The sequence below is a fragment of the Oncorhynchus mykiss genome, chromosome 32, assembly GCF_013265735.2.
Source record: "Oncorhynchus mykiss isolate Arlee chromosome 32, USDA_OmykA_1.1, whole genome shotgun sequence".
Classification (NCBI taxonomy): Eukaryota; Metazoa; Chordata; class Actinopteri; order Salmoniformes; family Salmonidae; genus Oncorhynchus; species Oncorhynchus mykiss.
This window is the reverse complement of record NC_050572.1, coordinates 31213720-31274667: the sequence shown is the minus strand read 5'-3', so window position 1 is coordinate 31274667 and position 60948 is coordinate 31213720. Positions and strand designations below refer to the sequence as shown.

Genomic DNA, 60948 nt, shown 5'->3' with positions numbered 1-60948 from the left:
CACTTGTATGTCGTAGCCTAGGGGAGACCAATATCTATCTTGCGTTATTAAACTATATAAAACAAGGTTGTTTATGTGTATGCCATTTCAGATCCATTTTTGTACATTTGAATGTTGCAGGAATAGGACCTAGGCCTAGCGTTTTGAGCGAGTGAGAGAATATTATTTTGATAGCAGGCCTGATCCCAATGACTCGACTGCCTCCGCATGGAGAAAGAGAACTGCTCATTGTCAGGAAATCAAATCAAATCTAACTTTATTTGTAACATGTGCCGAATACAACAAGTTCAGACCTTACCGTGAAATGCTTACTTACAAGCCCTTAACCAACAGTGCAGTTCAAGAAGAGTTAAGAAAATATTTACCAGATAAACTAAAGTAAAAAATAATAAAAAAGTAACACAATAACATGACAATAATGAGGCTATATACAGGGAGTACCGGTACCGAGTCAGTGTGCGGGGGCACCGGTTAGAGGTCATTTGTACATGTAGGTAGGGGTGAAGTGACTATGCATAGATAATAAACAGCGAGTAGCAGCAGTGTACAAAACAAATGGAGGGGGGGTCAATGTAATAGTCCGGTGGCCATTTGATTAGTTGTTCAGCACTCTTATGGCTTGTGGGTAGAAGCTGTTAAGGAGCCTTTGGTCCTAGACCTGGCGCTCTGGTACCGCTTACCGTGCAGTAGCAGAGAAAAGTCTATGACAATTTTATGGGCTTTCCTCTGACACCGCCTATTTTATAGGTCCTGGATTGCAGGAAGCTTGGCCACAGTGATGTACTGGGCCGTACGCACTACCCTCCGTAGCGCCTTATTGTACGGTCAGATGCCGAGCAGTTGCCATACCAGGCAGCAACCGGTCAGGATGCTCTCGATGGTGTAGCTGTTTAACTTTTTGAGGATCTGGGGACATATGCCAAATCTTTTCAGTCTCCTGGGGGGGAAAGGTTTTGTCGTGCCCTCTTCACAACTGTCTTGGTGTGTTTGGACCATGATAGATTGTTGGTGATGTGGACACCAAGGAACTTGAAACTCTCGACCCGCTCCACTACAGCCCCGTTGATGTTCATGGGGGCCTGTTCGACCTGCCTTTTTCTGTAGTCCATGATCAGCTCCTTTGTCTTGCTCACATTGAGGGAGAGGTTGTTGTCCTGGCACCACACTGCCAGTTCTCTGACCTCCTTCCTATAGGCTGTCTCATCATTGTCGGTGATCAGGCCTACCACTGTTGTGTCATCAGCAAACTTAATGATGGTGTTGGAGTCGTGTTTGGCCACGTAGTCGTGGGTGAACAGGGAGTACAGGAGGGGACTAAGTACACACCCCTGAAGGGCCCCAGTGTTGAGGATCAGCATGGCAGATGTGTTGTTGCCAACCCTTACCACCTGGGGGTGGCCTGTTAGGAAGTCCAGGATCCAGTTGCAGAGGGAGTTGTTTTGTCCCAGGATCCTTAGCTTAGTGATGAGCTTCGTGGGCATTATGGTGTTGAACGCTGAGCTGTAGTCAACTAATCATGAGGCTCATTTGAATTTCCTGACGCAACAGGAAAATTCTCAGTGGCAAAAGACTAATCAAGTTAAGATCCGACATCTGTAGGGGTTAAAAATAAAAGTATGTCAACTTATCAATTAATTTTTTCCAAGTTGGTTACTATGCTGTGAAAAAGTTGTATTTCACTAGTCCAAAAAAAAGTTATAGGACAGATGCTCCTTTTCTGTGTCCTGCCTTAGCCCTATCCCCATTGGCCAATGCCACTGCTTTGTTCTCATTCGCCAATTCTTGGTAGCGTTGCTGTCTCTGGTTGGTTGGTGAGGGCAATTCTCGGTAACTTCGTGGTAGCAAAGGGTGATATGATTGGATCTCGCAACCAGACATTTCCAAGGGAGAATCTCATTTGAGTTTCCTTGATTCCTTAAATCCTATCGTTTTGCCTCTTTAACAAAACCCATTGGATGAGAAGGTCAGAGGTCCCGCCCCTCTGACCTTGTCATCCAATGGGTTTTGTTAAAGAGGCGAGAAGAGAGCATGCGAGGAATCAAGAACATTCTCCCTTAAACTCACGGTTGTCAGGGGGGTCCTCAAGGCTGGTTGTTGCCGTCTTGCTCAGCAACCGCACCCGATTTGAGCTCGAGACAGGAGTGTGCTGAAGCAACCGCAATTGCGAGAGCATCCTTGAGAAGCCACTGAATCACAACAATAATTTCGGACTGAGGAAAATACGACCGTCAAACATCGTCGCCTCATCGCCCGGCTGATATAGCCTACTGACCTAAAGAAAAAGCGTAGGGACAATATCATTAATGGAAATAAATTAGAAGCCTGCGAGTTTAATTTGTTGTTATTTTAATTTTGGGGGGGACAACAGCCTTTTGAACCCCAAAATGGCTGAGATAACCAATTTAAGACCAACATATGGTAAGACATATTATTAAATGTTTTTCCTCATGATAAATAACATGCCAGACAACTGTTTTAGGCTAACCGAAAAAAATGAGTGTTTCTCAGGTTCTCAGATTCTAAATGGTGTCTTGTTGGCCTAACAAGGCTGAAAGACTCAAGGGGCTACATTCGTTGTTTAGTCTCGTTTTTTGTACTATATTCAATTCATTTAATGTTTGAAATTAAATGGCACACGTCGATTTAACATTTAAAACGACACGAGTGACGTGTAGCCTACATTGTTGATTCCTTCTTGTGAGTCTTATCTCCTACAGTGATGTTATTCTGGTAATACAGTCGCTTTGAACCAATAGCAGGAAGACATAAAAAAGACCCCTAGAATATGGGAAGCCTCTTTAAACTATGTGTATTTAGGGAGTATGTATTTTTTTTAATCAACAATGTTCAGAGGGGAGAACACAGACCTATCAAGGCCTCGACAGTGTCAACGATTCTAATAATTTAAAAACTGAGCATAGGCCTGTTGTCTATGTTTTAATTTGTTGGGATTACAAATAGGCCTATACATGAAAATGTATGGTCATGCGTGCGTTAGTTTCCGGCGGTAGCCACTATTGCTTCGTCATATTTTGTCTTGTAGGAGGAATGTTGGCAGGGGATATGGACTGAATGAAAATGTGCCTTTTGACATTTATATATAAACCAATATATATTGACTTCTGGTTAATCTCGTGCGCGGCACAGGTTTATTGTTAAAGGTGAGACCCGTTTGGAAGGCACTTCTCCATCCTTCTCGAATGGCTTTTGACTGCGTGTGGGTTAGAGAGGATGATGACGTTCAATCTATTCTTGAGGCTTGGCATCAACTGTGCACGACTGCCCGGTCTTCTCTTATTTGAAAGAATATCTATCCGAATTGCTGAACTGGACCCTTTGTCCATAGCGTAACAGAACATTTGGGCAAGGTGGATGGTGGTCTCTCACGTCTGCCCAAAAACCTCACTCGCTGAGCAATCAATTTGCGTGGTCATTGTAATCTAGTAAAGTCACGGTGGGATGGTGGGAAGCATTGATGGATGTTTTACCAATAGCCTAGTGCACCATGCTCCCATGTCAGAGTTAAAGCATTAAACTATGGTGCTTAACTCTGGGCAGAATATGTTATTATTAAGAGAATGAGTGGACAAAGATTTCAAAAACGAACTACACCCAGTCACATGCATATATTTAGCCTACTGTATAAATATATGGTTTACACCTACAATTACTCAACAATCGATTACACAACAACCAGTGCAGACAACTAACAGGACAGGATGAGACACATCACATTGACAAAATCAGTAAGACACATTCAAACTCTCCTCCTCTTTGCCAAACCGAATTGTCTATGAAAATAAATGACCTCCTGTAGAGATTGTTTTGTGTGTGCAGTGAAGGGTAGAGGCGCTAATGTTGTTTGTTTGTGTCTGGAGTGTTGGAGCAGCTCCTCAGTGAGGGCGTGGGGTCTAATTACACCAACAAAAGGACTCTGTTATTTCTTCCCTTGATTATCAATTTATCTGCATTGTTAAATTCATATTAGCATAATTCCTCTCCTTAACAGATAGCTATCTCCCAGAGCAACTTTTATTGCTTTTGTTTTGATTCATGGATGGATTTTCCCTCCGAGTTGAGCCCAGTGCCAAAGCTGGAGGGAACAGCTGCAGTTTACCCCACCTTAAGGATTTTCACACTACTGAGCTGAGCCAAAACAAGTGGTACTGAGCTGGCCTGGTTATGCATCCCTTATACTTGCAGTAACTGTTCTGGAAAAGATCATATGAAAGTGATGACCCCTTCCGCTTTACTTCCGTATCCAGTCCCATACCGTTTTGAATGGGTTTCAAGATTATATAATCAAATTCATGAGAAAAATAAAATTATATATATATATATATATATATATATATATATATATATATATATATAAATACACACCCACACACAGTACCAGTCAAAAGTTTGGACGCACCTACTCATTCAAGGTTATTTTTTAAATTTGTTTAACTACTTTCTACATTGTAGAATAATAGTGAAGAAATAAAAACTATGAAATAACACATGGAATCATGTAGTAACCAAAAAAGTGTTAAAAAAAATCTAAATATATTTTATATTTGAGATTCTTCAAAGGAGCCAGCCTTTGTGTGGATGACAGCTTTGTACACTCTTGGTACTCTCTCAACCAGCTTCACCTGGAATGCTTTCCCAACAGCAGCCTTGAAGGAGTTCCCACATATGCTGAGCACTTGTTGGCTGCTTTTCCTTCACTCTGCGGGCCAACTCATTCCAAACCATATCAATTGGGTTAAGGTCGGGTAATTGTGGAGGCCAGGTCATCTGATGTAGCACTCCATCACTCTCCTTCTTGGTCAAATAGCCCTTACACAGCCTGGAGGTGTGTTGGGTCATTGCCGTGTGGAAAAACAAATGATAGTCCTACTAAGCGAAAACCAGATGGGATGGCGTATCGCTGCAGAATGCTGTGGTAGCCATGCTGGTTAAGTGTGCCTTGAATTCTAAGTAAATCACTGGCAGTGTTACCAGCAAAGCACCCACACACCATCCCACCATCTCCTCCATGCTTCACGTTGGAACCCACACATGCGGAAATAATCCGTTCACCTACTCTGCGTCTCACAAAGACACAGCGGTTGGAACCAAAAATCTCAATTTGGACTCATCAGACCAAAGGATAGATTTCCACCTGGATAATGTCCATTGCTTGTATTTATTAGCCCAAGCAAGTCTCTTCTTCTTATTGGTGTCCTTTAGTAGTGGTTTCTTTGACCATGAAGTCCTGATTCACGCGGTCTCCTCTGAACATTTGATGTTGAGATGTGTCTGTTACTTGAACTCTTTGAAGTCAATCTGAGGTGCAGTTAATTTCCGATTTCTGAGGCTGGTAACACTAATTAACTTATCTTCTGCAGCAGAGGTAACTCTGGGTCTTCCTTTCCTGTGGCGTTCCTCGTGTGAGCCAGTTTCATCATAGCGCTTGATGATTTTTGCAACTGCACTTTTCCGGATTGACTGACCTTCATGTCTTAAAGCAATGATGGACTGTCATTTCTCTTTGCTTATTTGAGCTGTTCTTGCCATAATATGGACTTGGTATTTTACCAAATAGGTCTATCTTCTGTGTACCTTGTCACAACACAACCGATTGGCCCAAATGCATTAAGAAGGAAAGGAATTCCACAACTGATCTTTTAATAAGGCACACATGCTAATTAAAATGCATTCCAGGTGACTACCTCATGAAGCTGGTTGAGAGAATGCCGAGAGTGTGCAAAGCTGTTATCAAAGCAAAGGGTGGCTACTTTGAAGAATCTCATTCTTATTGGTGTACTTATTTGGCATTTTAATTGTTTTATTTAACCTTCATTTAACTAGGCAAGTCAGTTAAGAACAAATTCTTATTTACAATGATGGCCTACCCCGGCCAAACCCTCCCCTATCCCGGACGATGCAGGGCCAATTGTGCCCTATAGGACTCCCGATCACGGCCGGTTGTGATACAGCCCGGGATCGAACCAGGGTCTCTAGTGACGCCTCTGGCACTGAGATGCATTGCCTTACATGCTGACCAAACTGGATGCGTGCATGCGCGATCGTGCGCATGTTGATTTTGTACCCCCACACCAAACACGATCATGACATGCAGGTTGAAATATCAAAACAAACTCTGAACCAATTCTATTAATTTGGGGACTGGTCGAAAAGCATTAAACATTTATGGCAATTTAGCTAGCTAGCTTGCTGTTGTCCTGGGATATAAACATTTGGTTGTTATTTTACCTGAAATGCACAAGGTCTTCTACTCCGACAATTAATCCACAGATAAAACGGTAAACCAAATTCCTTTCTCGACATCTCTCCTCCTTCCTCAGGCTTCTTTTTTACTTCTTTGGACTTTATATGGCGGTTGGCAACCAACTTTATGATGCATTACAACATCCGACTGGCGTGTAGACGTCAGTTCATCTTTCAATCACCCACGTGGGTATATGCTCCTAAACACTAATGAGGAGATGGGAGAGGGCAGACTTGCAGCGCATTGAGCCTCACAAATAGAACCTATTTCTATTTTGGCACCTGGCCACGCTGACGCTCACTGAGGCGAGCGAGCAGTGTGGGTGCAATGATTGACTAGCACATATGTGTAAAGTTGCGAGAGGTGTGGTCAGCATGTTAGACTGCTGCGCCACTCGGGTGCACAGTACCCTTATGTTATTGCCTTTGTCTCTTTGGGGGTACATGTCTCACTGAGGCAGACTAGCCTGGATGAAGGAGTGAGCTGACAGTGACACACAGTCCTACCCTCCTCACCTCTCTTCCCCTCCCTCCCTCCCTCCCTCCATCTCTCTCTGTACCTTCGCTCTGCAGTGTGTCCGGCGTAGCCGGAACAGCGCTTGTGATTTAATGCCATAGTGACTGGTGTCAGAGTGACAAGCCCCTTTCTCACCCAGTGGTGAAATACAGCACAATCCACCTCGGGACAAGATGTCTGTCTGTATTACTCATGTTCACCGAGATTTCAGGATGAAGAAACACACACCGAGGAAGCTAACGTTGTGTGAAAGGTGGTTTAGATAGTCTTTTAGCTTAGTCCTGTGAAGCTGAGCAGCAGTGATTTACCTCGGCGTGTTGATGGCAGTAGGGGAGATGGACGTTTACAGATGTTTCGTCTTTGTTAATGTCTTACTGTGTGACATATGTTGTACGTGTATGAGGGAAAAGAGATTGCTTACAAGAACGTTTATATGAGTGTTTGGGTTATTTGAAAAATTCTTGAGACACATGACTCTGTGTAGTGGAGGTACTTCAGAATGTAATGTTTCCATGCACCTTGACGTCACCTTTCAGGAAGTTAGCGGTCACTCCTGAGCGGGACGGTTTGCCACTTAAAGGGTAGGAAACATGAGTTTTTACTCAACAATGTAACAACACAGTGTGGTCAAAGACTTAGTAACTTAGTTTTAGTCACTACCTGGTTACCTATAAGTACAAACATAGTAAAAAAAATAAATGTTATTACTAGGGTTGCAAAATTCGGGGAACTTTCAATAAATTCCCTGGTTTTCCCGAAATCCCGGTTGGAGATTTCTGGAATCTTGAGAGAATAAGCAGAAAATCCTGGAATCCTCCAACCACAATTTCTGGAAAACAAGGGAATTTGTTGAAAGTTCCAGGAATTTAGCAACCCTAGTTGTTACATATTTATTGACGTATTTCCGGATAACTTCTAAAGTACCCTCAACGTCATATGGAGGATCTACTTTGTGCTACAGAGTTTAAGCTAGCTAGCTCAAGCTGGCTAACGTTAGCCACATCTCATGCTAGTCACAGTCTTTGTGGCTGTGTTATCTAGTGGAAACACTTTAGCACGGCAGGCTCTGGTGCTTTATTGCTGTGGGCTCAATGAAAGCGAAAATCATACCTGCTTGCACTAATGGTGTAGTACCTCGCCTGTTCTCCTTTTTGTTTTGTCAACTTTTGGCATGTTCTCTGTTAAGCAGGCTACGGGAGTTTTCTAACTTTTCCCACCTCAGAATCTAGATAGCACTCAAGCACTAAGCTATCTATTTTGCAGGTAGCCTAGCGGTTAAGAGCGTTGGTTCAAATCACTGAGCCAACTAGGTGAAAAATTGGACCATCTGCCCTTGAGCAAAGCACTTAACCCTAATTGCTTCTGTAAGTCGCTCTGGATAAGAGCGTCTGCTAAATGACTAACATTTTTAAATGGCTGACTGATTCAGTGCTAAGGTAATGTTAGCAGGCTGGTAAAGCTAATATTAGCAGGCTAGTTGGCTAGAAACTGCACATTGATTTGTGACAATGCATTTATAAAGTAAACTCAGCAAAAAAATAAACGTCCTCTCACTTTCAACTGCGTTTATTTTCAGCTAACTAAACATGTGTAAATATTTGTATGAACATAACAAGATTCAACAACTGAGACATGAACTGAATAAATTCCACAGACATGTGACTAACAGAAATTGAATAATGTGTCCCTGAACAAAGGGGGGGGGGGTCAAAATCAAAAGTAACAGTCAGTATCTGGTGTGGCCACCAGCTGCATTAAGTACTGCAGTGCATCTCCTCCTCATGGACTGCACCAGATGTGCAGTTCTTGCTGTGAGATGTTATCCCACTCTTCCACCAAGGCACCTGCAAGTTCCCAGACATTTCTGGGGGGAATGGCCCTTGCCCTCACCCTCCGATCCAACAGGTCCCTGACGGGCTCTTCGCTGGCCATGGCAGAACACGGACATTCCTGTCTTACAGGAAATCACACACAGAACAAGCAGTATAGCTGGTGGCATTGTCATGCTGGAGGGTCATGTCAGGATGAGCCTGCAGGAAGGATACCACATGAGGGAGGAGGATGTCTTCCCTGTAATGCACAGTGTTGAGATTGCCTGCAATGACAACAAGCTCAGTCCGATGATGCTGTGACACACCGCCTCAGACCATGACGGACCCTCCACCTCCAAATCAATCCCGCTCCAGAGTACAGGCCTCGATGTAACGCTCATTCCTTCGACGGTAAACGCAAATCCGAGCATCACCCTTGGTGAGACAAAACTGTGACTCGTCAGTGAAGAGCACTTTTTGCCTGTCCTGTCTGGTCCAGCGACGGTGGGTTTGTGCCCAAAGGCGTCGTTGTTGCCGGTGATGTCTGGTGAGGACCTGCCTTACAACAGACCTACAAGCCCTCAGTCCAGCCTCTCTCAGCCTCTTGCGGACAGTCTGAATACAGATGGAGGGATTTGGCATTCCTGGTGTAACTCGGGCAGTTGTTGTTTCCATCCTGTACCTGTCCCGTAGGTGTGATGTTTGAATGTACCGATCTTGTGCAGGTGTTGTTACACGTGGTCTGCCATTGCGAGGACAATCAACTGTCCATCCTGTCTCCTTGTAGCGCTGTCTTAGGCGTCTCACAGTACGGACATTGCAATTTATTACCCTGGCCACATCTGCAGTCCTTATGACTCTTTGCAGCATGCCTAAGGCACGTTCACACAGATGAGCAGGGACCCTGGGCATCTATCCTTTGGTGTTTTTCAGAGTCAGTAGAAAGGCCTCTTTAGTGTCCTAAGTTTTCATAACTGGGACCTTAATTGCCTACTGTCTGTAAGCTGTTAGTGTCTTAATGACCGTTCCACAGGTGCATGTTCAATAATTGTTTATGGTTCATTGAACAAGCATGGGAAACAGTGTTTACACCCTTTGCTATCAATATATGTGTATCTGTGACACACCGCCCCAGACTCTGGAAGCGCTGGACAGGAGGGAGCACCTGGAGGGAGGAGACGGAGAGACAGTTACCGGATGGACCGGACCGTGGAGGCACACTGGAGGTCTCGAGCACCGAGCCTGCACAACCTGTCCTGGCTGGATACTCCCCGAAGCCCGGCAAGTGCGGTGGGGTGGAACAGACCGCACTGGGCTGTGCTGGTGCACCGGGGACACCGTGCGTAGGGCTGGTGCCATATACCTCGGGCCGAGGAGACGCACTGGAGACCAGATGCAAAGCGCTGGCTCCCTTTACCTGCTACCTCCGCTCTCCTGGCTGCCTCCACCTGTTCCCATTGGAGGCGATCCCTTCCAGCCAGGATCTCCTCCCATGAGTAGGACCCCTTCCCGTCCAGAATGCCTTCCCATGTCCTGGTGACCACGCTGCTTGGTCCTTTTTTGGTGGGTAGTTCTGTAACGGCTGTTGGAAGGAGAGGACCAAGATGCAGCATGGTAAGTGTCCATGTTAGATTTATTCGATAACTGAACACTGAAACACAAAGTAAACAAAAGCACAACTGAAACAGTCTTGTCTGGTAGAGACACAGAGACAGATAACAACTACCCACAACTCAAGTGGGAAAAACAGGCTGCCTAAGTATGGTTCTCAATCAGAGACAACGATTGCCAGCTGCCTCCGATTGGTAACCATACCAGGCCAAACACATAGAAATGGAAAACATAGAACACAAAACATAGAATGCCCACCCCAACTAATGCCCTGACCAAACTAAAATAGAGACATAAAAAAGGAACTAAGGTCAGGACGTGACACTTACCGTATTCCTCCACAGTCCCACACTTACCCGCTCGCCTCCTCGCGTATGAATCAGACAATAGAATCATTGCTCGTGATTAACAATTTACTGCAGTCTATTAATAATGGACGCCTCCTGCGTATGCACAGACACGTGTACACACACTTGTTCTTTCACGCATTTTGTTCCTTTTGAAATCCTGGATTTCGCCTTCAGTATTGCTATCGAGATGTGAACTCACTCAAGGTTTTATTTCATTTAGACCGTGACCATTTTGGTCTGTGTCTCTCTCTGTGTCTGTCTCTCAGGGGATGTGTCTAGGCAACGAGAGCTTCACAGCTGTGCTTTAAAGACTCTCCAAAAAATGCCCCACTGGGGTCACAATGATCAATGGTGTAGGGGGGGGTGGTCGAGTCTTTGTCTAGAGGGGGAGTGAGTGGGTGTGGGCAGCCACTGTAGACACTATGGAGATACAGTGAGTGGATGAGAGGAAGAGAGAGATTAAGAAATAGAGGGTGGGAAAAGGTAAAACATTGCCTCTGGGAGGAAAAGGAGAAAGAGAAAAGGGAAAGCAGGACAAGATGCCAGTAACTGATTTTATTGACGATAAAATGACTAAATGGTTTAGCCGTGAGGTATGCCCTGCGGTACGCAGACAAGTGTCTGCTGTTCTGAATTCCCAAGGCCCGCATGGAAGTGACTGTCACTCTTCAGAAATGTCCCAAAAGTCTGTTTGTCTGGCACGCTTGCTCTCGACTCTCCGTCTGCGCCCTAGCTATGGATCCTTTGTCTCACTGGTTGTCTCTCCGTTAGCAGCCAAAGTCACCACTCATTCATACCGCATTTCCTGACTCTCTCTTTCATTCACCATTTCTTCTCCCCTTTCTCCTGCCCATTTCCCTCTCTCTTCCTGTTACCTTTGAATTCTACCCCGATTCTTATCCTCAAGTAACCGTGTTTGCCACCTTCATTTCATGGCCATTTTAGTTTTTCTGTCTGGCTTGTCAAGCTGTTAAAATCCGCCTGTCTGTCACACAACTGGACAAGTGCCTGCTAACCCTGACCCAATTTTTGCCTCCAGCACTGTTGCTAAGCCCCTCCAGCTGACTTCACTGCTGGATATGAATATTGGCCACTAAAACGAAAGCTAAATCCCTGCACATGCAGCTTACTGGTGGCCCGGGGTGTGGCTGCCTGCAGCTTCAAGCATCTGGGGTCATCCAGTCCAGTTCTAGCCTGGTCAAACCAGACTGAATGCTGCACTCAAGAGAGCTGTAAGAGCTGTGTTCAGTCTGGTTTTACCAGGCTACTAATTTGACGGTTAATGAAGGCTATGCTGAAACTTGTTGGTTTTTGATAGTACAATTTTAAGTTCTCTTCCTTTACTATCATTTTCTTCCAAGAGAAAATCTCTCGCAGAATTATTGTAGTTGATAGCTGGGGCCTCTGTCATCTTTGCTTTATAACAGAGTTGGGTAACCTTAAGCAAATGTGACTATGCGTAGTTGTTCCTTTTTTTAATATGTTTTTACATTTTTTAAATATTTTTAAAATTTTACCCCTTTTTCTCCCCAATTTCGTGGTATGCAATTGTTGTAGTAGCTACTATCTTGTCTCGTCGCTACAACTCCCGTACGGGCTCGGGAGAGACGAAGGTTGAAAGTTGTGCGTCCTCCGATACACAACCCAACCAAGCCGCACTGCTTCTTAACACAGCGCACATCCAACCCGGAAGCCAGCCGCACCAATGCGCCGGAGGAAACACCGTGCACCTGGCCACCTTGGTGGCGCCCATCCCGCCACAGGAGTCGCTGGTGCGCGATGAGACAAGGACACCCCTACCGACCAAGCCCTCCCTAACCCGGGCGACGCTAGGCCAATTGTGCGTCGCCTCACGGACCTCCCGGTCACGGCCGGTTACGACAGAGCCTGGGCGCGAACCCAGGGACTCTGATGGCCCTTAACCACTGCGCCACCCGGGAGGCCCCTCAGTCACAGATTTTAACCAAAGAAGGTGGCTTTGCAGACTGCAGTTGTGAATCTGAATCAAATCAAATGAAATTTTATTTGTCACATACACACATGGTTAGCAGATGTTAATGCGAGTGTAGCGAAATGATTGTTTTTCTACTTCCGACAATGCAGTAATAACCAACGAGTAATCTAACCTAACAATTCCACAACTACTACCTTATACACACAAGTGTAAAGGGATAAGAATATGTACATAAAGATATATGAATGAGTGATGGTACGGAACGGCATAGGCAAGATGCAGTAGATGGTATCGAGTACAGTATATACATATGGGATGAGTAATGTAGGGTATGTAAACATAAAAGTGGCATAGTTTAAAGTGGCTAGTGATACATGTATTACATAAAGATGGCAAGATGCAGTAGATAGAGAGTACAGTATATACATATACATATGAGATGAGTAATGTAGGGTATGTAAACATTATATTAAGTGGCATTGTTTAAAGTGGCTAGTGATACAATCAATTCCCATTATTAAAGTGGCTGGAGTTGAGTCAGTATGTTGGCAGCAGCCACTCAATGTTAGTGGTGGCTGTTTAACAGTCTGCTGGCCTTGAGATAGAAACTGTTTTTCAGTCTCTCGGTCCCTGCTTTGATGCACCTGTACTGACCTCGCCTTCTGGATGATAGCGGGGTGAACAGGCAGTGGCTCGGGTGGTTGATGTCCTTGATGATCTTTATGGCCTTCCTGTGACATCGGGTGGTGTAGGTGTCCTGGAGGGCAGGTAATTTGCCCCCGGTGATGCGTTGTGCAGACCTCACTACCCTCTGGAGAGCCTTACGGTTGTGGGCGGAGCAGTTGCCGTACCAGGCGGTGCTACAGCCCGACAGGATGCTCTCGATTGTGCATCTGTAGAAGTTTGTGAGTGCTTTTGGTGACAAGCCGAAATGTTCAGCCTCCTGAGGTTGAAGAGGCGCTGCTGCGCCTTCTTCACAACGCTGTCTGTGTGGGTGGACCAATTCAGTTTGTCTGTGATGTGTACGCCGGGGACCTTAACTTTCTACCCTCTCCACTACTGTCCCATCGATGTGGATAGGGGGGTGCTCCCTCTGCTGTTTCCTGAAGTCCACAATCATCTCCTTTGTTTTGTTGACGTTGAGTGTGAGGTTATTTTCCTGACACCACACTCCGAGGGCCCTCACCTCCTCCCTGTAGGCCGTCTCGTCGTTGTTGGTAATCAAGCCTACCACTGTAGTGTTGTCCGCAAACTTGATGATTGAGTTGGAGGCGTGCATGGCCATCCAGTCGTGGGTGAACAGGGAGTACAGGAGAGGGCTCAGAACGCACCCTTGTGGGGCCCCAGTGTTGAGGATCAGCGGGGTGGAGATGTTGTTACCTACCCTCACCACCTGGGGGCGGACCGTCAGGAAGTCCAGTACCCAGTTGCACAGGGCGGGGTCGAGACCCAGGGTCTCGAGCTTGATGACGAGTTTGGAGGGTACTATGTTAAGTCCTGAGCTGTAGTCGATGAACAGCATTCTCACATAGGTATTCCTCTTGTCCAGATGGGTTAGGGCAGTGTGGTTGCGATTGTGTCGTCTGTGGACCTATTGGGGCGGTAAGCAAATTGGAGTGGGTCTAGGGTGTCAGGTAGGGTGGAGGTGACATGGTCCTTGACTAGTCTCTCAAAGCACTTCATGATGACGGAAGTGAGTGCTACGGGGTGGTAGTCGTTTAGCTCGGTTACCTTAGCTTTCTTTGGAACAGGAACAATGGTGGCCCTCTTGAAGCATGTGGGAACAGCAGACTGGGATAAGGATTGATTGAATATGTCCGTAAACACACCAGCAAGCTGGTCTGCGCATGCTCTGAGGACGCGGCTGGGGATGCCGTCTGGGCCTGCAGCCTTGCGAGGGTTAACACGTTTAAATGTTTTACTCACGTCGGTTGCAGTGAAGGAGAGACCTCAGGTTTTGGTAGCACGCCGTGTCAGTGGCACTGTATTGTCCTCAAAGCGGGCGAAGAAGTTATTTAGTCTGCCTGGGAGCAAGACATCCTGGTCTGCAACGGGGCTGGTTTTCTTTTTGTAATCCGTGATTGACTGTAGACCATGCCACATACCTCTTGTGTCTGAGCCATTGAATTGCGACTCTACTTTGTCTCTATACTGATGCTTAGCTTGTTTGATTGCCTTGCGGAGGGAATAGCTACACTGTTTGTATTCGGTCATGTTTCCGGTCACCTTGCCCTGGTTAAAAGAAGTGGTTCGCGCTTTCAGTTTTGCGCGAATGCTGCCATCAATCCACGGTTTCTGGTTTGGGAATGTTTTAATAGTTGCTATGGGTACGACATCGCCAATGCACTTTCTAATGAACTCGCTCACCGAATCAGCGTATTTGTCAATGTTGTTGTTGGACACAATGCGGAACATATCCCAATCCACGTGATCGAAGCAGTCTTGAAGAGTGGAATCAGATTGGTCGGACCAGCGTTGAACAGACCTGAGCGCGGGAGCTTCTTGTTTTAGATTCAGTCTATAGGCTGGAAGCAACAAAATGGAGTCGTCGTCAGCTTTTCTGAAAGGAGGATGGGGGAGGGCCTTATATGCGTCGCGGAAGTTAGAATAACAATGATCCAGGGTTTTACCAGCCCTGGTTGCCCAATCGATATGCTGATAGAATTTAGGGAGTCTTGTTTTCAGATTAGCCTTGTTAAAATCTCCAGCTACAATGAATGCAGCCTCAGGATATGTGGTTTCCAGTTTACATAGAGTCAAATAAAGTTTGTTCAGGGCCATCGATGTGTCTGCTTAGGGGGGAATATATACGGCTGTGATTATAATCGAAGAGAATTCCTTTGGTAGATAATGCGGTCGATATTTGATTGTGAGGTGTTCTAAGTCAGGTGAACAGAAGGACTTGAGTTCCTGTATGTTGTTATGATCAGTTTCCTAGGAACGTGAAGCGAGGCGGCCATCTCTGTCGGTGCCGGGAAGTGAAATCATTAGGGTGTCCATTGGTGGGTGTGGCTTCTTGTTTCAGTTTCAGGCCTATCCCGCCGCCTTTTACATGACACATGGGTCCTGTTCAGTAGGGAGAAAACTTCCTGAAACATTTTGAAACTGAGAGATGCTGCCAGAACTTGCCCAACATGAACACAGACTTTTGTTTTCCGTGTGTCCTATTGAACACAACTCTAGTGGGAGGAATCTCTTCAGTTGGCAGACATCCCCATGTGACACGCATGAATATGAGCTGCACTTCACTTGAATTTCCAAGTGTGTTGATACCATTGTTAGGAAGACACATCATGTTGAATGAGACATTGACATTCATCTGTATTCATCAGTATCTGTATTCATTCATAGACCCAAGGAGAGGTCAGTGAGATATAGAGAATGACTCATTCTAGAGGCTGATTTGACTCCATACAGAAGTCAGAATGGCTCTTACCATATAACATGATTGCCTTTACAGTAAACAAGTGAACAGTCACAAACAACTATGTATTCCGTAGCCTACACTGTAATATAGTCCCTTTAAACCTATTAGTGAGCAAATTGGTCTGTTTACACAAAAAAACAAATTGAACTTCCATGACAATTCCCATGACAACGGCATGCATAATTCAGGGCTTTTATTTATTTAGTTGTTTATGCATTTGCATCGGTGGCTTTTTGTGAATGCAGTATGTGAGTGTTTTTACTGTAAGTACATGAACATTCTTTACGCTAAGTGTGTATAGTGTAGTTCACCTCCCAGTTTTCCTTGCTGCTGAGTTGTTTTACATAGAACTCGCAGGAGAAAAGGAGAAATAATGAGGCTCTTGAGGCCTCATTATAGCTGTGATCAGTGCCGCCGTACAGCAGTGTCTGTCAACCGCACACAAGCACGCAACGCACACGCAATCCACACATTTATGATCTCTACAGTCTGGACAATGATTGGCTAAATCAGGTGTGTTATTGCAGGACTGGAGTGATAGCCTGCAGACTCAGTAGTGCTGGAGATCCCTGCTCTATAGTGTGCACTGATGATTTGTATGCAGAACCTTACATACGCCCGGGTCCCTGTCCCGCCCCCTATGGAGCAAGACCGCATGACGCGTGCTGAATACTACACTCTTCACACCCCTGACCACACACACACACACACAGACACGCTTTTTCAGAGGCTTCCATCCCTCACCACATTACCGTACATGACAATAACGGGTGTCCATTAACTGGAAAACACTCTCACACTGTATACCAGGCGCTGTGTTTCTTAGTGTGTGTGTGCCAGTGTGTGAGTAAACCCCCCCCAACTCTCTCGATGGCTTCTGGAGTCTGATTATGTGTGGAGACGGTGGGAACGCACATCCTCTTCTCATCCGCTCCGGGGTGAACTCGGAATTCCAAACAGCTCCGACCGACCAGCTCGACGGGAGAGTGGCCCCCGCTGTTGCCAGGGCCACCCAAATGAGAGAGGGAGAGGACAGTGAAGGAAAGACAGAATATTATTGGGGAAAATGGCTTAATCTGAATAAAATGGTTTAAATTGAAGGAGAGGGCGAAGGAAACCATGTTTTCATGGTAGTCAACATGCATAGTAATGTAGTAAACAAAAGTAACATTACAGACAAAGTTTAAATATTAGCAACAAGACAGAGAACCCACTGCTTTACTCAAAGATAGACATTGTGCCTCTGTCAATCAGTTCCTGAGAAAATGTGACCAGCATCACCAAACCTTAATCTACCTACACCATCAGTAGATGACTGATAGCACTTACCTGGGCATAAGGGTACCCATATGTGCAGGATAAATTGCTGTTAAAAGTTTAGGCCAATGATAGTTCTAAGGCAAGCCTGTCAAAAACTATTATAGGCTTGTTTTTAAAAAAACTTTTGACATTGCAGCCTTTACTGAAGTTCAGTTATAACAAGGTAGAGCTGTCACAGGTTAGTATTTGGACTCATTACAACACTAATTACGGTGTGTATGTGTGTGTGTGAGACTACAGGGCTGGTGAAGAGGCCTCAGAGAACGAGCCAGTATTAAAGCGACTATAAGCCTTGTCCAAGCCAGAACGACACAAATTATTGTCGCATTCTAATAGGTAACTTACAAAGTGGGGTTTAGAAAGAAATCAAATCCAATTTTATGAGTCACATGCGCCGATTACAACCGGTGTAGGTAGACCTTACTGTGAAATGCTCACTTACGAGCCCCTAACCAACAATGCAGTTTAAAAAAAAATAATAATAATAATTAAAGAGCAGCAGTAAAATAACAATAGCGAGATTATATACAGGGGTTGAGGACTATATACAGTTAGTTGAGGTAATATGTACATGTAGGTAGAGTTATTAAAGTGACTATTCATAGATACCGGTAATAACAACAGAGAGTAGCAGTGGTTTAATAGGGGGGGGCATTGCAAATAGTCTGGGTGGCAATTTGATTAGATGTTCAGGAGTCTTATGGCTTGGGGGTAGAAACTGTTTTAGAAGCCTCTTGGACCTAGACTTGGCGCTCCGGTACCGCTCGCAGTCCAAATTGAAGTCAGTGGTGTTGTGTGTTTTCCAAAATGCGCCGTGTAAACATGGTGTAAAACATATAAGTTGTTGCAGTAGGATTACAGCAACTTCAACTTCCTCATCTGACAAGGCCCCAAGAAACATGAACAGGGACAAACTGAAATCCTTTGATCCTACCACATTTATCAATTTCATCCATTTAAGGTTTATTTGTGTTTTGAACCTCTTTTTCCTGCTTTTTAGCACATCTTTTTGACAGCCTTTCATGTTCTCACTTTAGGCAGAGAGTGATGCTTTTTGATGGTATCCTACCTTGTGTGTCATATCTCACGTGTTCTTCATTTGTTTGTTTTAGGCAGTTTTTAAAAAGTTCAGATCTTCCTGTTTAATAAGGCTTTCAACCCATCAGTGTTGAAGAAATAGGGTTTATAACGATGGAAGGGAAATGATCAGATCAAATGAATAACCTTTCTCTGTTCTGTCCCTCTTTCTCTTCCGCCATCCTTCTCAGACGTGTCCCCGGTGCTGGCGGGCTTCCTGGGCGCCGGGGTCCTGGTGGTCTCAGTCACGGTGGCCGTCTTCCTCTGGACCTGCTGCCAGCGTCGCTACCGTCAGATGACGGGCAGCTACAAGCTCCAATCAGGACCCTGCGACCAGGCCGTGGATCCGCCCTACAAGTTCATCCACATGCTCAAGGGAATCAGCATCTACCCGGAGACACTTAGTAACAAGAAGATAGTCCGTGTGGGTCGACGCCCGGGCTCCTCGCGAAATGGCAGCGGATCTGGCGTCGAGTGGGGTCGTAATGGTGAGCGAGGAAGAGGGGGAGGAGGAAGGGTGATGCTAGTGGACGTCGACCCAGAAACGGGCCTGCTCAACAGCTCCACCAACCTGCAGATGAGCCACCTACTTCCCCCTGCTGGACAGCCTAGGTTAGAGAAGGCGCTGCCCATCCGCTCCGACTACTGCTGCCTGGAGAGCAGCTCCAGGGTTAACAGCAGCAGCAGTAGCTGTGACGCCAGCAAGACAGCCTCGCCCTTTACCCCGTGTCAGGGGGAGGGCAACACCATGCCGCCCGCTGCCCTAGGTACCCTCAGCCTGGTCGTGGACTACAACTTCCCCAAGAAGGCTCTGGTGGTGACCATTGTTGGCGCCCATGGTCTGCCCGCCGTGGACGAGCAGGCAGGTAGCTCGGACCCCTACGTGAAGATGACCATACTGCCAGAAAAGAAGCACCGGGTCAAGGTGAGTCTGGTTCCTCTTGAGGTTTCTTCCTACCTACAGGGTTGTTCCTTTCCACTGTTTTCTTTGATTTGCTTTGTTGAGGGTTTAGGTGTTTGGGGTTGCAGTCCCAATTAGGCTAATACTGTTATTATTTAATTATTTGAATTATCATTACAGATTTAGATCAAAATAAGATGACGCCATATGTTTTTATTATTGCAAACATGAGGCAAGAAAAGTTTGAAGAGCCCTGCATTATCCCTGTTACAGTGCCTTGCGAAAGTATTCGGCCCCCTTGAACTTTGCGACCTTTTGCCACATTTCAGGCTTCAAACATAAAGATATAAAACTGTATTTTTTTGTGAAGTGGGACACAATCATGAAGTGGAACGACATTTATTGGATATTTCAAACTTTTTTAACAAATCAAAAACTGAAAAATTGGGCGTGCAGAATTATCCAGCCCCTTTACTTTCAGTGCAGCAAACTCTCTCCAGAAGTTCAGTGAGGATCTCTGAATGATCCAATGTTGACCTAAATTACTAATGATGATAAATACAATCCACCTGTGTGTAATCAAGTCTCCGTATAAATGCACCTGCACTGTGATAGTCTCAGAGGTCCGTCAAAAGCGCAGAGAGCATCATGAAGAACAAGGAACACACCAGGCAGGTCCGAGATACTGTTGTGAAGAAGTTTAAAGCCGGATTTGGATACAAAAAGATTTCCCAAGCTTTAAACATCCCAAGGAGCACTGTGTAAGCGATAATATTGAAATGGAAGGAGTATCAGACCACTGCAAATCTACCAAGACCTGGCCGTCCCTCTAAACTTTCAGCTCATACAAGGAGAAGACTGATCAGAGATGCAGCCAAGAGGCCCATGATCACTCTGGATGAACTGCAGAGATCTACAGCTGAGGTGGGAGACTCTGTCCATAGGACAACAATCAGTCGTATATTGCACAAATCTGGCCTTTATGGAAGAGTGGCAAGAAGAAAGCCATTTCTTAAAGATATCCATAAAAAGTGTTGTTTAAAGTTTGCCACAAGCCACCTGGGAGACACACCAAACATGTGGAAGAAGGTGCTCTGGTCAGATGAAACTAAAATTGAACAATGCAAAACGTTATGTTTGGCGTAAAAGCAACACAGCTCATCACACTGAACACACCATCCCCACTGTCAAACATGGTGGTGGCAGCATCATGGTTTGGGCCTGCTTTTCTTCAGCAGGGACAGGGAAGATGGTTAAAATTGATGGGAAGATGGATGGAGCCAAATACAGGACCATTCTGGAAGAAAACCTGATGGAGTCTGCAAAAGACCTGAGACTGGGACAGAGATTTGTCTTCCAACAAGACAATGATCCAAAACATAAAGCAAAATCGACAATGGAATGGTTCAAAAATAAACATATCCAGGTGTTAGAATGGCCAAGTCAAAGTCCAGACCTGAATCCAATCGAGAATCTGTGGAAAGAACTGAAAACTGCTGTTCACAAATGCTCTCCATCCAACCTCACTGAGCTCGAGCTGTTTTGCAAGGAGGAATGGGAAAACATTTCAGTCTCTCGATGTGCAAAACTGATAGACATACCCCAAGCGACTTACAGCAAAAGGTGGCGCTACAAAGTATTAACTTAAGGGGGCTGAATAATTTTGCACGCCCAATTTTTCAGTTTTTGATTTGTTAAAAAAGTTTGAAATATCCAATAAATGTCGTTCCACTTCATGATTGTGTCCCACTTGTTGTTGATTCTTCACAAAAAAATACAGTTTTATATCTTTATGTTTGAAGCCTGAAATGTGGCAAAAGGTCGCAAAGTTCAAGGGGGCTGAATACTTTCGCAAGGCACTGTATTTGTTATTGTAAAAGATAGTGTTAGTGTCACTGTAACTGTTTAAGTGCTACTGTCACAATAGCAACCAGACTGAAATAAAAGCGATTGCTCTGCAGACCCGCGTTCTGAGGAAGACCCTGGAGCCAGTATTTGACGAGACGTTTACGTTCTACGGCGTGGCCTACAGCGCACTGCCTGACCTCACGCTGCACTTCCTGGTGCTTAGCTTTGACCGCTTTGCCCGTGATGATGTCATCGGGGAGGCGGCGGTACCCCTGGCAGGGGTGGACCCCAGCACCGGACGAGTCCACATCACCCAACAGATCAGCAAGAGACACATCCAGGTGAGGGATGGGGAGGAGGGGGTGGATGGAGGGAGGGAAGAGAGAAGACATTACCTTGATTTATTACCTTTATTTAGATAGGTTATTAACAACACATTCCTTCTGTTTTACAGTAATGGCCTGACAATAGACCCATCCTAGTTAGAGAAGGAAAGGAGGGAGAGAGAGAGAGAGAGAGGGGAAACTGGGTGATGGAGGAGGATTTTTATTTTTTATTAAAAATACATTTCAGAGGAATAAAGGTGAGGGATGGAGGATAGATGATGAAATATACTCTAGAATGAAGGACCGATGAAGAGAGGATGAAAGGGAGGGAGGGAAGGGGTGTGGTAAAAGATAGAAATTCATAGAGAGATGAGTAGACAGAATTTGAGGATAGAGGGAGGAGTTGGAAAGGTGAGGATGGAGAAAGGGGGAGTGGGAGGAAGGAGAGAGAGGAGGTTAGGATGGATAGGATGAGCAGTTACTGGGCTTTTATGGCCAGCAACACTAGAGATGAAGGGGGAGGGATAAGGAGAGCGAGTGGAGAGAGAGAAAGAAAGATGGAGAGAGAGAAGAGACTGACTAATCATAGCTGGTTTCTAGCACAGGGTTAGCAGAAGGGTGATACATTTGCTAAATAAATGTCTACAGATTGAAATATGAAATGGTGTAAATAATATAATAACCAATCCTGGCTTGTTGCTTTTTGGCTATTGCATATGTATTATTGCAAACAACCAATCTTTCTCTCATTTAATTATTATCACACACGCATGCACTCCCAAACACTCCACACACACACACGTGCAGCTGAAACATATCTGGGAGGCTGGTCTCTTTGTGTGTGTGTGTATTGATTGGAGGCCCATTAGGCCCATAAAAGTGGAGAGAGACTGGTGTTATTTCTGACTGTAGGAAGACATCCATCATGGTCAGCACCGGAAACAAAAGCCTCTTCCCCACATCATTAAACATGATCCATATAAGGCAGAGGGAGGGAGAGTGGGGTAGAGGGAGAGCAGAAAGACAGAGTAGGGGGGGCGGACAGACAGAGGAAAGGAGGGGTGTGAGAGAGCAGAGGGGTGGTATAGAAAGAGGAGAGAGAGAGAGAGGGTGATGGAAAGAGAAATAGAGGGGGGGGGGGGGGGGCTACTCCGATTGACAAGAAAGGGCCCCATCCATAACACACACGCAGAGAGAAGGAGGGAGGGACAGAGAGAAAGAGGCCTGCACTATATGAGAAAGACCTCCGCCCAACACAATCTGCACTGAAAAAATGATCAATATAAAGAAACCTGCACTGAATGCATACTGCACACAGCCAGACTCACACACAGAGAGAGACCCGGTACAAAGTCTGCACTGATTAGACCATATGGCTGTTAGGACAGACCGTAAATAAGCTACACACCATTACGTTCCCACAGAGACATTAAAACATATTCATATCATCTCTAGAACTCATGCAGTACACACAGCTACTCTTCGAAGACCGCAGACACGCACATGCACTCACACAGTCATGCACACACGCGTGTAAACACATTACAGGCATAAGTATCATTCCCAGTGCCACTGTACGCCTGTCAAGCGAGACAGTGCAGATGTATACACACATGCATAATATCTTCCTCCATTATTTGTGCTATTTTCTACATTGTACAACAATAGTGAAGCAATCAAAACTATGAAATAACACATAAAAAAGCGTTAAACAAAATATGTTTTATATTTGAGATTCTTCAAAGTAGCCACCCTTTGCCTTGATGACAGCTTTACACATCTTGGCATTCTTTCAACCATCAACCAGCTTAATGAGGTTTTCACCTGGAATGCATTTCAATGAACAGGTGTGCCTTGTTAAGAGTTTTTATTTGTGGAATTTCTTTCCTTAATGCGTTTGAGTCAGTTAGATGTGTTGTGACAAGGTTGAGGTGGTATACAGCAGATAGCCCTATTTAGTAAAATACCAAGTCCATATTATGGCAAGAACAGCTCAAATAAGCATTACTTTAAGACATGAAGGTCAGTCAATCCAGAAAATGGCACAAACTTGGAACGTTTCTTCAAGTGCAGCCGCAAAAACCATCAAGCATTATGATGAAACTGGCTCTCATGAGGACCGCCACAGGAGAGGAAGACCCAGAGTTACCTCTGCTGCAGAGGATAAGTTCATTAGAGTTACCAGCCTCAGATATTCGGCCCAAATAAATGGTTCAGAGTTCAAGTAACATACACATCTCAACATCAACTGTTCAGGGGAGACTGCGTGAATCAGGCCTTCCTGGTAGAATTGCTGCAAAGAAACCACTACTAAAGGACACCAATAAGAAGAAGAAACTTGCTTGGGCCAGGAAACATGAGCAATGGACATTAGACTGGTGGAAATCTGTCATTTGGTCTGATGAGTCCAAATTGGATATTTTTGGCTCCAACCGCCGTGTTTTTGTGAGACGCAGAGAATGTGATTTGATTTTATTTTATTAGGATCTCTTTTAGTCCCCATTTGGACTAATCTTCCAAGAGTCCTTAACAGTAAAATACAATTTATAATACAAACACACTTTCACATATAACACACTATTACAAACATACATAATACACTAGCATAATGACCCAATAAATACTCAATCTAAAAAAATATATTGAATCTTCATCTACTATAGTCCCACAACATTTCTATATACTATATTTAAATAGTATCCTAGTATTTAGGGAATGTCTGTCTCTTACCAACTGAATACCATTGTGAATAGAACTTGGCCGTTTTAAAATATGTATATTATAAAATAAAATAAGCATGTTTTTTTTCAATTATCTTTTCGATTGATGACCAACCAAGAACACTGCGCATGACTGCAACAGAAGAACCATATCTCCGCCTTAAAACAATCCTTGCTGCTTTATTCTGTGCATTCTGCAGCCTCCTAACTTCACTAGATGATGCATTTCCCCAGACCACCGAACGGATGATCTTCGCATGTGTGGTTCCAACTGTGAAGCATGGAGGAGGAGCTGTGATGGTGCTTTGCTGGTGACACAATCTGTAATTGATTTAAAATTCAAGGCACACTTAACCAGCATGGCTACCACAGCATTCTGCAGCGATACGCCATCCCATCTGGTTTGCACTTAGTCCCACTATCATTTGTTTTTTAACATGGCAATGACCCAACACACCTCCAGGATGTGTAAGGGCTATTTGACCGAGAAGGAGAGTGATGGAGTGCTGCATCAGGTGACATGGCCTCGACAATCACCCAACCTCAACCCAATTGAGATGGTTTGTGATGAGTTGGACCGCAGAGTGAAGGAAAAGCAGCCAGCTCAGCATATGTGGGAACTCCTTCAAGAAAAGCATTCCAGGTGAAGCTGGTTGAGAGAATGCCAAGAGTGTGCAAAGCTGTCATCAAGGCAAAGGGTGTCTATTTTAAATCATGTCAAATATAAAACACTTTTTTTGGTTAATGCATGATTCCATGTTTTATTTCATAGTTTTGATGTCTTCACTATTATTCTACAATGTAGAAAATAGTAAATAAATAAACCCTTGAATGAGTAGGTGTGTCCAAAATTTGGACTGGTACTGTACACATTTCATCTCCATGCAGTCACACTATTTCACACCCCTCTCCCTCATATGGAGGTTTGTAAGTGCATACTTCCACCATCTCCTCTCCCTTTCTCCCTCTATTTCCATTTTTTCCCCTGTCTCATCTTCCTTTCTCTTCCTCTTTGTTCTCTACCCCCTCATCTCTCGCTCTCCTCCTTATCTCTTATCTAAATTGAATTCCCTCCTATTTTAGTGCAACCTTAAGGGGTTTAGAGACAGGATGGAATCGATCTTCCAGAGAGAGGGAGAGAAGGAACAAGACATAAATAGGAGAGGGAGAGAGATTAGTCTGAGTAAATGAAAAAGAGGAGACATAGGTATCTGCTGATGGAGTGAAAGAGGCGAAAGAGAGCAATAGCACTGACTAGATGAAGAAGACAAAAGTGAGTACAGGAGATTGATGGATGATCCGGCAGTAGGGGATGAATTGGGGGGGGGGGGAGAGAAAGCAAGATGGCACTGTGGGGGGGAAATGGCCAGACCATAAGTCCAGAGGAGACGTCCATTAAACTTTTATCTGCGGGGGAACTTAAGTGGAGGGGGAAAGCTTAAATGGCTGAATTGGGGGGGGGCGTCACACTCATTACGACAGAAGTAGCTCACACACTTAGTGGTGGTTCATAAAAGCTATTATCCGTTTAGAACATAAAATGCATATTTTGAGCATGGCCATTGTGATTCTCCATCATTCTACAGTAGCGCTTAAACGCTTCAAAACTCCCATTCAGCACAAGCCGTCCAAAATGACACTTTGGTTTATATGGCGGCATTAGCTCCTAGCGCTGTTATGACTGTGCTTTGCAGCAAGAACCATCCATGAAAGAAAAAAAAACTGCACCATTTACTTGTACTTTAGATTAAAATGTCAGGGAACTAAGCGACGCCAAACATGATGGGTAATTTCTGCATCTCACACTGCAGTGAATCTTTGGCATGTTAATTTATGTACTCAAAAAGGTAATTTTAAGTATAAAATGCATCATTTACTTTATAAAATAGTCAAAAAGGAAAAAATATAAAAATGTTAGGGAACTGAGCTATTGTACACTACAAATGGTTGTGTACAGACCAGTAGTTTCAGACTATTTTTATGTGTTTTTTTGTAGAGCAGAGCTCCCCTGCCACTAGTGGCGATTCTAAATGAAGTGTGGCATTTAGTCTTGCTCACTAATGAAAAAGCTACCGATACACGGTATTGGAGACAATTAGGAGGCTATCTATTTCCGTCATACTTTGTATGCAGATGGTAGCAAATTTACACGCACACACATTACACACAGACACACGTCTCGGCCTCGGTAATTCTCTATTTCTCCGTTCTAAATTCAAGCTCAGCCTTAGGCTAACCTCCCGCAGCGCGTTGCCATGGTGACACCTAGACGTAGTATAGGAATTGACGCTCCTTGAAAGAGAGCTAGACATATGAAAGCAGTTAAAAAGAGTGGGACGGAGAGAAACTAAGAGATGAACAGAAAGAGGTCTATATACAGTACCAGTCAAAAGTTTGGACACACCTACTCATTCAAGGGTTTTTCTTTATTTCTACTGTTTTCTACATTGTAGAATAATAGTGAGGACATCGAAACTATGAAAGAACACAAATGGAATCATGTAGTAACGAAAAAGTGTCGATTGGGTTGAGGTCGGGTGATTGTGGAGGCCAGGTCATCTGATGCAGCACTCCATCACTCTCCTTCATGGACAAAAAACCCTTACACACCCTGGATGTGTGTTGTGTCATTGTCCTTTTGAAAAACAAATGATTGTCCCACTAAGAGCAAACCAGATGTGGTGTATCGCTGCAGAATGCTGTGGTAGCCATGCTGGTTAAGTGTGCCTTGAATTCTAAATAAATCACGACAGTGTCACCATCAAAGCACCGTCACATCTCCTCCTCCGTGCTTCACGGTGTGAACCACACATGTGGAGATCATCCGTTCAACTACTCTTCGTCTCACAAAGACACGGCGGTTGGAACCATAAATCTCAAATTTTACTCATCAGACCAAAGGACAGATTTCCACTGGTCTACTGTCCATTGCTCGTGTTTCTTGGCCCAAGCATGTCTCTTCTTCTTATTGGTGTCCTTTAGTATAATTTTTTTTTTTCAGCAACTTGGTCTTTTACCAAATAAGGCAATCTTCTGTATACCACCCCTACCTTTTCACAACACAACTGATTGGCTCAAACACACATCAACAACAAACTAGAATGGTCCAAACACACCAAGACAGTCGTGAAAAGGGCACGACAAAGCCTTTTCCCCCTCAGGAAACTAAAAAGATTTGGCATGGGTCCTGAGATCCTCAAAAGCTTCTACAGCTGCAACATCGAGAGCATCCTGATTGGTTGCATCACTGCCTGGTACGGCAATTGCTCGGCCTATGACCGCAAGGCACTACAGGGGGTAGTGCGTACGGGCCAGTACATCACTGGGGCTAAGCTGCCTGCCATCCAGGACCTCTACACCAGACTGTGTCAGAGGAAGGCCCTAAAAATTGTCAAAGACCCCAGCCACCCCAGTCATAGACTGTTCTCTCTACTACCGCATGGCAAGCGGTACCGAAGTGCCAAGTCTAGAACAAAAAGGCTTCTCAACAGTTTTTTCCCCCAAGCCATAACACTCCTGAACAGGTAATCAAATGGCTATCCGGACTATTTGCATTGTGTGCCCCTCTTTTTACGCTGCTGCTACTCTCTGTTTATCATATATGCATAGTCACTTTAACTATACATACTATCTCAATTGGGCCGACCAACCAGTGCTCCCGCACATTGGCTAACCGGGCTATCTGCATTGTGTCCCACCCACCACCCACCAACCCCTCTTTGCTACTCTCTGTTCATCATATAGGCATAGTCACTTTAACCATATCTACATGTACATACTACCTCACTCAGCCTGACTAACCGGTGTCTGTATGTAGCCTCGCTACTTTTATAGCCTCGCTACTGTATATAGCCTCGCTACTGTATATAGCCTGTCTTTTTATTGTTGTTTTATTTCTTTACCTACCTATTGTTCACCGAATACCTTTTTTGCACTATTGGTTAGAGCCTGTAAGTAAGCATTTCACTTCACTGTAAGGTCTACCTACACCTGTTGTATTCGGCGCACGTGACAAATATAAACTTTGATTTGATTTGAAGGAAAGAAATTCCACATATTAACTTGAGGTAAACCTGTTCAATAAAATGCATTCCAGGTGACTACCTCATGAAGCTGGTTGAGAGAATGCCAAGAGTGTGCAGAATCTCAAATATAATATATATTTTGATTTGTTAAACACTTTTTTTTGTTACTACATGATTCCATGTGTTATTTAAAAAATGTATGTCTTCACATTTATGCTAGAATGTAGAAAATATTAAACATAAAGAAAAACCCTTGAATGAGTAGGTGTGTCCAAACTTTTGGCTGGTACTGTATATTAGTTTGACTGTCATTATGTATGAATTGTGTGCATACCGGAAGTGTAGGTGGATGGGTGGGTTATGGAGGTTTGTCTGCCATATTCTTGTGCAAGGCAGGTTTTGTGTGTATGTGTGTACTTTATGGGTACTTTGTGTGTGTATATATGTGTGTAATGTACAGTGCCTTCAGAAAGTATTCACACCCCTTGCCTTTTTCCACATTTTGTGCTCCAGCCTGAATTTAAAATGGTTTAAATTGAGATTTTGTGTCACTGATCTACACACATACCACATCAAAGGGAAGTTGTGTCTATAGAAATGTTTATAAATTAATAAAAAATTAAATGTCCTGATTCAATAAGTATTTAACCCTTTTGTTATGGCAAATCTATATAGGTTCAGGAGTAAAAATGTGCTTAACAAGTCACATAATTAGTTGCATGGACTCATACTCATACTTTTTAAATGACTAACCCATCTCTGTACATACAATTATCTGTAAGGTCAGTTAGAGTTTAATGGCTGTGATAGGAGATAACTGAAGATTGATCAACAACATTGAAGTTACTCCACAATACTAACATACAGTTGAAGTTGGAAGTTTACATACACCTTAGCCAAATACATTTAAACTCAGTTTTTCACAATTCCTGACATTTAATCAGAGTAAAAATTCTTAGGTCAGTTAGGATCACCACTTTATTTTAAGAATGTGAAAAGTTAGAATAATAGTAGAGTGATTTATTTCAGCTTTTATTTATTTCATCACATTCGCAGTGGGTCAGAAGTTTACATACAATCAATTAGTATTTTGTAGCATTGCCTTTAAATTGTTTAACTTGGGTCAAACGTTTTGGGTAGCCTTCCACAAGCTTCCCACAATAAATTGGGTGAATTTTGGCCCATTCCTCCTGACAGAGCTGGTGTAACCGAGTCAGGTTTGTAGGCCTCCTTGTTCGCACACGCCTTTTCAGTTCTGCCCACAAGTTTTCTATGGGATTGAGGTCAGGGCTTTGTGAAGGCCACTCGAATACCTTGACTGTGTTGTCCTTAAGCGATTTTACCACAACTTTGGAAGTATGCTTGGGGTTATTGTCCATTTGGAAGACCCATTTGCGACCAAGCTTTAACTTCCTGACTGTCTTGGGATGTTGCTTCAATGTATCCACATAATTTTCCTACCTCATAATGCCATCTATTTTGTGAAGTGCACTACTCCCTCCTGAAGCAAAGCACCCCCACAACATGATGCTGCCACCTCCGTGCTTCACGGTTGGGATGGTGTTCTTCGGCTTGCAAATCAAATTTATTTATATAGCCCTTCGTACATCAGCTGATATCTCAAAGTGCTGTACAGAAACCCAGCCTAAAACCCCAAACAGCAAGCAATGCAGGTGTAGAAGCACAGTGGCTAGGAAAAACCTAGAAAGGCCAAAACCTAGGAAGAAACCTAGAGAGGAACCAGGCTATGTGGGGTGTCCTCTTCTGGCTGTGCCGGGTGGAGATTATAACAGAACATGGCCAAGATGTTCAAATGTTCATAAATGACCAGCATGGTCGAATAATAATAAGGCAGAACAGTTGAAACGGGCAAGGAGTCATCATGTCAGATAGTCCTGAGGCATGGTCCTAGGGGCTCAGGTCCTCCGCGAGAGAGAAAGAGAGAATTAGAGAGAGCACACTTAAATTCACACAGGACACCGAATAGGACAGGAGAAGTACTCCAGATATAACAAACTGACCCTAGCCCCCCGACACAAACTACTGCAGCATAAATACTGGAGGCTGAGACAGGAGGGGTCAGGAGACACTGCAAGCATCCCCCTTTTTCCTCCAAACATAACTATGGTCATTATGGCCAAACAGTTCTGTTTTTGTTTCATCAGACCAGAGGACATTTCTCCAAAAAGTGTGATCTTTGTCCCCATGTGCAGTTGCAAACTGTAGGCTGGCTTTTTTTAATGGCGGTTTTGGAGCAGTGGCTTCTTCCTGGCTGAGCGGCCTTTCAAATTATGTCGATATAGGACTCATTTTACAGTGGTTGTAGATACTTTTGTACCTGTTTCCTTCAGCATCTTCACAAGGTCCTTTGCTATTGTTCTGGATTGATTGCACTTTTCGCACCAAAGTATGTTCACCTCTAGGAGACAGAACGTGTCTCCTTCCTGAGCAGTATGATGGCTGCGTGGTCCCATGGTGTTTTATACTTGCGTACTATTGTTTGTACAGATGAACGTGGTACCTTCAGGGGTTTGGAAATTGCTCCCAAGGGTGAGCCAGACTTGTGGGTGGAGGTCTCCAATTCTTCCAATTTATCTGAGGTCGGCTGATTTCTTTTGATTTTCCCATGATGTCAAGCAAAGAGGCACTGAGTTTGAAGGTAGGCCTTGAAATGCATCCAGAAGTACACCTCCAATTGACTCAAATGATGTCAATTAGCCTATCAGAAGCTTCTAAATCCATGACATAATTTTCTGGAATTTTCCAAGCTGTTTAAAGACACAGTCAACTTAGTGTATGTAAACTTCTGACCCACTGGAATTGTGATTAAGTGAAATAATCTGTCTGTAAACAATTGTTGGAAAAATGACTTGTGTCATGCACAAAGTAGATGTCCTAACCAACTTGTCAAAACTATAGTTTGTTAACAAGAAATTTGTGGAGTGGTTGAAAAACGAGTTTTAATGACTCCAACCTAAGTGTATGTAAACTTCTGACTTCAACTGTACATGACTGTGAAAAGAAGGAAGCCTCTACAGAATAAAAATATTCCAAAACGTGCATCCTGTTTGCAATAAGGCACTAAAGTAATATTTTCAAGCATTTGGTGGCTGCATCATGTTATGTGTATGCTTGTCATCGGCAAGGACTAGGGAGTTTTTTTATGGTAAAAATAAACAGAGTAGAGCTAAGCACAGGCAAAATCATAGAGGAAAACTTGGTTCAGTCTGCTTTCCAACAGATACTGGGAGACAAAATCACCTTTCAGCAGTACAATTACCTAAAACACAAAGTGGATTTGCTTACCAAGATGTCATTGAATGTTCCTGAGTGTTCTTAAGTTTTGACTTAAATTGGCTTAAATCTATGGCAAGACTTGAAAATGACTGTCTAGCAATAATCAAGAACCAACTTGACAGAGCTTCATGATTTTTGTGTGCAATCCAAATGTGCAAAGCTCTTAGAGATTTACCAAGAAAGACTCACAGCTGATTCAATGGTGATTCTAACATGTATTGACTCAGGGGGTTAAATACTTATCTAATCGATATGTTAGTGTTTTATTTTCCATTATTTGTCCCCCAAAAAATCACATTTTTCTTCCACTTTTACATTAAGAGTATTTTGTGTAAATAGTTCATATGAAAATCCATTCTAATCCCACTTTGTAACACAGCAAAATGTGGAAAAGGTCAAGGGGTGTGAATACTTTCTGATGGCACTGTATGTGTCTAACTGTGTTCTCCCCGCTGTGTGTGTGCATCTACATTCTAACCCTGTGCTCTCTCTGCAGTGTGTGAGCCGTGGGGAGCTACTGGTGTCTCTGTCCTACCAGCCTGTCACTCACAGGCTCAATGTGGTGGTGCTGAAGGCCAAGCACCTGCCCAAGATGGACATCACTGGCCTATCAGGCAGTAAGTACTACGCACACACACACAAACACACAAACAAACACACACACACACATCTCACCCACTTTCCCCTCTATCCATCCCTCACAGACCCCTATGTGAAGGTGAACGTGTTCTACGGCTGCAAGCGCATTGCCAAGAAGAAGACGCACGTGAAGAAGTGCACCCTCAACCCCGTTTTCAACGAGTCATTCATCTACGATGTACCCGCCGAGCTGCTGGCCGACATCTCCGTGGAGTTCCTGGTGGTCGACTTCGACCGTACCACCAAGAATGAAGTGGTGGGCCGCCTGGTGCTAGGCGGCCAGAGCCTCATGCACACTGGGGTCACCCACTGGAGAGAGGTCTGCGACAACCCCCGCCGGCAGATTGCCAAGTGGCACAACCTGGGCGAGTATTAGGACGGCTCAGAAAAATACCTGATGTTCAAAAATCGTGCAATTTCTCGGAGTGGATATTCTGTCGAAAAACCACCACCCCCACTACTATTTCAAACCTATTATCTTAGAAAATGAAAGAATGAAATAAAACCCTTCCTGCCTGAAGTAAAGACACCCAACTAGACCACCGGAACCCCACCCAGCATGGACATGTATGGTTGGACCAGTCACTTCTATGAAAAATTCCTGCAACCATTGAGACAACCACGGGGGCTGAGAGAAATCTGACCAGACTTTCAGGAATCACTGACCACAAAAGACTTGATTGAAGATTTCAAAACCAAAATCTGAATTTTGTATATATATATTATATATACGTATATATATTTGCATATATACGTATATACATTTGTGTATATATATATATATACACACACACATATACATATATATATATATATACGTATATATGCAAATCTATATACGTATATATAATATATATATACGTATATATATATATATATATATGTGTGTATGTATATATGTATGTGTATGTGTATGTATATATATGTATGTATGTGTATGTATATATATATATATATATATCCACACACACATTTGAATGTATACACAAATATATAGCCTTCACATTCAATACTGTTAGCGAGATCCGGTTGGGTGGGTTTGTGAAGGGGCTGTGGTTCCTCCAATCAGAGTTCACAACAGAGAGTGCATCACAACCCTACCCCTGACCCCCCCCTCCTCCAGCCCCCGCCACCCATAGGTATAAACATTCCTTTACTTGCATGCTTGAACAAGTTCAAAATAAAACACACCTGGGAAGGAAGAATACAGTAGGTAATACTCTCTCTTAATCTTAACCAGGGCTGCATTTCAAACTCATAAAAGACACCCTCCTCCACTTACCTTCACCTTTGCCCTTGGGGGAACCCCCGTGGCCATCTTTGTCATTGGTCCAAATGATTAGCCAATGAAGGGAAGTTGGCAACGTAAGCCCCTCAGCCCTCGTTTCTGATTGAGTTTGCGAGTGTACAATTATGTTCACTCTGGGCCTGAAACGCCCCATAATTCAATTCACGACGATTGTACATCCGCTAAGAACAGTCAGACAAAACTTAAAACCAACATTAATATGGAGAAGTCAACATACAAGTGTAAGTAAAAAGAATGTACATAAGTTAGAAATTGTGCTACTAGTGCACATGACGGCTCAAACACGTATCATAAAAGTAATGATGTTTTCGTTTGGTTAGCTTTTTGGATACGGTAACTTGCGCACTTAACGTTCTCTGACTTCACACTTTTACATTGTCATTCTCCATTTACCTGATATAACTTAGTAGAGGATGGCTAACATTCCATGTCTGCGGATGCGTTGTCTTAATTGACTGTAGCGCATATAAGGCACACACAACAGTTCCATGATGACTGAAAACACACAACCGTGGGGTGAACGAGTGACACATTTCCTGGGAAAGAACGTTCCATTTCAAATGAATAACTTCTTCCCTTGTCCTGCAAGTGTCAACTCGTCAAGACGTCATGATACGTCATCGGAAGCGTCCACTTAAATGTGTCTTTTGTGTGTGTTTGAGTGTGTTTGAAGTGTTTGAAATGCAGCCCTGGTGTACCAATTCCCTTTAAATCAGGAAGTATCGCCTGGTACTGCACAGGATTGGGGGGGGTTTATGTTAATTAGAGGGTGTGCTTAATTTATATTGCGATGGGGCAGTTTTTTAAGGTAGGGAAAACATTTTTTTAACAGGAGTGGTAATATTAGAGGCATGGTTAAATTATGGGGCAGTATGGGGTACTATATTTAAGTAATAAGGCACGAGGGGGTGTGGTATATGGCCAATATACCACGGCTAAGGGCTGTGGTATATTGGCCGCGATGCGTAGTGCCTAAGAACAGCCCGTAGCCGTGGTATATTGGCCATATACCACAAACCCCTGAGGTGCCTAATTGCTATTATAAACTGGTTACCAACGTAATTAGAGCAGTAAAAATAAAGGTTTTGCCATACCCGTGCAATACAGTCTGACATACCACGGCTGTCAGCCAATCAGCATTCAGGGCTCGACTCACCCAGTTTATAATACAGTATTTACCGGGGATAATACAGTTGTTGCTAAGTGTTTTAAGTTATATTCAGGTAAGGCTATGGGGCTGTCTTGATGATATTTATCACTACTTATGTTTCTTTTTTTCTATGTGGATCATATGTTTCATCAGTAAGCTCACATGCAGCAACAATATCCATGAAAGTCAATAGTCAAACTGCATGTGTCAGAGCTTTTGCATGCACAGTGTAACATGGGCTTGAGTTCAAGCCAGCTCTCTTAGAGACAGGTACAAAATGGAGACATTCATTTTGTGGGGCAGATTCATACCAACAGTGTCATAACAATCAGACATGATTCACTTTCAGTTCACGTACATGTTGGAAAACCTGTGTTCAGTATATTACAATGTGTCTATGACAAGTGCATTGTGGAGCTAATCAAAACAGTTTCATCTAAATTGAGGGGATGGAATAGAACTCTGCCACGTCTCAGTGATATCCCTTCACTGAACCCTCCCTCAGTAGCAGACAAGGTTAGTGGATTGGGTCTGTCCCATTACAGTAAATGGATGATTTCTGGTTTTACTTTGTGACTCCTGTTGCTCTCACTCTCATTTGATTGGTGCATTTACTTTTTAGACCTGATGCAATTGGTTGAGATAAGGCTGTAGCCATGTAGCATGGGTATCTATAATTCACTGGACCTTAATGTACCGAAAGCCGCTGTTTATAGTACATCTGTTGTCATAGTGACCAAAGGACCATTAGTGTATCTTTAACTTTGTGTCTGTATCACCAATTTTACCAGTATAACCAATTTTTATCAGAGTGAGCTTTGTCGTTTATATGCTGTTCCACAGTGGCCACTTGACCCTGTATACACTTGCCTGGCAGTGCATTACTCCTGTTAATTTATGTGAATAAATCATGAATTCAAATTATTAGAATTTATAGCCATGCTACTGGTAACAGCTCAGTATATCCTCGTTTGAACTCTGCATCTTAAGAATTGTACATTCATTTTTTTCAATATATTTTGTGTGTGGTGAATATGCGTGAGAATTTCAAATGTTAGTCTCCTGCAATGTCACAACCACTGAACTCATCAAAGATGTCTGTGCCGTCAGCTCTCGTTCTGGGTGCCTTTCTTCTCCCCGAGATCTCTCTCTCTGTTTATCACCGCTGTTGCTCCGCGGCACTGCCCCCATTGTCATTATTAATTTATTTATTTTACTCTGATAGTCAATAGCAATCAAAGGAAGTCAAGCTGTCACCGCAAGCTATGTCTCTTTGCTGTGTGTGTACACTGCTAACCTCTTAACTTGAATGCTGCATGTCCCTACACACAGGTAAACATTGTACACAATCCGCTTCACTGGCCACTGAGGTGCTCAAACTGCATCCCTACAAACTGGCTTTAATGCGAGTTTGATCTAACTTGAGCTAGCAAACACAACATTAGTGTTTGTTATAACATTATTTGCGTGGCGTTGTCACTCAGTAAGCTTCTTTTCCTAATGCTTGGCGTATCACAGCAACGGCCATAGCGCTTATGGCGCTGGAAGTGGTTAAGTGGGCAGTTGTGTCCTTTCCTATGAAAGTAATCACATCCCATAAGGAACTGAGTAGGCAGGACTCACATCTAGGCTGCACACTGAACATTTTGGATGTCTGATCACACTTTGAAAAGCCCACAGCAACCTTTGTTTTTATCACTGGTTGAGTTGACCAAACTTTCTTTGCTACGGAACTAGATTTGTTTTTTGCTCTCTTTTGCTACTTTTTGAAGAAAAAAAAATCGATTTGTACATATTGTAACATAGGAGGCTAATATCTTGTTGTTTTTGCTATTGTAACGGCTTTCTTCTGTGGACGAAGGAGAGGACCAAAGCGCAGCGTGGTTAGTGTTCAACATGTTTAATAAAGACGATAAACGTGAACACTACAAAATACAAAAGAACAAATGTGAAAAAAACAAAACAGTTCTGTCTAGTGCAGACACATGAAGACAGAAGACAACCATCCACAAAACCCAACAGAAAACAGGCTACCTAAATATGGTTCCCAATCAGAGACAATGACTAACCCCTGGATCTGATTGAGAACCATATCAGGCCAAACATAGAAACGGGAAAACTAGACACAACATAGAATGTCCACTCAGCTCATGTCCTGACCAACACTAAAACAAAGAAAACACAAAAGAACTATGGTCAGAACGTGACAGCTATCAAATTGCCATATGAATTGGTCTTAGTTAGCCCCCTCACACACATTTATTTTAGTAAAAAGGTACACTTTCCCAGTTCAGTTCTTGACATCCTGCTCATTTCATGTCCTTAGTCCTATAGTTTCCCCTCTCACAGCCGTGAGAAATTCATATACTGAACAAAAATAGAAACGCAGCATGTATCAAAGATTTTACTGAGTTACAGTTCATATGAGGAAATCAGTTAATTGAAATAAATGAATTTAGCCCTAATCTATGGATTTCAAACGACTTGGAATACAGATGCATCTGTTGGTCACAGACACCTTAAAAAATAATAGGCCTCACTTGGGCCTCGGGATCTCATCACTGTGTTTTTGTGGGATTCAAATTGCCATCGATAAAATGCAATCGTGTTCGTTGTCCGTAGTTTATGCCTGCCCATACCATAACCCCACCGCCACCATGGGGCACTCTGTTCACAACATTGACATCAGCAAACTGCTTGCCCACACGCGCCATACATGTGGTCTGGGCTTGTGAGGCCAGTTGGACATACTGCCAAGTTCTCTAAAACGATGCTTATGGTAGAGAAATAAACATTCCATTCTCTGGCAACAGCCCTGGTGGACATTAATGCAGTCAGCATGCCGATTGCACGCTCCCTCTAAACTGTGGCATTGTGTTGTGTGACAGAACTGCACATTTTAGAGTGGCCTTTTATTGTTCCCATCATAAGGTGCACCTGTGTAATGATCAGTCTGTTTAATCAGCTTCTTGATATGCCACACCTGTCAGGTGGATGGATTATCTTGGCAAAGGAGAAATGCTCACTAACAGGGATGTAAACAAATGTGCACAACATTGGAGAAGAATAAGCGTTTTGTGCATTTGGAACATTTCTGTGATCTTTTATTTCAGCACATTAAACATGGGACCAACACTTTACATGTGTTTTTATATTTTTGTTCAGTGTAGATACATGCACAGTATCTTCAGTTTCCATCAAAACTAATATTTCAAGGTAACTTGTTGAAACAAAATGCAATTTTCATTAAGAATTACTGTGTCCCAGGAGCCATTTCAGTCTTTTGGTTTCATAATGTTTGGCTGATAATAATCACAACAGCCGCACAGGTTTTGATGAAGAGAGATTATTTTCCAACTGTAGTTTTTTCCAATTCAGAGTAATGTCCTGTGACTATGATTTTGTATTTGTAGGAGGCTTGCAGTCTGGGGCACAATTTAATAATGTGGATATGAGAGCCGTTGGAGTGAGGCAAAAATTGCATTAGCTCTAACACCGTAACCCCAACCTGGTCTTAGCTTGGGCACAGAGGTGCTGGGCAGTAGCCTGGATGTGTGTGTGTGTGTTTGCATTAACCATATGGACCCCTGAAGACAGGCTTCTATGCCCCCATTTCTAGTGTGAGCACAGACATAAAGCACATCAGTCTCACCACTGAAAGGCCAATGGGTTGTAGTCCACTGTTTGGTCAACTTTGCCCAGGAGGTGCTAACACGGTTGCTGAGGAATGATGTGATGTTATCTTTATTCATTGCTCTGGCAGTGATGGAGAGTTAAACAATGTATCTAGTGTGGAGTGTTCAGGCTCCTAACTATAACTTCACTAATAGGGGTTGCGTTCAATATTCTAAAAGTGTTAAAAAGTGGAGCATATTTGAAAGGCGAAAGGAGAATGACAGTATCTTAGCATTGCGGGCCTAATTCTGTAGAAAAAGATGGCTGTCATATGTCGGTTGGTTGGTTGGTAAGGACACCAGTGTTTTTTTAGCCTCATGTCTGTGCATGACAGTGTGAGAGGTGAGAAGTTTGGCTACAACATTGTGAGTTCTGTTCATGACAGGAAGGTTTAGTCAAGATCAAATCAAGATGTATCATAATTGCAAGTTAACTTATTTTAGAAAACAAATCACGTACGTTCTCCCATTTCTTTATGCTTTGATAGATTTTCCAGTTTCCTATTTCTATGTTCTCACTGTTTATTTTCTGACTTTACTTTGAGACACAGGTTGTGTATATTACAGGTGCCTGTGATCAATATTCAACAGTTTCCTCCCCTTGTGAGCGTTTTCCTTTGTAAATAGCACAGAAAGCACCCTGCAAAGATCAGCAACGATGTTCCATATCACTGAATAATCCAAAACAAAATGATGTGATACAAAATGCTCCGTCTTTGTTACCCTCTGTTTTGCTGGCCTCACCCTGAACCCACAGCATAAATAAGCCTATTTTATAGATATCTACATTTAAATACCGTATATCCTTGTGTAAATTACTGTTTGTTCCCAAGCACTATCAGGCAGATGCACTGCCGCCTGTCCTTAAAGTATGTGATTGTTCCCCCTGGAAAGGCAAAGGGTTCTCCCCTCGCTTTAAATGTGTTCCATTGTTGGGGTGCCCTCCCTCTTCCTATCCCTTGGCCCGCACTGAATCCACACTCCTTCATTTCCCTTTCAGCACCTTCTTTTCCTCCATTGACAACCCAACCCTCTCTTTCGTGTGTTGTGGGGGGGGGGGGGTAGCCTCACGGTTAAGAACGTTGGGCCAGTAACCTGAAAGGTTGCTGGTTCGAATGCCCGAGACGACTGGGTGAAAATATGTTTATGTGCCGTTGAGCAAGGCACTTAACCTTAATTACTCCTGTAAGTCGCTCTGGATAAGAGCATCTGCTAAATGACTGAAATGTCAAATGTAAATAAAAAGAGAACAAGGAATTGATTCATTGGTTATGAGTATCCCATTGGCTATCATTGATTCACCGCCTCAGTCAGAACTGTATGTTGTGTGGGTGAAATGCAAAATAAGACAAGTAGTCTGAACTGGGTTTAAACTGCATAATGCTATGAAGTCTATGCTAAATATATTACACTAATGCTGACTTGTTGAATTTGTTAACACAACAAATGTGCAAATAAAAAAAATAACTGATACACTATTTCTGAGTCCTTTTGCTAAGTCACCTGGGCAGACACACGACAAGCTCACTGATGTCTCTCTGGATAAGAGCGGCTGCTAAATTACCAAATTGTAAATGCATAATTTTCTCAGACACAAACTCTGTGTTCTCGGACACAAATGTCTGAACACATATATATATACACACACACACAAACACATATTACACATTTTTTCCCAATACGCTACAGATGACAAGATTTACAGCATGAGAATATCCAGTAGCCTATAATTGTCTGGCCTAGCTAATTAAGATCAAACAATGCACAGGAAGCACACAGCAAATAGGGACATACAGTTAACTGCCAAAATAAAGGAAATGGTAACATAGTGTCTTAAAAGGGCATTGGGCCACCACTAGCCAGAAATGCTTCAATGCACCTTGGCATAGATTCTACATGTCTGGAACTCTATTGGAGGGATTCAACACCATTCTTCCATGCCAAATTCCATCATTTGGTGTTTTGTTGATGGTGGTGGAAAACGTTGTCTCAGGTGCCAGTCCAGAATTTCTTATAAGTGTTCAATTGGGATGAGATCTGATAACTGAAACGGCCATGGCATACATCATTTTCAAGCTCATCAAACCATTCAGTGACCACTTGTGCCCTGTGGTTAAGGGAATTGTCATCCTATTGGGGCATAGCCATGGTATCAAAAATAATGGTCTGCCCAGCATTTTTATATATGACCCTAAGCATGATGGGATGTCAATTTTTTTTATGAACTCAGGAACCGCACCTGCTTTCAATATACTGTGTATCCTTCATTTACTCAAGCATCTCCATTATTTTGGCAGTTACATGTACATGCCTAGTATACAGTGCATTCGGGAAGTATTCAGACCCCTAGACTTTTTCCACATTTTGTTACGTTACAGCCTTATTCTAAAATGTATTAAATCATTTTTTCCCCTCATCAATCTACATACAATACCCCATAATGACAAAGCAAAGTTACATAAGCATTCAGACCCATTACTCAGTACTTTGTTAAAGCACCTTTGGCAGCGATTACAGCCTCAAGTCTTCTTGGGTATGATGCTACAAGCTTGGCACACCTGTGCTTGGGGAGTTACTCCCATTCTTCTCTGTAGATCCTCGCTCTGTCAGGTTGGAAGGGGAGCGTCGCTGCACAGCTATTTTCAGGTCTCTCCAGAGACGTTTGATCGGGTTCAAGGTCCTGAGAGCTCTGGAGCAGGTTTTCATCAAGGATCTCTTTGTGCTTTGCTCCATTCATCTTTGCCTCGATACTGACTGGTTTCCCAGTCCCTGCCACTGAAAAACATCCCCACAGCATGATGCTGCAACCACCATGCTTCACCGAATGGATGGTGCCAGGTTTCCTCCAGAAGTCATGCTTGGCATTCAGGCCAAAGAGTACAATCTTGGATTTATCAGACCAGAGAATCTTGTTTCTCATGGTCTGAGAGTCCTTTAGGTGCCTTTTGGCAAACGCAAAGCATGCTGTCATATGCCTTCTACTGAAGAGTGGCTTCAGTCTGTCCACTCTATCACAAAGGCCTGATTGGTGGAGTGCTGCAGAGATGGTTTTCCCATCTCCACAGAGGAACTCTGGAGTTCTGTCAGAGTGACCATCGGGTTCTTGGTCCCCTCCCTGACCAAGGCCCTTCACCCCGCTTGCTCTGTTTGGAAGAGTCTTGGTGGTTCCAAACTTCTTCCATTGAAAAATTATGGAGGCCATTGTGTTCTTGGGGACCTTCAATGCTGCAGACATTTTTTGGTACCATTCACCAGATATTTGCCTGGACACAATCCTGTCTCGGAACTCTACGGACAATTCTTTCAAACTCATGGCTTGGTTTTTGCTCTGACATGCACTGTCAACTGTGGGATCTTATATAGACAGGTGTGTGCCTTTCCAAATCATGTCCAATCAATTTAATTTACCACAGGATGAACAATGGAAACAGGATTCACCTGAGCTCAATTTCGAGTCTCATAGCAAAGGGTCTGAAAATGTATGTAAATAAGTTTTGTTTTTATTTGTAGTACATTTGCAAAAAAATCTAAAAACCTGTTTTTGCTTTGTCATTATGGGGTATTGTGTGTAGATTTAATACATTTTAGAATACGGCTGTAATGTAACAAAATGTGGAAAAAGTTAAGGGGTCTGAATACTTTCCGAATGCACTGTACACCCCCACCTACGCATGGCACGTAGCCTAGATGTTAGAGACAGTTGCTGGTTCAAGACATAGGCCAGGAGATTACAGAAATGGGAAGTGAACTGGCACCTGGAGGGCTGCTGGTATCTGATCCCAGGTCCTAACCACTGCCTTTGTGCCCTAGAACAAGACTGTTAACCCAAAAGTGCCTCCCATCCAGGGCTGCTGCACCATCACTGACCATGTGCCTCTCAACAACAATATGGTAGTGTCTTTATTATATTCTATTACGAGAAACCTTAAAATATATGAAATTGCGTTTTAGTGGGCCTATTCATTCGTTACCCGTGTGTAACAGTGCCTAACTGAACTTCAAAGGTACATTTCAAGGCTGTCCAACTCTACTGAAAAGTCACAGCCGCTGAGACGACGGGCGGTGGGACCCTGTCACGTAGCGTTTACAGACCGCTCGCGCTGTTTACAGTTAGATCATTTTGTGGCATGAATTATCAAACATCAAGCACTAAATAGCCATAGACGTAATTTCAGCAATTATGAGGAAAGAACTTCTGTGACACAGGTGAGTCGCTCATTTCTATTCATGCATGCATAAAGTCAGTTGGCTATTTATGTTTGCAGATGTTCAATCATTAGCTTTTTTTCGCAGTCAACAATATTCATGTTAACTTGTTCGTTTGTAATTACACGAAACAATGTTTTCAATGTCTGTTTTGAACACTGATCTGCAAACAGTTAGGCTAACAAATCCATGCAGCTTGTTTTACATTTTATCGGTTCGTAGGCTACACTTGATTTTAGAAGAACTTTACATGTAAAGTTTACAAAAGTTAGCCTACTTTTTTCCCCCAAATCCCTTGTCACATACAGCCACACAATTCATTTCTCTACTTGAGCAGTCTTTTAAAGGTTCACTATTGCCCTCTAAAATGTTGTTGTTTGTCCGGTTATCCTGTTTCAAAGTAGCCAATAAAGTATATCAAATGGTTGTTCTATTTCAGCGACTGCAACGGATGCAGTTTTCACTGCGCCTTTGTCAGAGATCCAATGATTTGAAACAGTGTTAATCTCATTCCTTGTTTAGCAAATATTTTTAATATTTTTGGCAGCTGAAACATTGTAGCCGACTCACTGTTTGTAACATTGTAGTCTATAACAAAGTGACAATAGTGCAACAAACTTTTAACCAAACTAAGCGCAATAAAAGTACAATAAAAATGAAATTCCCTAACTTTGGGCGTTGAATAAGGCTAGTACAGCGAGTATATATTTAATCTGCATTTCAATAACAAACTTCGAGGCCTGAGCCATCTGAAGCCTGGAGACTCCCTTGAACCACGGAGCCCGTGTAGTGATGTTGTCAGGGCGAGGGAGGAAACAACAACTCGGCAATATACTAGAATACCATCCACTCCTTTGTGTTTTTGGATCAAACGTTGGGCAATGGTGCACGGACATGAGCTCAGTCAGGCGTTATTGAAGTTCAGACCTCATATTTGACATAAAACCGAGTAAAAAAACGTAGCTGCTCTCAAGCGGATATGAACATCTATTTTTAACCTCCCAAATGCTGTCTGTTCAATCTGCCTCTGTCCTGACAACAATGAACCGGCTTTGTAAAATATTTTGTCTCCGCATTCCATCATTGAGATAATGTGATCAATTCATAGGTCTACCGTTATTAGCCTATGCCCTAATGATAAGTAAATATGTGCTTATGTAGACCTATTTATCACTTATAAATATATCATTAATTTATTCTGACAATTGAAATTAAAGTTTAATATAGTAAAAAAATGTGGTAAGGGAAAGCTAGGCGACATCGCTATGGAAAATGGCAATAATAGGTTTGATGACATTGCCTGGGGTTGTGGTGGTCAATGTCACACATTCGCCTTCCACGGAGAAATCACATGATTGCCCCATCAAGTCGATACGAGTCGGTTCCTCTTTCCGCGTGAGTGCTGCTGGCTGCTGCGTAGACCAATTTAATAAACTGAAGTCATCTGACTCTCATAAGTCAATCTACACAAACACCAAATGGATCTGAGGCGATGACAATAGTGGCCTATTCAGATGAGTTGAATAGTTTGTATTTCTAAGGGTGGCAAAGTAGACTAGACTTGGCTGTATAGCTCCACTTCTGTCCCTGAAAACTCGTTCACCTGTTTCATCGCCATTCAGTAGATCTACTATATGGTTCAGTGGTCCATTTCAACAGTGAATGGATATTGAGGTTCAAGTTTCTCAGTGTGTGTCTCTCTCTCTCTCTCTTTCCATCTCCCTCATCTCTTGTCAGCAGCTTCAGCGCTTTACACATGATGGCACGATTGCACATTGGCACGTGTGGTACTGTGTGTTAGTCACTTTCAACTCTGTACACTCTCTTATACAGTTCTATTCAATAGTCCCAGGCTTAATAAACTGGGACCAAAAATGTGTATATTTATGTGAATTATTTGGGTGTCGATATGTGCCGGTTCCTGTGTGTGTAAAGGGTATATGTGTATTAATCACCGCCTCTATCTCTTCAAAGTGTAAATGGAGTCATCGCGAGGCTCTGGGGGCCTCTCCCGCGAGTACAAGCTGGTGATGCTGGGAGAGGGGGGAGTGGGGAAGAGTGGTGAGTACACACACACACACACACTCATAATTACACTTAACTGTACTCTTCACTCTTACTCAGTGCATGTCTTTGTTTCTGTCTTGCTCCTCTTTTTTTATGTATTATCTCTGACTTCGACTATTCTTCTTCAACTCGGTCTTGATTTACTTTACTTTTCCTAATGTCCTCTTGTTTTTTTTTCATGAATGAAATGTGTGGGTGTTTGTGTGTGAGAGAGAAAGACACACACCCACACACACCCTCCAAGTGCAGTCAGGCAGTCAGAGTTCTCATAAGCATGGGCGTTGGCTGCCTTTTACGGTAGTCTGGGGTGCCTTTTGGGTGCCTGTTGTCAGGAAGACGCATCAGTGCCTAGCAACCGCCTTCCTCTTCTTGGCTACTGTTGCTGTGGAGACTGGCAGAGTTCACCTGGTATAGGTGCACAGCAAAGTAGTAAAAACATCGGAGAGAGGGAGGATACAGAGGGATGGAGGGAGAGATGGGTCATAAAAACAAGCGTCATTCTGATTTCATCTATGCAAGTTATTGTCATGGAAACTAGAGTGGGTGTACACTGATGCTGCGGAGGTGTGTGTGTGTTATCTATGTGCGTGAACCACTGCATGCCTGGAGGAAGAACAACAAAGAGACAAGAGAGATGGGGAGAGGGAGGGGGAAGTGTGTGTGATACAACCTGGGAAATGTAATAAAGTCTCCCGTATTGACGTCATAATCCCTCTACATCACCCTTTCTTTCTCTCTCTCTTTCTTCCACTCTGTTTTCTGATCTACTTGTAGTTTGTTTCTGATTTCTCCTTTTTGGATTATTGATGCAGTGCCTATGAAGCTTGTTAACTTGACTCTCTCTCTCTCTCTCCGCAGCTATTATAATGCAGTTTATCAGCCACAGGTTCCCTGAAGACCATGACCCCACCATAGGTGAGAGTGCTTGGTCTCTGATCAAAATACGGCGACTCCTATTTGCTCAAATTTGGCCTTCTAAACCACACTAAAAATTAGCCACCCTTTGCCTAGAGGACAGCTTTGCACACTCTTGGCATTCTCTCAACCAGCTTCACCTGGAATGCTTTTCCAACAGTCTTGAAGGAGTTCCCACAAATGCTGAGCACTTGTTGGCTGCTTTTCCTTAACTCTGTCGTCCAACTCATCCCAAACCATCTTAATTTGGTTGAGGTCGGGTGATTGTGGAGGCCAGGTCATCAGATGCAGCACTCCATCACTCTCCTTCGTTGTCAAATAGCCCTTCCACAGTCTGAAGGTGTGTTGGGTCATTAACCTGCGTCTCACAGATGCGGTGGTTGGAAACAAAAACCTCAAACTTGGACTCATCAAACCAAAGGACATATATTTCCACCGGTCTAATGTCCATTGCTGGTGTTTCTTGGCCCAAGCAAGACTCTTCTTCTTATTGGTGTCCTTTAGTGGTGGTTTCTTTGCAGAAATTCGACCATGAAGGCCTGATTCACACAGTTTCCTCTGGACAGTTGATGTTGAGATGTATCTGTTACTGTTACTTGAATCTGCAATTTATGAGGCTGGTAACTCTAACAAACTTTTCCTCTGCAACAGAGGTAACAGCTTTGCTATATCTTGGCCAGGCCGCAGTTGTAAATGAGAACTTGTTCTCAACTGGCCTACCTGGTTAAAATAGGTGAATAGGCGTTCCTCATGAGAGCCAGTTTCATCATTGCGCTTGATGGTTTTTGCGACTGCATTTGAAGAAACTTTCAAAGTTCTTGAAATTGTCTGTATTGACAGACCTTCATGTCTTAAAGTAATGATGGACTGTTGTTTCTCTTTGCTTATTTGAGCTGTTCTTGCCATAATATGGACTTGGTCTTTTACCAAATAGGGCTATCTTCTGTATACCACCCCTACCTTGTCACATGACATCTGATTGGCTCAAACGCATTAAGAAAGAAAGAAATTCCACAAATAAACTTTTAACAAGGCACACCTGTTAATTGAAATGCATTCCAGGTGACTACCTCATTAAGTTGGTTGAGAGAATGCCAAGACAATGTACAATGTAGAATATAGTAATAATGTAAGAAAATCCCTTGAATGAGTAGGTGTGTCCAAACTGTTGACTGGTACTGTATTTACATACACTGAGTGTACAAAACATCAGGAACACCTTCCTAATATTGAGTTTCACCCCTGTTTGCCTTCAGAAAAGCCTCAATTGGACTACAAGGTGTCGAAAGTGTTCCTTAGGGATGCTGGCCCATGTTGACTCCAATGCGTTCCACAGTTGTGAAGTTGGCTAGATGTCCTTTGGGTGGTGGACCATTCTTGATTCACACAGGAAATAGCATGAAAATCCCAGCAGCGTTGCAGTTAGATAGATACTAGATACACTCAAACCGGTGCGCCTGGCACCTACTATCATACCCTGTTCAAAGGCACTTAAATCTTTTGATTTGCCCATTCACCCTCTGAATGGCACACATACAATCCATGTCGCAATTGTCTCAAGGTTTACAAATCCTTCTTTAACCGGTGTCCTCCCCTTCATCTACACTGATTTGAAGTGGATTTAACAGGTGACATCAGTAAGGCAAAATCTTGATTCACCTGTCATGGAAAGTGCAGGAGTCACATGGCCGTGGCTTGCTATATAAAGCAAGCAGACCGGCATCGAGGCATTCAGTTACTGTTCAATTGAACATTAGAATGGGCAAAACTAGTGACCTAAGCGACTTTGAGCGTGGTATGATCATCGGGGCCAGGCACGCCGGATCCAGTTCCTCTAAAACCGGCCGCCTTCCTGGGCTTTTCATGCAAGGCAGTGTGTATGGTTTCCCGAGAATGGTGCGACAAACAAAAAAATCCAGTCAGTGGAAGTCCTGTGGGCGAAAGAGAATGGCAAGGACGTGGCGCTGTAAAAGATCACGTTGCTTGCTTAGCGACTACCACTTCCTCCCGTTTCAGCCCATACCTGGCGTGAACTCGGGACCTCTGACTTGCTAGCACATGTGACCGCCCTCCTGAAGCGTCTTACCAGTCTGCGCAATGGGCATACTTCAGGCTGAGGAGTAAGTTTCACACACCCCATGTGCTACACTAACAGGCAGGCCACGAACAGACAAATAACGGCGCTGTACAACAGTGGTATGCAGAACGGCATCTTGGGACGCACAACTTGTCGATTGTTGTCACGGGTGGGCTACTGCAGCAGGCGAACACACCGGGTTCCACTCCTATCAGATAAAAACAAGAAGAAGCGACTTCAGCAGACACGCAACACCAACACCGGACAGCTGAGTCTGACAAATCCCGGTTCCTGTTGCATCATTCAATGGCAGAGTCAGGATTTGACATAAGCAGCATGAGTCTATTCTGCCTGGTGTTAGCGGTGGTGTACCGCCGTCTAGTTTGGGGCAACTGTGTGATTCCATCGCGTCAGCGTAGACCAACATCCCTGTGGAACGTGTCTGACTTGTAGAATCCATCACCTGAATAATTCAGGCTGTTCTGGAGGCAAAGGAAGGTCCAACCCAGTACTAGATGGGTGTACCTAATAAACTGTCTGGTGAGTAGATAGATGTGTATACATGTAACTGCCAGAATAATGGTAAAAGTTGAGTAAATGTGGGATACAAAGTATATTGAAAGCAGGTTCTTCCACACAGGTGTGGTTCCTGAGTTAATTAAGAAATTAACATCCCATCATGCTTAGGGTCATATATAAAAAATACTGGGCAGGCCATTATTTTGGCCACCATGGCTATGCCCCCATAGGATGACAATGCCTCCATCCACAGGGCTTGGTGGTTTGTCAGTGTGTGTGGTTTGATGAGCAGGAAAATGTTAACCATATGCTATGACCGCTCTCAGTCACCAGATCTCAACCCAATTGAACACTTAAGGAAGATTCTAGAGCGGCGCTTGAGACAGCGTTTTCCACCACCATCAACAAAACTAACTGAAGGAGGGAATGAGGTATAACACTACGGGCAGTCAACAACCAATAATATTCACTTGAAAAACTGAAATCACGCCTAACGGGCCAATGAATGCCGAGGCCCACCCTCAGATGCCCCGCCTTCCTGGCTATAATACCGGGGCTCACATCCATTTCCTCAATTCAGAACTGTTTTTCAGTGAGCACAAATCCCCCGACGTTGGTGGCCAAAATATGTTCTACCTCGTTCCAGTCTTCATTAGTTATATTAATAACTGTATGTTCCCTTTCAGTCGGTTACTCTGTATAACATACTATGGGTACATACAATCACTCCCCAAGCTGGCTCAGACGGTACCAAACAAGGCCCACGGCACCCCAAGCACACACAGGTTCCACCGGCTCCGAAAAGGGGTTACAGAATTCACCTTTCCCCTAATACTTACCTGAGAAGCCTGAACTGTCAGAGCCCCATATAGGGTATAGACCCCATGGTTCCAAGAACAATACTTACCTTGCGAGCCTGAAATGTCAGAACTCATACAAGGAACTGCAAGTCCAAAACAAGAGAACACCTGGCGTGACTTGATAAAGCGCACATGCACGCTGCGTAGCATCGACCAGAGTCGATGAACCACGGCCTATGACGTAACTACACAATTATCTTGTATAGCCATTAAAATACCACTCAATGTCTCTCCTAGAGGATGCATACAAGACACAGATCCGCATCGATGATGAACCAGCCAACCTGGACATCCTGGATACAGCAGGACAGGTAACTTCCTCACAAAGGGCTTCCATTAAAAACGTCATGCCTCCACCTTCTTTGGTTGCATCTCATTCTCGATAGTCTAATATGGCTTCCTCGCCTCCTCTCCTTCCTCTACTGATCTGTAAACATAGGATAGGTGAAAGCAATATGGAAAAAATACCTTGGAATGACTGGGAATTTGCTTTAATGTGTCTAGTCTTTTCACATTAGATCTGATAGAGGAGGGGAAACCCGCTCCGCCTATCCTGATGCTCGCTTTCCTATAAAATCAATCATTTCTGATTGTCTGTCCTTGTCTCTCAATTACATTCAATTCAATCATTCTTATTAGCATGATACCTTATCATTGGCAATGTAAGATCATTATTTATCAAAGTACACCCAGAAGAACATATCTCCCCTTCATCGTCATGACATCCAAGTCTTTACTCTTCTCAGCTTCTGGTTTAAGCAGTGCTCACTCCATCTTCTCCCTTCTTTTACTTACATAATCTGCCTTTCTCACCCGCTCCCCGCACCACGTCTTTGCCTGTCTGACTCATCCATAGACTCATGCATGGCTCACTTGTGAGGTTAGTCATGTTCTATATATGGTCATGTACATGTTCTATAATACATGCCCATGACTGGGTTTGTTCATACCGGACCAAATTCAGGGAAGTGTCCACACACAGGGCATTGTGTTTAGAGAGCTAATGCTCTGAGTGACCCCGACAGTCCACTGTCTCAAGTGACCCTTAACTTCAGAGTAATCTAAATTCAAATATTTTTCAGTGGGTCTCCATGTTCTTCCTCTAGTAGCTTGTAGGACAGACCGATGTATTGGTGATTGATTCTCTGGATGCTCTCAGGTGTTCACACTCATACCAGTACATGAATGTGTGGGTGTATGTGAAGCATCTGCATAGGTCATGTTATCTAAGCATTTTGCTGTTATTCTTTCTGTTCCAGTCCTTAATTACTCGCTCGACTTTTGCCTCTTTCTTTCTCTCTCTCTCACACACTCACGCGTCCCTCTCCAGGCGGAGTTTACAGCCATGCGGGACCAGTACATGCGGGCGGGCGAGGGCTTCATCATCTCCTACTCCATCACAGATAGGCGGAGCTTACAGGAGGCGCGCCAGTTCAAGCAGCTCATTGATCGTGTGCGCCGCACCGCCAACACACCAGTGGTACTGGTGGGCAACAAGTCTGACCTGACCCATCTCCGACAGGTGAGAATTGTGGGAAGGAAGGGGGGTGGACGCACATTGGTAGTCTTGGCACTAAAGTAGGTTTTGCCCACTATCTGGTGGCATTAAAATCTTACTACTATTCAAAAGGCCTATCTTTACACATTACTGGGAGATTTACAGATTGCCTGTCTGACTGGTATGATAAATATATAGATTCCAGGGTAAATCTGTAGATTTACCAAGGAGATGGGGAATCTGTAGATTTACCAAGGAGACGGGGAATCTGTAGATTTACCAAGGAAACGGGGAATCTGTAGATTTACCAAGGAGACGGGGAATCTGTAGATTTACCAAGGAGACGGGGAATCTGTAGATTTACCAAGGAGACGGGGAATCTGTAGATTTACCAAGGAGACGGGGAATCTGTAGATTTACCAAGGAGACAGGGAATCTGTAGATTTACCAAGGAGACGGGGAATCTGTAGATTTACCAAGGAGACGGGGAATCTGTAGATTTACCAAGGAGACGGGGAATCTGTAGATTTACCAAGGAGACGGGGAATCTGTAGATTTACCAAGGAGACGGGGAATCTGTAGATTTACCAAGGAGACGGGGAACCTGTAGATCCACACACTTACCGTAACATATACTCTGTTTGGTACATATACTGTATATAAAAATGGTCTCCTGTCTGTATTTTTTATCTGTATACTGGCTTTCAACATGGTATTTCCCTCCACTCCACTAGGTGTCAGTAGAGGAGGGGAAGGAGCTGGCCAGGGAGTTCCAGTGCCCCTTCTTCGAGACCTCTGCGGCATTTCGCTACTACATCGACGAGGTTTTCGCCGCCCTGGTCCGCCAGATTCGCCAACGCGAGGCCGAGTCGGTCCGTGGCAGTGAGAGGAAGACCAGGAGGAACCACTCGTTCTGGAGCCGCATGCGCTCCACCTTCCACAAGAAACAGCACTCCGAGCACTGAGAGAGGGGCACTGTGGGATACGACAGTCCTCCAGTGGTACCCTTACAACCCCAATTCCTAGTTCCAACTCCCACGAGGAGACTAATGACTCTAGTCCGAGTTAGATTATGAGTGTTTGCAACAGCAACGAAACTAACAATTGTTACTGAAGAGATTAGCCTCTTGTGCGCATTAGAGAAGGCAGGAACCATGCTGATGTACCGTATGCTCATTGTGCTGAAATTGAGGTCTGGCTTTTAACAACAGCCGACGTTAGCATTTTAGTATCCAATTAAACCAATTGACTGTAGTGTTTAATATTTTTAAAATGCTGAGACAGCGTGGGGTTTGCCTGAAGTTACAACATTTCTCTTTGATGGAGAGCCAGAGATGAGATGTTTAGGTGAAACTGTGTAGGGAGGGAGGGAGGAAAGGGGTTCGCGGTCCTGGAAGGATGAGCGCTTGAAGAGAGGTAGATATTATGGGGAAGGGAGCAAATACTAGGCTGAGAAGGTCTACCAGTAGGTAAAGTGGCAGGTATTGAGGAGTGAGCTTGAAGTTTGATTTAAAGGCGGTTGGGAAATTGCGAAGGGTTATGAGACGTGAGTTTGAAGATTAGAGGGAGAGTCCCAAAGGATGTGGAGTATCTTGCCAGCCAAGGAAATGGAAAGAATGAAAAGATTGTAATATAGAAGATGATGAAAACAAGATGTTCTGATAGCATTGAGGTTCCTCTCCATTTCAATTGAAAAGCCTTCATGGGTTATTGCTTTGTGTTTGTAAGCTGACCAGCCTGTACTCAGGACTGGTGCCATGTTGCAGTGGGAATACTTTGACAGTTGTGAACTGAGTTGCTGAGGATATTTAATACACAGGTGGTGTTGATGTTGACAAGACATTAATGTGCAGCATTGCCTAATATGGTCCACTAGAATGGAATTTGATGGGCGTAGCTGGCATTTTAATTTTGCTCCGCCTACAACAGGTTTGTCATCATACAATGTTTTATAGTGTTTCAGTAAATAGAGATAATGCCAAGTAGAGTACCTCTCCAGAGTGATTCACACTCCTTTATTACCCCCTGACCTGTAGTACAACGGTTGTGCACTTATTATTTCAGCACTCCGTGGATCTGGTAGTGCCACATATGGGAGTATATTATGTTTTGTGTTTGTTTTATTCCTCTTGATCATGATTGTTTTCCTTAATTTATTTTCTATTAACACACTAAAATAAAATGTACTGCCATTTTTTTCCAAATTGGTTGTGTGTTTTGTCTGGCCTCTCTGTGCGTGTGAGTCACCCCCATGTGGCGGTATGAGGTTTCGCAGCAAATATAATCCACGGTAATGAGTTGCCTTGGCCTGACTGTTGTGTTCGAATAACTACAATCGTTTGTTTTCATTTATGCTATCGCTTATACAATAGCGTGCTGCACAAAAAAAATCACGAATCGACTAATGCCATGAACAATACAATCAATGTGCTGTGCACGAACTTCCTATCAGTTAAATTACGGAGCTAATGATTACCCTGGGAAAGGTCTTTCGCTATTGTGTCCCTCCACAGTTTCCGTCCATGGGTAAAGGTGATGTGAAGCTAACTCTTTAGTAAACAAATAAATCTACATTTTACAAAGTGTTGGCAGACGTGTGGGGCACATTGTGGACATATTGAACTGTGTATATAGCATTGGACTGCTCTTGCCAGAAGACGTTATAGGACGTTGCTAGCTAACAAAGCACAGGCCTAATCCACGGTTGCAAGTGAGCGGAAGTGGTAGTCTACCTGTCGTGAGAATGGACTCTTGGGTTCGATTCAGCTCGCAGAGCCAAGCCAAGGAGCGCGTTTTCAGGTACAGTAGCTAGGAAAAATGTCATATGAGAGTTGAGATTTCTCAGACAGTAGTATGTCATGTCAACAAGTCAGAATCAGCTGGTAGGTTTCAAGTTAAATTCATTACGCGAATACAGTAGCTAGGGAGTTTAGTCCGCTAATATCAGCTAGCTAGCACGTACATTCGTAGTCAATGTAAACTGATATCCATGAGCATACAAAATACGAATGTATAAGAGGACGAAAAAATACAAATAACAAAAAATACATTTATAAAAAGTCGTTTTTGGGCTGCGGTTGTCACTGCCTGTTTTCCCGTTTTATTGGGTAAATTACTGCGCCACAGCTGATTTTTGGATTCGAATTGAGGGGGTCTCATGCACAATGCTAATGTCCAGCCTTTCCTTATCAAGTGGGCATAGTCCCAATTATACTGATGGCTAGCTACATTAAAATACCAGTTGCCATTGACATGAAAACACACATTGTGCCCGAGTTATTCATCACAAGATGTAAACAATGACTAAACTATAGCAAAATAGATATAATCAGATTTTGACACACATTCATTTTCTGTGTTCACACAGAGCTGCACAGTATGCCTGTACGTTGCTAGGCTACACTCTCCAGCAGGGTGGGTCAGGCGTTCAGCTCCTGAAGATGGTGAAACAACTGGAAACACATATGAGCCTAACAAGGAAGTGTAAGTCAATGTTTGTAAGTCATTGCTGCACCTCTGTGTCTCAGGATTATGGCTCAGGCTTACTCTCCATTGGTATTTCACTGTGCCTCAATTCAGTTTCCTGGGTCTCATCTCTCTCTCTCTCTCTCTCTCTCTCCAGTGATGCGTCTGGGGAACTCTGCAGAGGCTGTGGAGGCAGCGAAGCGTGCGGTGCACCTCTCAGACAGCGTGCTACGTCTCTGCCTGACCGTGGCCCACCTCAACAAGGCTATGTACTTCGCCTGTGACAACGTGCTGTGGGCTGGCAAAGTGGGCCTCCTGCCCAAACTGGACCAGGACAAGTGGAGCCAGAGATCCTTCAGGTGACTGTTTATAATTGGGAACCTTAAGTCCTAAACTGTATTGGGAGTCAGTGTATTTGAGTTGTCCAAGGGCATTATAAGTTCTGTAGTGAACTTTACTATTATTGGCAGTTGTTGCCTACATTCTCCCTAGAGCTACACTACATGACCAAAAGTACGTGGACAGCTGTTTGTCGAAAATCTCATTCCAAAGTCATTTGCATTGATATGGAGTTGGTCCCACCTTTGCTGCTATAACGCCCTTCACTCTTCTGGGAAGGTTTTCCACTAGATGTTGGAATATTGCTGCGGGGACTTGCTTCCATTCAGCCACAAGAGCATTAGTGAGGTCGGGCACTGATGTTGGACAATTAGACCTGGCTCGCAGTCTGCGGGCCAAAGGGCTCTGTGTAGGCCAGTCAAGTTCTTCCACACGATTTCTGTATGGACCTTGCTTTTTGCACAGGGTTATTGTCATGCTGAAATAGGAAAGAGTCTTTCTCAAACTAAATCGTCTAGAATGTCATTGTATGCTGTATCGTTAAGATTATTCTTCACTGAAACTAGGGGGGGGGGGGGGGGGGGCTAGCCCAAACCATGAAAAACAGCCCCAGACCATTATTCCTCCTCCACCAAACTTTACAGTTGGCACTATGCATTGGGTTAGGTAGCGTTCTCCTGGCATCCACCAAATTCGTCCGTCCGACTGCCAAATGGGGAAGCGTGATTAATCACTCCAGAGAACGTGTTTCCACTGCTCCAGAGTCCAATGGCAGCGATCTTTACACCACTCCAACCGACACTTGGCATTGCGCATGGTGATCTTAGGTTTGTGTGGCTGCTTTGCCATTGACACCAATTTCACGAAGCTCCCGACTAACAGTTGTTGTGCTGACTTTGCTTCCAGAGGCAATTTGGAACTCGGTAGTGTGCATTGCAACCGAGGACAGACAATTTTTAGCTTGCGAGGCCTACCACTTCGCGGCTGAGCCGTTGTTGCTCCTAGACGTTTTCCACTTCACAATAATAGCACTTACAGTTGACCGGGTCAGCTCTAGCAGGACAGAAATTTGACGAACTGACTTGTTGGATAGGTAGTATCCTATGACAGCTCTTCAGTAAGGCCATTCTTCTGCTTATGCTTGTCTATGGCGATTGCATGGCTGTGTGCTCGATTTTAAACACCTGTCAGCAACCGGTGTGGCTGAAATAACCAAATCCACTAAATTGAAGGGGTGTCGACTTATTTTTGTTTATATAGTGTATTTTCTATCACTTTCGTTCTCTAATTCTTCCTCTAACTCACCCTCTTCTTTTCCCTCTGCCACTTTTTATTTTATTTAATGTCTTCTACATCCTCTCCTCTGGCCTTGCACTATCTTTACTGTCTCTCATGTTTTACATGAATCTCTCTCTCTCGCTCTTACACATTTCTCTCTCTACAGGTACTACCTCTTTGCTCTCATGCTCAATCTAACCCGGGATGCCTACGAGATCCGCCTGCTTATGGAGCGTGAGGCCCGCACCTCCCACGGGGGGTCAAATGCTACCTGGACCTCCTCTCCATCCCCTGAGAACGGAGACCTCTCCCACCCCCACCCCTCTTCCTCCTCCTTCCCTGTGGCCATATTACCCCTTCTGTCCGAACGCTTCGGCAGACAGTTCCACCTGCTGGGGACGGTGCTGCGCAGCAACCCACCGCTGCTGCTGGACCTGCTGAAGAATGCATGCGATGTGTTTATCCCACTGGACCGGCTGGGCATCTACCCTACTGGCCAGGGCTTCGTGGGGGCCTGCGGCCTGGCCTCCTCTGTTCTCTCCATCCTCACCATCGTCCACCCCTGGCTCAAGCTCAAACCGTGAAGAAGCCCGAATTTTTGGTTGAACGTTCTAGCTCAAGTCGAACATTCCTCAAGCTCAAGCCTGGAAGGAGGCATTTTGGCAGAACGTTTTAGGTCCGCTGGTAGAAGTCTAGAAGTGCTGTTGTGTCTAAGGATGCAGCATGATGGGTCCTGTACACTGTTTGCTTGGAAAGTTTAGAGTTTTGAGCAGATCATGCTCAGATATAGGTTGGTGGACTGAAACAGTAGTATTTCGAATCAAAGAGAGAATTTGCAATTGAACGTTGTATTGGAATTACGTCTTTTGTATCCTGTTCATGCTCTAAAATGTTCAAACACTAAATTCTCCAAAAGCCGTTTGGTTTGGTAGTTGAGAAGGACCTTCCCCATGCAAGTGTTTTGAACCGGCACATTGAACATCGTTGACTCCGAATGGTACACACACACACACACACACACACAGAGGTAGATGCATAAACACAAAGTCAAATTCATGAAGTTTGTCAGTTGTGATTTACCCAGGCTTTAAAGAAAAACTACCAAAAACTATATTTCGGTATTTGTTTAATTCATCCATTGTTGATGTAGCCCCAAATGTTTTCAAGATGTACAACTTCCTAAATACAGCCTGTATGATGCATTTATCATGATGCAAAATTCATCATACCGGGTGTATTTCTGTATTTTGAAAGTTATACATCTTGTGCTACACAGCACAAAGAAAGCCAGAATGTCATTCAGTGGGTGGATACTTTGGGATTTTGACAATGATGACCCTTTATCTACTTCCCCAGAATCATGAACTCATGGATTCCATTTTAATGAACTCACAAGCTGTGGGGAGCACATGACAAACCCAAGTATGTTGATGATCCATAATATCTTTTCAGATGATTGTGAGGAGCAGCTGTCTTGCATGTCTCAAGTCCAAACTTCTCTGTCAAAGGGGAGAGACCACGTCCACAAATACTACTAACGGTCCTCTTTCATAACTTGCACTTAGTTTATAACCTTAATTAGCATTTGAAATGGATCCTGGTCTCTATTAGGAAAGTGCTTCCACATCCCTATACACACTGTTTCTGTCCTTTTAGTATTCAAAAGGATGCCATTGGATAGGATTATCTGTACCTACAGCATTGGTTTGGGAGATGGGCCTATTGTCCAATGTTATCCGTGAGGAACGCCGTACAGCTAGATGTGTGGAACCTCTTCCTCAGTTAATTAAAGCCATAACATAAAGCTTTATTTCTATTAAGAGGTGCAATAAATAATTTTCTCATACCGTGTGTGAATGTTTAATAATAATGACTGAGGTGAAGGGTCCTTTTTATAAGCGGGTAAAGGGGACATTTATTGGCTTGTATAGGGAAGCAAACCAGGCTGTGTTCTTGTGCTGATATGGGTAATATGTCCACATTAGAGTATTTTACTAACATTTATGCATGTGTGAAATAAAATTGAGTTTACAGAGCCAGTGATTATGACAATTAAGCAAATGATTCAGCCAGCTCGGGCATCTACTGATTCAGTCCATTTAACTTAATCATTTGTTGAATTGACCCAAAAGCAAATGATTTAGTCTACTTGTAAGTACTTTCGTTAAGCTACTTAAGTCAATTTGTATAACTCAATTAAATCAATATTGTGTATTAATGCCATGCCATTTAAAGCCACTGAACCGGATGCGAATTAAGCTATATTAGATATATAAGTGTATTCAGCTGCAATGACACAGCAGTGGGATAAAGCCATGCTATATTATTTAAAACAAATTTTAACCTTTATTTAACTAGGCAAGTCAGTTAAGAACAAATTCTTATTTACAGTGATGGCCTACACCAGCCAAACCAGGACGACGCTGAGGCAAATTGTGTGCCGCCCTATGGGACTCCCAATCACGGCCGGATGTGATACAGCCTGGATTTGAACCTCTTGCGCTGAGATTTTTTATTTAAACTTTATTTAACTAAGCAAGTCAGTTAAGAACAAATTCTTATTTACAATGACGGCCTACCAGGGAACAGTGGATTAACTGCCTTGTTCAGGGGCAGAACGACAGCTTGGGGATTTGATCTAGCAACCTTTCGGTTACTGGCCCAATGCTCTAACCACTAGGCTACCTGCCGCCCCAAATGCAGTGCCTTAGACCGCTGCGCCACTCAGGAGCCCAAAATCTTTCATACGGCTCATTTAAAACATTTTACTTTCTCCTCTATATATATATTCAACTGTTACAGTGCAACGAGAACACTGTGCTGGAAGTCAAAATATGCCATTTGGTCTCTGGCTAGCTAGCAAAACAATTTCTTAGTTGCTGTCCTTGACAGGCTAATTGTGGACATGATTTCTGGTATAATCTCCACTACTTTTGAATCGAGTCACACTGTAGAGGTGTAGCTGTTGATGATTCATAATCAAATATAAGACTATAATAATCTATGGCTTTGTAAATAATCCAGAAAATAATATTTTAACTGTTTTGATATGAATCGGAGCGGATTGTTACAACCATTTTCCTCAGTGAGTGAGAACATTTTTATAGCCATGTTTAACATCTTTGAAATCTTGTCTTGATGCTAATGTACCACCAGTGCTGATGCTTGGCCGCTGTGTGGAGAAAAGGTTTTCACAAAATAAATGCCTTTGATTGAAGATCTGTTGGCTGAAACTGTATTGTAAGTGTTGATGGTTAATCCAGTGTTGTTGACTGCTATAACTCAAGCATTTTTACATTTCAGACTTTAGTAATTTAACAGACTCCGTTATCCAGAGCTATTTGCACTGAACAAAAATATAAAACGCAACATGTAAAGTGTTGGTCCCATGTTTCATGGGTTGAAATAAAAGATCCCAGAAATTTACAAAAAGCTTATTTCTCTCTAATTGTGTGGACAAATTTGTTTTCATCCCTGTTAGTGAGTATTTCTCCTTTGCTAAAATAATCCATCCACCTGACAGGTGTGGCATATCAAGAAGCGGATTAAATAGCATGATTACACAGGTGCACCTTGTGCTGGGACAATAAAAGGCCACTCTAAAATGTGCAGTTTTATCACAAAACACAATGCCACAGATGTCTCAAGTTTTGAGGGAGTATGCAATTCACGTGCTGACTGCAGCAATGTCCACCACAGCTGTTGCCAGATAATTAAATGTTGATTTATCTACCATAAGCCGCCTCCAATGTCATTTTAGAAAATTTGGTAGTACGTCCAACCGGCCTGATAACCGCAGTCCACATGTATGGTCCCATGTTGCAAAGATCTGTACAAAATTCCTGGAAGCTGAAAATGTCCCAGTTCTACCTGCATACACACCAGACAGGTCACCCATTGAGCATGTTTGGGATGCTCTGGATTGACGTGTAAAATGGCGTGTTCCCGTTCCCACAAATACCTGGAAACTTCGCACAGCCTTTGATGAGGAGTGGGACAACATTCCACAGGCCACAATCAACAGCCTGATCAACTTTATGCGAAGTAGATGTGTCCAGCTGCATGAGACAAATGTTGGTCACACCAGATACTGACTGGTTTTCTTATCCACACCCCTACTTTTTTTTAAAGGTATCTGTGACCAACAGATGCATATCTGTATTCCCAATCATGTGAAATCCATAGATTAGGGCCTAATTATTTTATTTTAATTGATTTATATTAACTGTAACTTTGTAAAATCTTTGAAATTGTTGCATGTTGCATTGATATTTTTGTTCAGTATATAATCAGTGGGGACTTTGTATTGAGCCCTGGGGGACACCAGTAGCGAGACCATCCTTCAGCTTACTGATCTTCAGTAAAATGAAACGAAAACAACATGGTGGATATTAACAAAGGATTGAAATATCACCTGTCCTGTTAATGTTCACATCAGTGCAGATAAAGGAAAATAGATGAGGAAAGGATGCCATTTTAATATTATTGGCCTGCCCCCAATGGCAGACTAAGTGTGGAGGAGGTGTGTGTAGGGTAGGCCATTCTTTAGCCCTATTTGGACAGGATACGTTTTACTACAGAAGGTCAGGTAATGTAATTATGTGCATGAGCACAAATCAACACATCTGTAATATTACTCCTGTCTGAATCTGCCATGTCATACATTTTTACCTGGCAGGAATGTCATTAGCCCAGTCCTAAAGACCTACTGTTTTTCGGCAAACTCCAAGGTCCTCTGATAATACTTATCCCGTGCGAATCGTCATCCCTGTGTTTTGAGGGATATTACAGCGTTTAACAGTTTGGGTAAGAACATGGGAAAAAAATGGATGCTGAAAACAAAGTGATATGCACGTAGCCTACTGATTAATGATCTGTTTTGTCATACATCAACTTTCCTAGTGCCATACTTCTCTTTTGAAAGACGAAGTGGACGATATTGTGCCAATGACTTGATAAATTGCCAAATACGTCAGGTAATTAATTACATGTTGGTTACAGTTCCTGGTTCTTACTGATCCTGGTTCTTACAGTTCCTGGTTCTTACTGATATGCATGATTTTGACTTTCTCCAAACTGAAGGCCATTAGGCCTATGTATAATATAAATATATCTACACTTCTAGAAGAGGCTCCAGGCCTCCATCATAACGGTCCATTGTGAATTAGGAAAAAAATAATTACAGAGGCAGTTTGGTAAAACTAATCCCATCCAAATTGTCCACTGGAAAAAACGGACATTGCTTGGGTTATAATTACATAACCGACGTTCTATAGTAATACAAATATCGTGCTAGTAGGTCTTAAATGAGACGCCTTGATCTGAAACAGCAGTCTGAAAATGTTATCCCTGTAACCTTGAATGGAACATGTTGTGACTGGCCCCTCAGCACCACAGCGAAATAACCGTGAGGGTCCAAAATGTATTGTATTCAGGAGATTATTGAGGAGGGTTCTATGTAGAGTAACGAATCATGCTAGCTCTATACATGACATTCCTATGACTCG

At 43.4% G+C, this 60948-nt stretch overlaps 3 protein-coding genes across 5 annotated transcripts; all 3 read left to right on the top strand.

Annotated features, from left to right (window-relative positions):
- The first annotated feature begins 2012 nt into the window (after positions 1 to 2012).
- On the top strand, positions 2013 to 32886 carry LOC110488275 (synaptotagmin-11). The gene is made up of 5 exons (XM_021560435.2): positions 2013 to 2418; positions 18520 to 19253; positions 21191 to 21418; positions 31942 to 32062; positions 32150 to 32886. The coding sequence occupies exons 1-5, from the start codon at positions 2385 to 2387 to the stop codon at positions 32458 to 32460; spliced, it is 1428 nt and encodes a 475-aa protein (XP_021416110.2). The 5' UTR covers positions 2013 to 2384; the 3' UTR covers positions 32461 to 32886.
- A 323-nt stretch (positions 32887 to 33209) lies between these two features.
- Positions 33210 to 52563, top strand: LOC110488274 (GTP-binding protein Rit1). Of its 3 annotated transcripts, none has more exons than XM_036971560.1 (6): positions 33210 to 33614; positions 44398 to 44484; positions 45349 to 45405; positions 49099 to 49172; positions 50192 to 50383; positions 51094 to 52563. In XM_036971560.1, the coding sequence occupies exons 2-6, from the start codon at positions 44403 to 44405 to the stop codon at positions 51322 to 51324; spliced, it is 636 nt and encodes a 211-aa protein (XP_036827455.1). In that variant the 5' UTR covers positions 33210 to 33614; positions 44398 to 44402; the 3' UTR covers positions 51325 to 52563. The 3 variants fall into 3 exon arrangements, with proteins under 3 accessions (XP_036827455.1, XP_021416109.1, XP_036827456.1); XM_021560434.2 differs by lacking the exon at positions 33210 to 33614 and adding an exon at positions 42200 to 42423; XM_036971561.1 differs by lacking the exon at positions 33210 to 33614 and adding an exon at positions 42460 to 44097.
- Positions 52564 to 52676: 113 nt separating this feature from the next.
- LOC110488273 (peroxisomal membrane protein 11B) lies at positions 52677 to 57286 on the top strand. Its single transcript, XM_021560433.2, has 4 exons — positions 52677 to 53158; positions 53727 to 53842; positions 53982 to 54183; positions 55608 to 57286. The coding sequence occupies exons 1-4, from the start codon at positions 53103 to 53105 to the stop codon at positions 56023 to 56025; spliced, it is 792 nt and encodes a 263-aa protein (XP_021416108.2). The 5' UTR covers positions 52677 to 53102; the 3' UTR covers positions 56026 to 57286.
- The last annotated feature ends 3662 nt before the right edge of the window (positions 57287 to 60948 follow it).

Coding starts and splice junctions, on each gene's coding strand:
- LOC110488275 (XM_021560435.2), top strand. CDS start 2,385: ATGGCTGAGATAACCAATTTAAGACCAACATATG. Junction 2,419..18,519: donor CAATTTAAGACCAACATATG/GTAAGACATATT, acceptor CATCCTTCTCAG/ACGTGTCCCCGGTGCTGGCG. Junction 19,254..21,190: donor AAAAGAAGCACCGGGTCAAG/GTGAGTCTGGTT, acceptor ATTGCTCTGCAG/ACCCGCGTTCTGAGGAAGAC.
- LOC110488274 (XM_036971560.1), top strand. CDS start 44,403: ATGGAGTCATCGCGAGGCTCTGGGGGCCTCTCCCGCGAGTACAAGCTG. Junction 45,406..49,098: donor AGACCATGACCCCACCATAG/GTGAGAGTGCTT, acceptor TGTCTCTCCTAG/AGGATGCATACAAGACACAG. Junction 50,384..51,093: donor ACCTGACCCATCTCCGACAG/GTGAGAATTGTG, acceptor CCACTCCACTAG/GTGTCAGTAGAGGAGGGGAA.
- LOC110488273 (XM_021560433.2), top strand. CDS start 53,103: ATGGACTCTTGGGTTCGATTCAGCTCGCAGAGCCAAGCCAAGGAGCGC. Junction 53,159..53,726: donor GCCAAGGAGCGCGTTTTCAG/GTACAGTAGCTA, acceptor GTGTTCACACAG/AGCTGCACAGTATGCCTGTA. Junction 53,843..53,981: donor TATGAGCCTAACAAGGAAGT/GTAAGTCAATGT, acceptor CTCTCTCTCCAG/TGATGCGTCTGGGGAACTCT.